This window comes from Xyrauchen texanus, chromosome 29 (genome assembly GCF_025860055.1).
Source record: "Xyrauchen texanus isolate HMW12.3.18 chromosome 29, RBS_HiC_50CHRs, whole genome shotgun sequence".
Classification (NCBI taxonomy): domain Eukaryota; kingdom Metazoa; phylum Chordata; class Actinopteri; order Cypriniformes; family Catostomidae; genus Xyrauchen; species Xyrauchen texanus.
In genome coordinates this window covers 29518305-29590393 of record NC_068304.1, presented here as the reverse complement: position 1 = coordinate 29590393, position 72089 = coordinate 29518305, and the positions used below count along the sequence as shown (strand labels likewise).

Here is a 72089-nt window from a genome sequence, read left to right as displayed (position 1 = left end):
CTCCAGGGGGTGGTAATCAGCATATTTACTCGCTGAGCTACCCAGGCCCCCAACAAAACCAGCATTAAACCAACACTGAATAATAATGTGGCAGGGTGTGCGGAATCACCCCGCCCTCCGCCCTGCCACAAATATAAAACAGCATTGAAATTCATGATTGTCTAAAAAAATTGTTTTTTCAGAAAGGTAAATTTGCATTATGGGTTTGAGCATGTCCCAGTATTATTAGATGAATGTAAAGGAGTTTAATGTTACTGTTTGCATACTGTACATCTACTTTATTCTAGGAAGGCTCTGAGACACTTGTTTCTAGCTTCCTCTGTTTGGGTTTAATCCATTCAATCAATCAATAATGGGTTAGAAAAGAAATTTCTCATCAAAAACCAATGATTTTGAAGTTGTTTCCTCAAGTGATATTTATTGATCAGCTTAGGATGGCTTTATTACACCAAAGAAATTGTTTTTGTATGTGTCTGTGTGTTTTTGTCTGATGAAGTATCTAAAACATGCTAGTAGTTTAGCATCAAAGATTTTCTGTGATTTATTGCAATCTCATATACTTAACATTGCCAATTAACTGATTAGTCATGACATCAGGTTTGTTATCGGACCTAAAAGCTTTTTTACAAGCAACCATAACTCATCTTGCCTGATGTGATTATCAGAGATACTCTGACTCACAGGCAGCCATTGAACACAGCACTCCCTATGTCTTGTGAATTCACTTTACAAGTCGATGTCTTTCTCAGTTGTCTTCCTTTTTATTATAAATAGGGCTGCAATTATTTGAAGAGCATTTTTGTTTCTTTTGTGTAATTTATGTACCAATAAACAGCACCAAAAGGAATGTGTTACTTTGAGTGACCCGACTGGATTGGCCATAGCAACATTGGCTAAAACAGTGGCATGTATTTTGGGGTGGAACTACCAGTTAGACTGAGCAATGGCAGATTTTGTATATGCTCGATCGTAATTTGTGCAATTCTGTTTGATGCCGATACACACTTTACCTTTCTTACAATTTCACAGACATCACATAGTGATTTCGGCCTCAGAAGCAGGAGGTCGAAAGTTCTGCTGCTGAAATCAGTCTTCGCTAACAGAAATTATAACCATTGCTCCCAATGGCTGAAGCTGGAAAAGTTGTTGAGGTGAAATGTCCACAGAGTGGTGACAAAAGCCTCAAACTCTGAACCTAACTGGAACTGGAATAAAAATAAAATTTTTGAGCGAAAATGCAATCTCTGAATCACGTGAACACAATTACTTCCTAGTTTCCATGGGACCAGAGCTCATGTCTTAGGGATTGCGAGGACAGCATGCTTTCAGTAACACTACAGGGAAACATCACACAAACCTTTTTGGCATTTTTACATGTTCACTAAGACATTACTTTGTATGTCTATTAAACCATTTTATTTGTGGAGGTTGCTAGTGGCTTTCCACAATGTCAGAGGTTTACAATCCAAGTATGAACATTTTATTCTCACAATGTATGCAAAACCTGACACACAACACACACACACACACACACACACACACACTCTCTGTCTGAGTGACTGTGACAATACCCAGGAGGCCTCTGACACAACCAATCACAACTCAGCCTAGCAGGTGTGAGCATGTGCATTTGCACATATGTGTCTCGGCCTCTCAGCGTTTATTTACCCTTCTCTCCGCAGTACACATTCGGCCTGCTCTCTGCCTGATGCAAAGTGACACATGAAATGTAGCTAATTGAAAAGCCTGCTGGCACCTAATTTCACCCGACAGCAAATACATTTTTCAGCGTTTCATTTCTCTGTTGCAATTCTCAGCTCATAAATACTAAAACAAAACATTTCCAGCAAACAGGACAGCAGGCATATATGGGTCGATCATGAGAAACTTTTTTCATGCTTACAGAGCATGTGATGGCATAATACTATTTTAAGCCACAGTATACAAAGAACATTTTTGACTCTCATTGATGGCAAGCATTCTCAAGAACTGAAAAACTGCTAGATGCTTTGCTATTACCTTTCAGATTTGTGACACGTTTCAAACAAAATAAATACTGATAAATGTGAGCATTGGGTCCAGGGTTGCCAAGTCTATTTTAAACTGCTGTCATCAGGGACATAGCTAGTGGGGTGAAAGGTGGTAACGATTCTATGGTCCAAAGGAACAGGGCGACCCACAACAAATTCAAAACTGTATTATTAATAGGAAAGGGGCCCGGAGCAATATATAGTCATGGCCCTGGCTGTCATGGGTAAGCAGTTTAAAAAGCACATACAGTAGTTACATTTATTTGCCCATTTATTTGCACAATGTAATTTAGAAAAAGTTATATTATATTGTATTATACACATTGTAACAATCCCCGTGTTCTCTGTTTTCCGCTTCTGTCACTTTTTGCACTCCATAGGTTCACCTCTGTCCCTTGTTTAGCTCCACTGTCTCTCTGTCGGCTTTCCCGCTCACTGTTCATGATTATCACCTGTCTTCGTTAATCTGTCATTGGTCCTGTGTGCTCATTGGTTCCTTTGTTCTCTGTCTGTGTATTTAAGCCCTGTCTGTTTGTTCTGTGAGTGTCGTTCGTTGTTGGTAATACCGCGTTTCCGTGTTCCAGTCAGTTGTCCGTTTAACGCTCTCTGTCCGTGTTTCCCTTCCAGTCTGTCTCCTCGTTCGTGGTTACCCTGTTGTCCGTCAGCCCGTCCAAGGTTCCCCTGCTGTTCCTGCCGGTTTTCCCATTGTGGACTTTTGCTTTGTTCTTATGTTTGTTTATTTGGTCCTTAACCTTAATAAAGCCCGCGTTTGGATCCTACCTTCTGTCTGCCTTCTCCTCCTTCCACACAATCGTGACACACATATAGTAAGCTATACCCATTATGCCGCTTCTTTGCCAGTTCTATTTTCTCAATAATTGTGAACTTTTAGCCACAAATGGAAAATTGTACAGCTACCACATTATACAGCATGCCTATGAAGTGGTATTAAACAAATGTTTCAATTTCAGTTTGGTATTACGCTGGTTTTGGGACTAGTTCTGATTTTTAATTTTTTGTCACACAGGCCTAGCAATCTTGTCTATAGAAACATTTGAGAGGATATATTTTATACATATCAAGATACGAATCTGACAGTTCAACATGAATAAAGGGGCATATGGTTGACTGAACCAAACAGACTGCCTACAGGCAGATAATGATTAATTCTGGAGATATACTCAATAAACTATGAAGACTCGATGCGAGATGAAAGAGAGAGCATTAATGCCCTGAAACTTTAATAGCATTCTTTAGGGATTGTGCAATTGTTGAAGAAAAGAAAGAGAGAAAACAAAAATATGTGTGTGTGTGTGTGTGTGTGTGAGAGAGAGAGAGAGAGAGAGAGATTTACACAAAAGTGGAGGTTGTGTCTGTGCCAAAGATGCAGACTGGCATTATTGTTGCAGATCGATTGCAAGTTCAGCCAATCGCAAAAACCTTACTATCAGTCTTATTGAGATTCAAGACATTTTACAAGTGAAGAAGAATTAAAGGGAATTTACTTTTTTTTTGTCACGGCTGTTATGTGAGCAGTCTAGGGAAAGAGACAGAGGCGACAATTCATACGGAACCAGTTTAATGTCACAATATGTCATCACTCTCTCAGATAAAAAACATAAAACAACACATTTAGATAAAACAAATTAATAAATGTAGCCCTCTCAATGCCAAATGAACCACAAGAAAGATGAATTAGGTCTACTTTATCTGTAGGTACGGCACTTATAAGCGAGTAGCATATTTTCACTGTGTTTAGTGTGTTAAAGTGTTTAGTTTGGATGTTTAGCATAAGTGTAGCCAAGTGGAGAAATTTCATGTAATTTAACTCTAGTCATAATTGGATGTTGCCCCTTTAAGAACTGGAATTTTGCAACACCTGCTTATCTGCACTCTCTTGTGTTAGAGATGTGAAAACACGTTGGGCAAGAGAGTTCGGTTAATAATTATATGGGTAAATATAATATTTTACACAAAATGCTCATAAATTGCATTAAATATGTGTTTAGAAGAGTCGTATGTTGAAATGTAGTGTTTGTAAAAATCATTTTTGAAGGATACATGTGGATTGCATGTGTGGAGTTTGACCATGTTTTGGCACATATGTGATAACTGGGTATATAAATTTAGAGTTAATCATATCTTATTTAATGATTTATAGCCCAAAGAGTTTTCTAGTTTAGTGAATAAGTGTAATACATTTTCTACGTGAAAATATCAGTGTCATTGTCTTAAACTGCACATCAGGTTTCCCCCAGCATTATCCTCGTATCGTGATTCAACTGCATGCATTTTCCACGTGCATTCACTTTCTATTTTTATTGTGATAAAACTGTGCATATTTTAAAGCACACACCCGTTTTTCTCCTCTGTGTTACATGGAATATGAGAAAGAGAAGCCGGTAGATACTGTTCCAGCTCTAGAGCCCCCGCAGCAAGATGTTTGGGTGATGTCTCGGCGGCATACTCGCTCAGCAAAGGGACACCACTCCTGTTCCTCTTAGGGTTTCCAATCGATTCTCCCCACTCAGTGATGCACCCACTGAGAATCATGTTAAAAGAGCCCAAATAATTGTTGGAGATCAGTTGGCGATCACTAGAGATAATGTTAAAAAGGAGTGTGAACTTGTAAAAATTATGTCAGACACTGTAATATGCTCTGGCCCCCTTTCTGCTCATTGTGGTGACAAAGTTTACAGTAGATTAGTGTCACTGAATGGCTGGATGTCTGAGTGGTGTCTGGGGAATAGCATAGAATTTATAGATAATTGGAAGAGTTTGTGGGATAGACCTGACCTGCTAAAGAGAGACGAACTCCATCCCTCCAGGGAAGGTACCACTCTCCTCTCTATTAAATTGTCTCATAATCTTAATAATGCTAGTATTTGACTAACTGGGGCCCAGGTCAGGAAGCATACGAACTTGTTAATCCGAACATCTGCTAGTGGCATTGAGACATCACACAGGTCACATAGAGACTGTATCACCTAGATATAACATAGAGACTCTGTCTGTTCCCTGAACTACCAATCACAAAACTTTCAATAAATTATTTAGATTTTTTTTTTTTATTAAGGTCAAACTTGAAAAATAAATAAAAGATAAATATCATATGAAGGTAGGGCTACTAAACAATCGATCTCTGTAACGTGATCAATGGAAAGGAGGAGGCGAGAACCGGCTTTTCAATATAAATAATAGTTTAATGATAAACTTAAAAGAAGACACAAACACACACATGACGGACATGTCCGTAAATGATCTCTCTCTCCCACACGATCCTCTGCAGTCGACCTTTAAACCTCAGAGGCTTGATTAGCCTAATACGGGACCGGGTGTGTAGGATCACGACCCGGCCCCGCCATCCGCCCTGCCACATTCCTCCCTCATTCTCTCAGGCTGGGGACACCCGGCCTGACGTACATCCCCCACCTTTCCCTGGGGAACGGCGCGCCTTCTGCGCTGTCTGCCGGCAGGTCATTCCCATCTAGCTGGATGAGGGAGGGGACAAGGGGAGGGAAACAGAAATAATTAAAATGGGGGGTACTTCCTGTAACAGTGTAGTGCCCCCCAAAAAACTGTAAAATTTAAAAGAGGGAAAAGGCCAACGCAGAGCGACAGTGGGAGAGAGAGAGGAGAGAGATGAAAAAAAAAACCTCTTACTCGCCAGTTCTCCGATACGCCGCAGCTTGTTCCTCGGCCACTCCTCCACCCTCTATCGGACGACAGCCGCACCTCTCCAGGCAGATCAGAGGCAGTCCTCCAGCCCCTGGCGGACAGAACACCCCGCCGCGTTCTCGGGGAACAGAAGGGGACTCCCCTGCCCCTGGCAGCGGTTCTCTCGCTCCAGGCGGTCGCCAGTGAGCCCCTCCCCGCTCGCTGTCGGCGGTCTTAAACCCCGCTGCGTTTCAGCGGCCGGTAGGCGACTCCTGCGCCCCTGGCAGCAGCCCTGACCACTCCAGGCGGTCGGCTAGGAGCACCTTCTCCCCTCGCGGTCGCCGGCCATCGTCTTCTTTCAGGCAGCTGGGCTCCTCGTCCCCCGGCAGATGGCCGCGGCTGCTCCGTTGGGGTGGACGGTAGTGGCGAGAACTCTACTACGGCGTATCCCTCCTCCTTCCCGGGCTTCGGCACCAGTGTAACATGATCAATGGAAAGGAGGAGGCGAGAACCGGCTTTTCAATATAAATAATAGTTTAATGATAAACTTAAAAGAAGACACAAACACACACATGACGGACATGTCCGTAAACGATCTCTCTCTCCCGCACGATCCTCTGCAGTCGACCTTTAAACCTCAGAGGCTTAATTAGTCTAATACGGGACCGGGTGTGTAGGATCACGACCCGGCCCTGCCCTCCACCCTGCCACAATCTCTTTCTACCAAAGCACTAATTGTAAATTAAATTATTACAGATCATAGTTTGGATGCACTCTGTTTGACCGAAACCTGGCTTAAATCGGAAGAATATATTTGTTTAAATTTACATTTTACATTTTAACATTTTATGCATTTGGCAGACGCTTTTATCCAAAGCGACTTACAGAGCCCTTATTACAGGGACAATCCCCCTGGAGCAACCTGGAGTTAAGTGCCTTGCTCAAGGACACAATGGTGGTGGCTGTGGGGCTCGAACCAGCGTCCTTCTGATTACCAGATTACCAGTTATGTGCTTAGACCACTACACCACCACCACATACCGTGATCAGCTAATTTTACTCAATCTATACCACCCTGTTGTTCAGGTAGAACTTTTCTTTCGACCACTAAAGATAGCTTCACTAATAATCTTCCAGGTCTATCTCATACATTCAGTAAGCCCCAAAGTCTAGAAGAACTTGATGAAATAACAGAAAATATAAATACAGTCTTCTCTAGCACTCTTGAGAGTGCCCCCTTCCCTTCGATTAAAGAAAACAAAAGAAAAAAGCCCCAAACCATGGTACAATTATCACACACATGCTCTCAAGAGAGCAGCTCGGAAAATGGAGCGCATGTGGAAGAATACAAAATAAGAGGTATTTCGCGGTGCATGGAAGGATAGTGTCTGTAACTACAGACAGGCACTAAAAACTGTCAGGTCTGCATATTTTAGCAAACCCATAGAAAATAACCACAAAAATTCTAGGTGTTTATTCAGTGTTGTGGCTAAATTGGTTAGGAATAAAGCCTTGACTGAACCAGATATTACGTCACATCACAATGTCTTTGCTGATAAAATTGAAAATATCTGAAATAAAATTGGAATTATGCAATCATCTGCCATAGTACCTCAGAAAACAGTGTCTCATAATTTTCCTCATGTGCAACTTCAATCCTTCGGTGTCATAGGTCATGAAGAGCTAACAAAAGTTATCAAACGTTAAAAGCCACAACATGAATGTTAGATCCAATACCAACTAAGCTCTTAAAAGATGTATTCCCTTTAATCTTAGAACCTCTTCTTAATATTTTAATTACTCCTTGCTATCCTTAGGACATGTCCCAAGAAAGTTTCAAAAGGCAGTTATCCAATGTGTTCATGACCTCAAGACTAGATTATTGTAATGCATTACTGGGAGGATGTCCAGCAAAATCAATAAACAAACTTCAATTGGTTCTAAATGGAGCAGGCAGAGTGCTGACTAAAACCAAGAAATATGATCATAATAACCCCATTTTATCATCGTTACATTGGCTACCTGTTCAATTTTGTATTAATTTGAAAATTCTGTTAACTACTTATCCCTCCAAGAGGGATAAAGGCAGACTGCGGAGGATTGTGCGGGAGAGAGAGATCGTCTACGGACATGTAATGTGTGTGTTGTTGTCTTTTATTTAAGTTTATTATTAAAATATGATTTATATTGACAAGCCGGTTCTCGCCTCCTCCTTTCCATAGAACTACGTTACACTGCTGCCAGTCTCTCCCGCACAATCCTCCGCAGTCGATCTTTATCCCTCTCGGAGGCTTGATTAGCCTGCTAAGGGACTGGGTGTGTAGAATCACAACCCGGTCTTGCCCTCCCACCTGCCACAGCTAGTATCTAGCTACTGCTCATCGCTGGTGGAGTTTGTGACTGTTAGATGCAGACCTTTTTATTTACCATGGGAATTCACCACTGTCATTATAACCGGAGTTTACATGCCCCAATAAAAATCTCAAGACAGTGCTCCCTAATTTCCATCAGTATGTGGACTTTGCAACGAGAGGGGCAAACACGCTAGATCTTGTTTACACAAACATCCCAGGCACGTACCGGGTGGAGCCCCGCCCCAACTCGGCTTTTCAGACCACATCTCTTTTATGCTAATCCCAGCATACTGACCGCTCATCAGCTCAACTGCTTAAAAAGCAGGTGAAAACCTGGCCAGCAGGAGCCATCTCTGCTCTTCAGGACTGTTTTGAGCATCCTGACTGCCACATGTTCAGGGATGCTGCATCATATGGTGACTCAACCAACTTGGAGGAATACAAACATCAGTGATAAGCTACATCAGCAAGTGCATTGATGATGTCACTTTCTCCAAGACCATCACCACACACTCCAACCACAAGCTGTGGATGACTGCGGAGGTGCCTGCACTGCTGAGGACCTGAGACTCCGCCTTCGGAGCAGGCGACCAGGAGGCCCTAAGAACAGCGAGGGCCAAACTGTCCTTGTCCATCAGAGAGGCAAAGCGCGCACAAGCCCAGAGAATCCACAGTCACTTCCAGGACAGTGGCGACGTGGCGCATGTGGCAGGGCATCAAGGCCATCACCAACTACAGGATATCATTTACCTGTGACAAAGATGCCTCCCATCTAGATGTGCTGAACGACTTCTATGCTCGGTTTGAAGCGCAGAACGATGTGGCAGCGAGGAAGACCACCCCTCCTCCAAACGAACAGGTGCTATGTCTTACCACGGCTGATGTGAGAAAAACTCTACGTAGAGTCAACCCACGTTCAAAAGACAACGCCATCACCACCACCCTCCATCTGGCCCTCACCCACCTGGGAAAAAAGGACTCATTCGTTCGAATGCTGTTCATAGACTTCAGCTTAGCATTCAACACAATCATTCCTCAGAACCTGACTGGAAAGCTGAACCTGCTGGACCTGGACACCTCCCTCTGCAACTGGATCATGGACATCCTGACTGGGAGACCTCAGTCAGTCTGGATTGGGAACAGCATCTCCACCGACACCACACTGAGCACTGGGGCCCAACAGGGCTGTGTGCTCAGTCCACTATTGTTCACTCTGCTGACTCTCAACTGTCCAGCAATGCACGGCTATAACCACATCATCAAGTTCACCGATGACACAACCGTGGTGGGTCTCATCAACAAGAACAATGAGTCAGCATACAGAGAGTAGGCGCAGCAGCTTGCGGACTGCTGCAGAGCCAATAACCTGTCTCTGAATGTGGACAAAACAAAAGAGATGGTTGTTGACTTCAGGAGAGCACAGAGTGACCACTTTCCGCTCAAAATTGACGGCTCCTCTGTGGAGATCATCAAGAGCACCAAATTCCTTGGTGTCCACCTGGCAGAGAACCTCATCTAGTCCCTCAACACAAGCTCCATTACCAAGAAAGCCCAGAAACATTTCTACTTTCTTTGAAGGCTGAGAAAAGCACATCTTCCACCCCCATCCTCACCACATTCTAAAGAGGGACTATTGAGAGCATACTGAGCAGCTACATCAATGCTTGAATTGGGACTTGCACCGTTTTGGACGCAAAGCCCTGCAGAGGATAGTGAAGACAGTTGAGAAGATCATTGGGGTCTCTATTCCCTCTATGAAAGACATTTACACCAAACGCTGCATCCGAAAAGCAACCAGCATTGTTGATTACCCCACACACCCCTCACACAAATTCTTCACCCTCCTGCCGTCTGGCAAGAGGTACCGAAGCCATCAGACTCCTCAATACTCAGGGACTGTAATGAGACACACACACACACACAACTGTACACCATCCAACTTTTGCACATGTCCAGGGTTGCACTTAATTCATTGTCACTTTATACCTGGCTGCTACCTCAATAACTGCTATGTCCATAGAACACTATTTTATAGTATGTTATGTTTACATTCTGCATTTTTAGAAAGTGTCATCTTTTTGCATTACTCAGATTAGAAATGTGTACTGGTCGGTGCTGCACTGCCTCTTACTGTGCCTATTGCCCTGTTCCTTTTTCGTAATTATTATACTATCCTGTACTTTTTGCACATGTTTGCATGTGCACTTTATGTAGGATTGTGTAGGTCTTATTTAATCTGTGTAGTCTCATGTGATTCTGTGTTTGTCCTTTGTTGTTTATGTAGCACTATGGTCCTGAAGGAACGTTGTCTCGTTTAGCTGTGTACTGTATTAACTGTATATGGTTGAACGAAAATAAAAACCACTTGAATTGACTTGACTATGTGAACTTCTGCAATTAAACCAGGATGAACTTCAAAGACATTAGTTATTACTCTTACAGTTCTTACAAAAACTTTGTTTAAACACTGACCCTTAAGACTTAATTAGTTTAATAATTTTACACCATGACTTGCACTGTACATAATTAAGTAATATTGGCATTACATTCATGATGTTAGCAAGAGAGGAACTGGAACCACAGTGAGCCTGGTTTCTCCCAAGGTTATTTTTTTCCATTAACCAACATCTTATGGAGTTTTGTGTTCCTTGCCACAGTTGCCTTCGGCTTGCTCACTGATTTTCTGTAAAGCTGCTTTGAAACGTTGTGTGTTGTGAAAGTGCTAAACAAATAAAACTTACTTGACTTGACTTAACTTGATATACAAATAAACTAACAACCCTATGTTCTATGGGGTTTTAACAACTCTGCATCTGAACAGCTTTAACAAGCATCTGAACAAACATGTTCAACATCTTGCAGTGTGACGTCATTTTGAATAACATTTTGCAAAAAAGAATGTGTTTTTGAGCTTATTCCGGTGATTCAAAACATATTGCCAGCTCGAACTTTATGGAAAACATTGTACTGGCTGTTAAATACCTTCTTGATGCTATTTATCAAAGTAATCAGTCTGTGTGACAATATGCTCCGCCTACTTTGATGCCTACATAGTTGTCAACATGAACACACATTTGCAGAGCTTGTGTAATTCTCCCTTAACTGTGTGCTACGCTTTTATACTGTACACCCAATCACCCATCTTTATTTAAAAAAAAAAAAAACAGTTTAAAAAACTTTTTTCATGATCTTGCATGGATACTTTTCACAAATGTCATCATAAAATACAATAATAGATGGTAACCGGTGCATATTATGGCTACATACAACGTGTTACCGTCAGCATTAGTGCCATGAAAACAGAATGTAAACATGAAAAAATGGCACATTATCTACTTCATTTATATTACTTTAAATCATAGAGTGGACAAAACAGCATATTTTACTGATCTCAAATTTAAATGCTCCTCTTAACAGCAGCCCCAACGCCTGGGTGTCCGAATGTTCACAAACAGTATAACTTTGCTTGACTGTTTTGACCTTTCTGCTGAATGCAATTTGCACGTGCCATTCTGATCTTGCAGTCGGGTTATTTAGCATCTACATAGTAATGTGCAGGGTTTTTACACCATAAGATTGAGAATGAGTTGGAAAACAGCACTGCCATCTTGTCTGAGAATTATTAAGAAAGCCAAATGCTCTTAATGGCAGAACGAAAGAACACTAGAGAGGGACTGAGATTCGGTGGGTGATGAAGAGAGAGTAAGGAAAGGAGCAAAAGAATAAAATAGACAGATTAAGAGAAGATAAATGAAGAAAGATGATCAAATGAAAACTATAAGGAAGCTAACACAAAAAAAGAGAGAAAAAGAGAATAATGGGATAAAGCTACAGATTAGGTAGCACCTCTTCTGTCCATCCAATAAGCATGGGATAGTTCTATTACTCTGAGCCACTAGAACAAAAAAAGATGAGAAAATCTTGTGGAGGGGAGAGTAGCTGGCTATAATGGGAATAAGTGTGAGTAAAGTCAATGTAGCCTCAAATAAATTTGTAAAGTCAAGTAGCTAACACAGATGTTTATTGTAGGTTTATCTTTCTTTCTTTCATTATTTCTTTCTTTCCTTTTTTTTGCTGTAAATGTTCACAGTATATGCTTGGCTACAGTGTAAGTTAGCCTCTGTTCTTGTGTTAGGAAATGCTGTAGTTGATCACAAAGGATTATCGTGAAGCTGGTGAGACTAAAGGCTAATAGCACCTAGTGCTATGAGATAACTCTCTGGGATAAGCACAAGTGTTAGTTTGTCTATGTAATATCTGAGATTGTTACCCATCCTGCCAACCACCAGAGGGAGCCCTGTCCTGAATACTGGTCTTAGCTAGCTATGAAAATTTACATCGAGGAAGCCCTTGCCTCTGGTTACTTCCGTCTCTCCACCTCTCCGGCAGCTGCAGGGTTTTTCTTCGTGGAGAAAAAGGATAAAGGTCTACATCCAAGTATCGACTATCGTGGCCTGAACTCTGTCACCTTGAAATACCGTTACCCACTGCCACTTATTCCCTCAGCCTTTGAACAACTCTAAATGTTAAGATTTATATTAAGCTTGATCTAAGAAGTGTTTATAACCTCAAAAGTGGAAAACTGCATTCATAACCACCAGGGGGCACTATGAATATGTGGTCATGCCAAATGGACTTGCTAATGCCCCCTCTGTTTTCCAGTTTTTGTCAATGATATTTTCAGAGACCTACTGAATCAGTGTGTGGTGGCCTACATTGATGACATTCTCATCTACTCTCAAAACAAGGAACAACATATCCAGCATATCAGGACAATCCTATCATGTCTCCAGGAACACCAGCTATTTGTCAAGGCAGAAAAATGTGAGTTTCATATCTTTCATACCACATTCTTAGGTTACGATATCAGCCACCAAGGTGTAGAAATGGATGTCTCTAAAATTACAGCAGTTACCGAATGGCCTCGACCTTCCACAATCAAAGAGCTACAGCGGATTCTGGGCTTTGCCAATTTCTACTGCCGCTTCATCAGAAAATACAGTATGACTACAGCACCACTCACGTCATTGCTCAAGGGAAATCCCAATAAATTGCCATGGAATAAGGCTGCATACTAAGCTTTCGTCTCCCTCAAGTCAAGCTTCACGACCACTCCTATACTGATACACCCCGACCCCAATCTTCCTGTCATCATTGAAGTAGACACCTCTGATTGTGGGATTGGAGCGGTCCTGTCACACCGTAATGGAACCCCAGGCAAGCTTTGTGCATTGTTTTCCAGAAAGTTAAATTCTGCTGAAAGAAACTATGATGTGGGGAACTAGGAATTACTTTCCATGAAGGCAGGAAGGCTGCAGTCCACCCGTTCCAAGATATCAATGATCACATGAACCTTGAATACATCAAGGCAGCTGAGAGAATGAATCCACATCAAGCCTGATGGTCATTGTTCTTCACCAGGTTAAATTTTACCATCAACTATCGCCCTTGTAGCAAGACTATCAAAACAGATGCACTTTCATGCAGGCATGATCCACCCCACATCCAACCTCATCCTGGATCAATCCTACCACCATCTGTCATCATTGCACCAATTAGTTGGGATATCATGGAAGAAATACAACGAGCACAATCGCACAAACCGTCACCACCTGACTGCCCTCCAACCAAGCACTTTGTACCACAAGCTCTACGTCTGAGAACTATCCAATGGGTCCACACTTCATTGAGCACAGGACACCCTGGCATCCAAAGAACAATCACTCTGGTACGTAATTCCTTCTGGTGGCCATCTGTAATTTGTGATGTTACTAACTATGTGAAGTCTTGTCAAGTGTGTCCACAATCTAAGACCACCAGGGAAATGCCCACGGGATTACTCCAACCACTGCCAATACCCCAAAGACCATGGTCCAACCTGTCCATCGATTTCGTCACCAACAAGCCAAACTTCAACGGATACACCACCATACTGGTAATTATAGACCGATTTTCAAAATCATGTAGACTTGTCCCCCTTAAGGGTTTACTCACGGCTATGGAAACTGCTAATGCTCTATTCCACCAAGTATTCAGAGTCTATGGATTACCAGAAGATATCATGTCCGATTGAGGTTCACAATTCCAACACATTCTCACACCCCAATTCGTCACATACGGACGCTCGGGCAGGACCCCTTGGCGTCGCTTATCGACGTGCCGGGTGTACCTTTGGCGTCGTTTTACGACGCGTCCGGTTTCGAAACATAAAAAACCGGTTGGAGGGCCATTGTAGCCTATTCCTTTTGATTGTTATTGATCGCGGTCTCGACTGTCCACCCGTTCGCGGCGTGAGCTTACCCGAGACGTGACATTTCAACGCTGCACGCTCCGGTTCGCGCAGACACATGGAAGTCTATGGGACCGCCTCTGCGCGTCGAAAAACGACGCCAAAGGTGTACCCGGCGCGTCAATATGCGACGAAACCGCCCGAAGCGTCCGTATGTGACGAGTCGGGGTGAGAATGTGTTGACAATTCACGTACCAAGTTTGGCAGGCTTTCTGTAAGCAACTGCACATCAATGTGAGTCTCATCTCAGGCTATCACCCCCAAGCCAACGGACAGGTGGAATGTTTAAACGAGGAGATTGGCAGATATCTTCGTAGCTACTGTAGCCGTGAATAGGTGAAGTGGAGTGACTCCTTGCCCTGGGCCAAATATGCACAGAATTCCCTCACTTATACCCCCTTCCAGTGCTTGCTGAGCTACCAACCCCTGATGTTCCCTTGGTCAGGAGAACCATCCACAGTGCCAGCAGTGGACGATTAGATTAGGCGGAGCGAGAAGGTGTGGGACAGCGCATATGTCCGGCTACAGCAAGCAGTCCGAGCACAATGCTTTCAGGTTGACCAGTGGAGGCACCCTCACCCCAAATACCAGCCTGGACAGAGGGTCTGGTTATCCACAAGGGATCTCACGCTGCAGATACCCTGCAGGAAGCTCAGTCCAAGGTGTCAAATAAACCCAGTTACTTACCGATTAGAGCTTCCTACTAACTATTGCATCTCTCCTTCATTCCATGTGTCCATGCTGAAACCGGTCCACTTGGTGTTTTACCCTAGAATCCCGAATCCTGAGCCTCCACCTCCATTGGAGGTTGATTGAGCACCAGCGTATATGGTCAGAGAGATCATGGACTCAAGGCGACAAGGGAGCAAGATGCAATACTTGGTAGACTAAGAAGGCTACGGACCGGAGAAGAGATTGTGGGTAGCCACCAAGGACATACTGGACACGTTCCTGATCCAAGAGTTCCACCAAGCCCATCTTAATCCAGCACCATGACCAAGGGGACGTCCCAGCAGAAGAACACCAGGAGTTGTTCATAGAGGGAGGGGTTCTGTAACATCTGAGGTTGTTAGCCTTCCTAGCAACCACCAGTGGGAGCCCTCTCCCAAATACTGATCTTCACCCATTTCTTCACTGCTCATTTCCTGTTTACCACATGTATATATAGCCAAGCAGTTCCATTGTTCATTGCGAAGTATTGCCAGTTTACCCTGCCTTAACAAGCCTTTTTCCATTGCCAGTGTTTCTTGATTCATGTTATGACCATTGCCTGTTTTTTCTGGATTTACTGCTTTTTGGATTATTGGATTTATCTGCCTGCTTTATGACTAAATCTCTCTGCCTGCTGTATCCTGTGTTGGATTGTTTGCTTGTGTCTCTTTCAATAAACATCCTGAACATGTATTGTAACACCGTCTCCATGGCCAGTTCGTTACAGTCTATATGTATTTTCACAGAATGCCCACTGCACAAAAGACTTTAAAAACCTTAAGCTGAAGGACCCACTTTATTTAAGGTGTCTTTAACTACTATGTACTTAAGTGTTTGATACAAAATGTACTTGTTATGTACATACATGTTGTAGAATTGTACTAACAAAAGCACATGAATTTAGTTATATCTTTAGTTACACTGTCAACCTTATGCCCAATGCTAACCCTACTCCTAAGTCTACCCATACCTCAACCTCAGAAGGGGAGTGTGCGAGTTGGAGGAGAGCATGAGATTTGGGAAGATATTTGGACGTGGTAAATTTGGACGGGTTGTGCAGCAGAGAACGCCAACCGGACTTCGCACCATGCGTTAGCCACTGCTTTCCTGTTGGACTGTGCTTACCCTTTCAACTCCCTTATTGAACAACGACTATCAAAGACTCAGCTGGCCCGATGCCTCTGAGAAAACTTGGCCCAACCATTGCAAGAGAGAGCTGGCAGGGTGTCCTGAAGTGAGGTAAACTCACTGTGTCACATTTATTTAATTACGTTTTTGTCAAGTCAAACTAAAGCCATATTTTAATTTTAAATTATAATTTACCACCCCTGCTAACACCCTTATACCTTGTCCTAACCGGATGCAAAGCGGTGTGATTCCAGCAATCTGTAGTCCACACTAGATGCGATGCGGCACTGCGATATTATGCACAAAAATTATTATAAATGACAATGAAATCAGAAATCAAAACAGTCAGATGGAACAGTATGTTTATTGAAAGTAACACATTTTCTTACTGATGCTGTGTATTATCATACGTTTTCTACAGCACACACAAACACAGGACAAAGTTACTATGAACCACATTAGCATGTACTTATTGAAATGCTATTATACTGCTAGTAGAAGGGTTTTAGAAGTAGCAGAAATAGAAACCATTCCAAAAATAGAATGCTCTGTCACTTCTTCGTGTCATTACAGCTGGTTAGAACAAAAACTCTGATTAACATAGAAAATATCAATTTGATTGTGTTGCGGTGTCGCATCTGGTTATTACATGGTGTAACAATTAGCGCTGTGTCAATATAATTACTCCACATCCATGAGTAATAGCCTCTTTGTTTTTTACTCCATCTCACCATGACTGTGCAGGCCAAGTTTCTGATCACCCAATAGGTGTCACTGACCTATAAGTGTGGCTAGTGATGTGCTGATGCTAATATCTCTGTCATCAATGTTGTAGAAGTTCAGAACGAGTCGTTTTTTCAGCTTTTTCAATAAACACTCTTTTTGGACTATGGAGGAACATTTGAGTTCTGAAAGTTATTCTATGTTTTCTCTTTCTCTCTCTTTTGTTTCTAAAGATCAAGTAAAATGTGATTCCACTAGATTGGACCCCTGTAAGAGCTGAAAGCATTCTCTACACTCTTAAATGTTTTTGTATTCATCCACATTCCATGACTATAACATTCACCTTGACTGAACCTGAACCCCATCTGCATTTCGTAAATGCTTTACTTCATAACTTCCCATCATGCTGATGCAAAAATGGCCTATAGTCATTCACAACCCTTCATCTTAATAGATGAAGAGTCTCATCTGAATTTTACTTGTCCATAAAAAATCTTATTCTCTATTAGCTTTCTCCAAGCATTCCCAGGCAGAGATGCCAAATTTCCACATAATTATGAATTATGCTTTCAAATGGACTTGCCCGGAAGCATCGGGAGAGAAATGAAGTCAGGGTGCAGTTAGATCATCAATCAGGACATCATTCAGCACAGGACAGGAGACCTGCGGTTCTTCTCTTCTTCTCTGGAGACCGATAGGAAATCACACCTACCACTGAAGCAATCCTATTAAGTATACACCCCTCCCTCTAGACCTTTTCAGTAGGGTTCATCAGCAAGGAGTACAAGAGCCATATATCTCTCCCAGGGTGGGGACACTGCAGGCTATCTCTCTCTTATTTTCTCCTCCTTGAGGATATATATCTTCTGCAGCGAAGAAGCCCCCTATATAGAGAGCTGCATGCTCCAGTGCCTTTAGGCAGCTCGAAGACAGATGAGGTGGGTCAAAAGGCATGGTGTTTTGGTACATGGCGTGGGTTGACAGTATTACAATAGATACATATAGTGCGTTATTAAAGTTTTTTTTTTACTATGTATGTGTAGACTAAACACACATACATACACATAAATGCACACCCACTTCCGTATACAGTATGCACTTACAAAGATCTTTGATCTTCGAGCTCTGTTTTCTCAGATCTTTGTTAATGCTAATGCTTAAATTGATTTGACACATTATGAAGTGCAAAGCCTAAGTGAAAAGTTTGATGTCAGCACATAAACCTGTCAAGTACTGTAGAACTAATGTGGAAATACTTGCTTTGTTAGGAGCATCTTTAGAGGTGAAGTGTGTCATATTTGTGCCACTAGTGTCACCAAATGAAATGGCAAAAACAAATTGTTTTCCAACAGGTTTCCTGAACACTTCTGCCATCTTCTATTGGTCAGCAAAACAGATTGTCCTCAGCATTGATTGAAACAATATTGCTGCATCAGGCTGGTCAGGATGCTTAAACAAATTGATCAATGTTAGCGCTACAGAGTCATGGTGTTTACACTTTTCGGGGGAATCAACCTACAAATGTTTTTAAATTCAACTCTGCAAATTAATCTGTGATTGCAGAAAATATGTTTTATTATTGAATAAATTACACACATAACATTTGATACAACTCATTCAGCACAACTTTTGACAGCGTAGAAAATCAAGATCAAAAACTAATAATAAAAATAAAATACTGTAAAGGAGTTCAATGGGAAGGAGGAGGCGAAAACTGGCTTGGCAATATAAATAATATTTTAATGAATAACTTAAACCAAAAGACAAACACACACATGACGGACATGTTCGTAAACTATCTCTCTCAACGCACCACTATCTGCCATCGGCCTTTATCCCTCTCGGAGGCTTAATTAGCCTGATAAGGGACCGGGTGTGTATAATCACACCCTGCCACAAATACGTATATCATGCTCAATCCAGACATCATCAGCAACACTATATTGGACACTGGGGAAAAACTGTAGCTGTACAAGCATTGTGAGTTTAAATCTCATTTAACATGTAGCAAACAGATCTATTTTTTCAAACTTTTCCATTATGCTTTATTCCACTGTGATTAATTAATAATTAATTAGTGTTTGCTGATGGCCAGTAGTAAACACTGAAAGCAACTTTAATTTGCAGCTACTTCTCACAAAGCCAACACTGATCCTTATGTAGCATCAGCTGTGGAGTAAGTTGCTATGGAAAAAGAACAGATTTGATAAATGACAGCTCGTCTCTTGATTTAAATTGATTTTCTTTCTGTTTGAGTTCAGCATTTGAGGCATGCTCAGTGACCACTTTGATAGGTCTAATTTACCCAGGCAAACATTTCTCCGATGATAACAAGCTGAATGAGACCATGACGCAAAAGAATGTGGGATTTTATGGTGGAGCAAGCTTGTTAAAGGCCTCTATCTCAGATGTCAACAGGATGTCAACAATCAGTTCAGTGATGTTTCATCTCCATTTCTCTAAATTAATGCATCCCTGGTGTAACTGGAAGTATCAGTCTGTGTTTCCATGATGACAGACCAACATCAAAGAGAAGCTTTTGAAAGTTTGTTTTATTTTTCAGTGTCTGGGTCTCACAGATGCATGCCAATGCAGAGCTTTTCTTAAAATACTTTCCTGATCTCCAGAAGGACAATCAAAGCAACTAGTAAAGTGTGTATATGCAACTGAGGAAATAACTGCATGTCTTTTTTTAATGAAACAAGGGGTGGGGCAGCAGGTACTGTATATAAACTACATCAGGTTATTAAAATTAATCAGGTAAATAAATTCTTCACAAATGCAGTCAGGACATACATTTTCCATTGTTTAGTCTGCTAAAGAGAGTGGCATGTTTAAAAAGTGAATCTGATAATGGAAACATAATGTTTTACAATTAATTCAGAGTTTTGTGTACCTGTGTACCTGTTGATATTAAAGAAACCTGCTTGAAGTACTGTGTGACAATGAGGAGGGCGGGGCCAGGCCATGACTGCAACACCCGGCCCACAATTGGGTTAATCAGCTGAGGAGAGGGGTAAGTGCAATGAGATGTGGCAGTTCGGGAGAGAGAGAGCAACAGGCAGCTGTATGCGTTTATGTTTGTGTGGTTTTGTGTTTGAATTTAGTAAAACATTACTTTGATGCTCCATCCGGTTCCCACCTCCTCCTTTCCATTGATCCCTGTTACATACTGTACTTAATTTCTTTTGTGTGTTTTGTTTGTTAAAATATGCTCTTAAAAACCATAGTAACATGGGTGGTAAAAATAGACCACATTATGACTTACAGTTAGGGTGACCAGATTCCTGCTTGTGGAAAACGGGACAGCCCCTTCCCAGCAAAAATGTAATTTATATATCCTTACCTTGGCGCAAATCAATGTGAAGTAGAGGGTGCATCTGTAACTGTTGTCACCTTGTACTTTTAGCTGGCAGCAATTTTTGGTCTTTCAAGAGTTTATTGTAAAATGCAGAGCAGTCCAGTCCGAAATGAGATGTACAAAAAGCATTGCCTTCATGATTGCTACACTGAGTCGATATTTATCTGGTGTCCATGCTGCATTCATTAATGAGAACATAAGCTCCACAGATGCAGATGTCCCAGGCAGGCATAAAACAAACTGAACTACCTTGGCTAAGACTCTGAAGTTGATGATCTTGCTCTCCAGCTTATGAAAATATCTGTCCTTCTCTCAGACATGGCCATCTTGTTTATGATCTTCTCAGTGATGCTACGCATGACAATGTTTTTCGCACAAGCCCACTCATCAAAGAGCGTGGTTTCGTCAATCAAACTTAGAGCAGGGATTCTAGAGTAGAAGTGTTCGAGGCTGCTCTGAATGTCTTTCCACTCTGGGATGTCTCTCAGTAGAGTCCACTCAAGTTTTTCTGTGTTCTCCAAAGAGCATCTCCAATTTTGGAGGTGAATAAAAGTTTCTCACTACACTAAAGAAATCATCTGCTCGCATTTGCTGTCACCAGCTTCAACCAGGGCATCCAACTGCTTTTTAATGTCAGAGGGTATGAATGATTCCTCCAGCCTGGCCTGCATGTACAAAGCTATGGCCATGCACAATAGAATGATAAGCAAAAAGTCCTTCACTTGCGTGCCCCTAGTCAGATTCTGAACTTTGCTTCACAAAAAAATAGCTAACACTTGGTGTGGCACACTTTTAGCAGCATCCACTTTTATGTATACAGCTTTTATGTATGAACATGCGGTGCGATGTCGGTGTGGCCTCCATGGGCGATGTAAAAGCAAGCTCCACAAATCTCACACTTCAGTTTACTAGGCTCTGTCGGTGAATTTTTTTTAGAAATGTGAACATCCTCATTAAATGTACATGCACACTTCCTTGACATTTTGTCCAGTCGGTATATCATCTGTGTGCTCTTTCAAAATTACTTTTCAATCTGTTCACTAACTGGATGTCTATTGTTAGGGGATTGTGATTGGATAGTTAAATTCAATCATGTACTTCAAATAACACTGTGTGATTTTAATGGGTTTACAAGCTGTATCCTTGACTACCTTTGATTAGAATACTCACGTGAATGAGAAAGCTGCATAGGCAAATTTTAGGAGACAAAACACAATTTTTCAGAATAAGTCGGGACACTAGAAAAAGTGCTTAAACACTGGACTGTCCCAGGAAAACGTGCCATCTGGCCACCGTACTTACAGTTCACCATTGGCTTTTCCATGAACCATGGTTAATAAACTTACAGATATTGCAAAGTGTTATCCACACACATACACACAAACAAAAACACCATCAGGGTAATACATAAGACATAAAATATGAATTATACAGTACTTAAAATATAGCATAAAACACTCCAAATTCAATGAAAAGAAAAAAATAATTATAAGGCAACTTGTATGTTTCAATTAGGTACTATAAGGTAAAAGTGGACATGTCTCCTGAAATATAATATAAAATTGCATCATGAAATATAAGGAAATGTACACTTTTTACATAAAAAACTAAACAAAATCATTTTAAAAGTGTTAAGAGTAAAATTACAAGTATTGCCATATGTCATTGTATAAGATAACTTAAAGTTAACCAAGGTTTTTACTGTAACATTTACACATTGTTTTCGGTTTTCACCATGTACATTATAAATTAAGTGCCAAGATCATGATCATCTTCGTAAAATTGTTTGAGTTTACAATGCATACATTTTTGCCACAAGATACCATTTTATATCCTGTTGATCAATGGTGCTGAATACAGAGAAAAACATAAAAATGAAAAATTACATTCATATTAAGCAATCATAGGAGTGGAACACACACAGAAGAACTGTTTCACAGTTTGTTTCATCTCCATAATAAAGTGTTTATCTTATCTTGCGTTTCATGCATGGACGGTTCTGTAAAACTGAATTGCTTACTATACCAGCCCAATGATGGGCCGTGACTGAGCTCTGACCTGCTGTGAGTTGACATATATGTCCAAGATATCACATAAAAAGCAGTTCACAGTAGTACGTAAAATTTTGTATGAGATGGTTAATTCAGTGCCATGGCTGGTGGTTTAGAAAGAATAATATTTAATATTTGTAGTTAACATCCAGCACTGTTCTGATCATTTTCTAATTGTGCTTAGATGTAAAGGGTCTTTGAGAGAAGGAGTCCTTATGATCAGAGATCCAGACATAAGCACTGTTTTATAATGTACAGTAAAGTGTAATAACCTAAATTATTCATTGATTGTAAGTAACTTGTAGTGAATTCGCACCGGTCAACTTCAATAAGTCTCCTGCAATTTTTCTTCAAAATCCCATTTGGAACTGTGAAGAGGGTCTTCAGGTTCTTCTTCCTCATATGGCCTTTTATAAGTCTCCAGTGACCACTGATCACATTATATTATCACAACAACATACACAGAGTGAATGCAAAACGAAGCAATAAACAGGTATTGGTATTCAACACATTTATTGATATATAGATAGCCAGGGGACATGTATAGATAGCCAGGGGACTAGGTCAAAGACATCTTCCTTTTGCTCTGTGGCTGTGTAGGCATGCAAATGGACAGTGACCATATTAATAAATGCCCTCCTATTGGTATAGCTTGTCTGGATTTGTAATTGCCCTGAAAACTCAGGTTATGCAAATGACCACTCAGTCTCTTAAGTAGGCTATTTATATGCAGAGTATCCCGTAATGGATTTGCTCATTTATTACTGTTAATGTGTTAATGTTCAATGATGATGAGGAGAGAGAGATGATGACAAAGCTTACAAGAGCTGGAGCACAGATGAGATAGTCAGACAGCGACGGATTCAGATGGTTTCAATCAAAAATATATTTATTTTTTGTAAAAATACCAAATTATATAAAATAATTTTCAAGCTACTTTTTTCAGTTTCAGTGTTGGCATAGTTAAAAGTGTTGTCTTTGTAGGACAGTTTACACTATTACACTTACACTTTTAGGAATTATGTTTTTATATTTATATTTGAAAAGACTTTTAAGTCTCAGTATTATGCTTAAATGCCTGAAATGAGTTATAGAATAAAGTATAAATTGTGTCTACATATGAATTTCTGTAGACTAATGACCAAATTTTAGCCATTAAACTCTATGTGGCACAAGCTGATTAGTTCTGTGCACTTGATATCTGATAGCCAATTGGCTCGCTCACATGTGACAAGTTAAGACAATCGCTCGCATGGTGCTAGCTCTTTTAACAATTAATCAGGTAACCAATCAACTTGCATCTCTCTCTTTGTCTAACATTTAAATTGCTCAGTTTTGCAGATAAGCTGGTTTCAATTCAGTGTGTTGCAAGAGTTTTTCCTCTGAAACCCAGCTCCACCTGTCTAGATCTGCTACATGGGGATTGTTTGTCTGTTTATTTGTCCAGCAGCATGCCTTGCATTTTTTCTAATTGTGCAACAGCAGCATGTCCACATGCTAACTCAGTATGTCTGTGTATTTTCTAGTAGGATGTGAATGGATAGTCGACATTCGGTTAACCGCTCGATAAGCCACTATTTGAAAATCAAAATCACTATTCGGCAGGGGTGGAAAGGTTACTCATACAACTCATACAAGGGTTAGAGTACAGGGGGCACATTGGGCATCAAAGGAATAATTCACACAAAAATGAAAATTCTCTCATCATTTAGTCACCCTTATGCCATTATGCCATCTTCAGCAGAACACAAATGAAGATTTTTAGAAGAATATCTCAGCTATTTTGGTTCATACAATACAAGTGAATGGGTGCCAAAATTTTGAAGCTCAATATTTAAGTAAATTTTTACAATAAATTCTCCTCCCTGGTCAGTCAATGTTCACTTTAACTTTCACATTCTTCTTCTTTTGTTTTTTGGTGATTCACATTCTTCATGCATATCGCCATCTACTGAGCGGGGACATAAATATTTATCTGTTTCTCACCCACACCTATCATATCACTTCTGAAGACATGGATTAAAACACATGAGTCATATGGATTACGTTTATTCTGCATTTTTGTGCTTTTTGTAGCGCCAACATTTTGGCATGAATTCACTTGTATTGTATGGACCCACAGAGCAGAAATATTCTTCTAAAAATCTTAATTTGTGTTCTTCTGAAGAAAGAAAGTCATACACATCTGGGATGGCATGTGGGTAAGTAAATGATGATTTATGATGAAGTATGATAAATGATGAAGTATTGCTCTATAAAGTTTGATACTTTTCCATCAGGCATTAGAAGAAACATGATAAAGGCTAAGCATAATTATAAAATATTTAATCATCTCTACTTTCCTGTTAATTTATTATACAAATAAACACACTCTCTACAACAGGGGTCAGTATTATATAAAAAAAAAAAACTAACAATATTATACAAAAATATCACTGTTTTATTCAATTACATTAATACTTTTAAAGCTACTAAAGTTATTCAGCCAAAAGTAGTGTGTGGTTTTCTCATTTTCTTGTTATTGTTGTTTGATTAATAGCCTTTATATGACAGAGCCTACTAGTCGGTGCTCAATTCAGTTCCATGTACACTTCAAGTCCAACATTTTTATGCAAATATGATTTTTGTCCCACTGTTTACATTCACTGTAGACCAAACCAACTGCGTTTACATTAATGCCTCATCAAGACGGGCATTGGAGGAGATGAGGTAACCATGATCGTCCAAGAGTCAGCGCCAGCAGCCATGACCGTCCCAGAGCCTACGCCAGTAGCCATGACTGTCCAAGGGCCAGCGCCAGCAGCCATGACCGTCCAAGAGCCAGCGCCAGCAGCCATGACCGTCCAAGAGCCAGCGCCAGCAGCCATGACCGTCCCAGGGCTAACGCCAGTAGCCAGGACCGTCCAAGAGCCAGTGCCTCCCAAACACTACACTTCATGTTGGACTTCCAGGGCTCCTTCTCCCGAGCCTTCCAGGGCTCCCCCGGCTCCGCCTCCAGTGGCTCCCCCGGCTCCGCCTCCAGAGCCTCCTACGGCTCTGCAACCAGTGACTCCAGAGCCTCCTAGAGCTCCGCCTCCAGAGCATTCAACGGCTCCGCCTCCCGAGCCTCCTACGGCTCTACCCCCAGAGCCTCCCGAGCCTCCTACGGCTCTACCCCCAGAGCCTCCCGAGCCTCCTACGGCTCCGCCTCCCGAGCCTCCTACGGCTCCGCCCCCCGGGCCTCCTACGGCTCCGCCCCCCGGGCCACCTACGGCTCCGCCTCCCGGGCCTCCTAAGGCTCCGCCTCCCGAGCCTTCCACGGCTCCGCCCCCAGAGACCCCAGAGCCTACCAGGTCTTCGCCTCTGAAACCTCATCCACCTCCCTTGGCTCCGCCTCCTGAACCTTCCTCGGCTCCGTCTCCTGAGCCTCCCTCGGCTCCGCCTCCTGAGCCTTCCTCGGCTCCACCTACTGGACCTCCCTCGGCCCCACCTCCGGAGCCCTCCAGGTCTCCGCCTCTAGAGCCTCCTACGGCGCAGCCTTCCTCGGCTCCGCCGCCTGGGCCTTCCTCAGCACCGCCTCCTGGGCCTTCCTCGGCTCCGCCTCCTGACCCTGCCTCGGCCCGGCCTTCCTCAGCTCCGCCCCTGGAGCCTCCAGAGGTCCCCTCAGCTCCGCCTCCTGAGCTTTCAGAGCCTCCCTCAGCTCCGCCTCCAGGACCTGTCCCTGTCCGATGGCCTCCTCCCAGGCACCCCGAACCGGTCCTTGCCCTATGGCCACCTACTAGGCCACCTCAACCAGCCTCTGGCCTGTGGCCACCTCCCAGGTCCCCCTATTGTGGCCGTCTCCCAGACCACCTAAACCTGTCCTTGCCCGGTCAATACCTCCCTGGCCTCCTAAACCTGTCCCTGTCCGGTCGATACTTCCCTGGAATCCTGGACCTGTCCCTGCCCGGTGGACGCCCCCGGGGCCACCTGACCCGGTTCCCGTCACACGCCCCCAGAGACAGCTTGCCTGTCCTCTCGGCCTCCCTGGTCTGCCAGTTTGCCCTCTCGGCCTCCCTGGTCTGCCTGTCTGCCCTTTGTGCCCCCGTGGACTGTCTCATTTCCCTTTGTGCCCCCATGGACTGCCTAACTGTCCCTTGTGCCCCCTTGGACGTCTCTGTGTCCCTGGTGCTCCCTTTTGTCTGTCTGTGTTCCCTTGGGTCTACCCCCTCACTCCTTGGACCTTTTGTTTTTGTTATTTTTTGTGGGTTTTCTTTTTATAGGACCGTCTGGAATCCGGTCCTTTTGAGGGGTTATGTTACGTTTCTGTGTTGTCTGCCCTGTGTTCTCTGTCTCACTAGTCACGTTTATGTCACGTTTCGTTGTCTGCTCCAAGTTTTCCTTTTCACTCGTCACCGATCCTGTTCCATGTCACGTTTTCCCTGTTGTCCGCCCTGAGTCTCACTGTCCTTGTATAAACACATTTCCCATCTTTCCCGGCTCTCTCTGCCAGCACAGTGTTATTGTCCGCACCTGCTCGTGATTTTGTTATCACCGTGTCCTGTCCATTTAAACCCGCTTGTTTTCCCTTTCCTTTGTCGTTCGTTGAATGTATGTATCGTGTCATGTTTGCTGTTCTGGTCCCTGATGCTAATTCAAATTCGTCCGAGGTTTCCTTGTTATTTTGTGTTTGAATTCACTTTTCCCATCGTGGTCCTTTTATTTGTTCCAGTGTTTGTGTTCTTTTCTCCCGTGTGTTAGTTTGTGTTTGAGTTTATTTTCCCATCGTGGACTTTTTTTTTGTTCCCGTGTTTTCTTATCTGTGTATGCCCATTAATAAAAACCGCAGTTGGATCCGCACCACCCGTCTGCCTTCTCCTGACTTCCCACTGCATTACAGATTGCAGCTACAGATGTCAGGAAATAAAAAGTCAAGCTTTTATATTTTATCAAATCAACCAACCAGTGGTTGTCTTGCTATCGCAATCGATGTAATGAACACCCCTGTTCTAGATGTAGAACATAGGCTAAGTATAGAAAATTACTCAAATTTTATCATCAATATCGATCTCTCTTTTTTTTATTTTTCAGATAAACATCAAGATTGTTTTATCACCCAGCCCTATTGATAACATTGCCTTAATCTCTCACAACAACCCAATAATCTTTAATTTACTAGCTAATTTACAGTCTATATTATAGGCACACAGAATCTAGTAAGCAGAAATATGAAAATTACCTCGATATGTTTCTTCAAATTAGAGGCAGGATTAATGCTGATATCTGGCTTGAGCAAGTTAAACTCACATGACACAATCGTGCAATTGGCCTTTTTCGCTGCGAAAAGCCCTTTCAGGTGTTGAACTGTGCTTGAGGCATCCTCCACTGTTGGCGCCAGATCTACAGCTGCCATTCAAGTTTGTGATTTGATTTGATGGGAGTCACGAGACTCTCTTTAGCCAATCATATTGATAGATAAAAAATAAAATCAGGATGGGAAGTTGCGAACATGGACGGTGGGAAAATAGCGCAGTAAAAGTACAGTTACAGCAATTAAAATTAAGTCAAGTAAAAGTAAAATTATATAAATTTTCTAAAAAAAATAATATAATTTTTAAACCACTAAAAAAGTACAATTCCTGGTAAAAACTACTTAATTACTGTAACGTGAGTAGTTGTAATTAGTTACTTTACACCCCTACTATTCGGTTATTCTACTCATGTAATAGAGGTCATCAACCCGACCCAAATGTGACTAGTTCTGGCAAAACGTTGGGTTTGGGTCAGTTTTTCAAGCATAGGGAGAGTTAGGGGCTTTTCAAACATGCTTTCTGTGCATCTGCACTATTTTTCTATGTATTGTTAACACACGCTTGACGGGCATCTTTGACTGTTGCGCTGACTCTCACTGTTTTCTCTTTCAGTGTCTCGCACAAGATCGCCAAATTTTTATGCCCCAAGTAAAGTTAAAAATAACATTATTTTTAATAAACGTATCAAGAAACACCTGCATTGTTTCATTGGTTGCGCTGTGCTGCTTTCGGAAGAAGTTCAGGTTGCAAAGAGGACGTTGTGATTGTTACGCCATTAAACATGATTCCAGGTTATTTTTCACCAAGGAAAGTGTAACAGGTTCGACGATGAAGGTGCAAGGAGGGAGGGTGAGTTGGCAAAATCCAACACAAAGGGAATTTGTTATTAACAACAAAACAAACTTGCTTTTCAGCGGAATCTCAATGTTCATAGGAACAGTCAAGTCTCGGGTGTGTGCGTAACTCTCTTTCCCTCCTCTGGCGATGGGCTCGCTCTTAAATCCATCTCCAATTCTAAATGCAATGACAAGAAGCTGTTAGAGATAATCAGTGACAGGTGACGAGCCTTACCGTTCTCATCTCCTGATCTCGCTCTCCATTTACAAGCTGGCGCTCAACCACGCCACCACCTCCACAGAAAGTTTCAGCGCTTTATAAACGGTAAGACAGTCTAATGTGCATACAGAGTATGTAGGTACAATAGTTAGACATGTTAAATGCCATTAGTTTTAAATCATTTGAAAATCTAAGCACCCAGAAGAGGCTATTTATCCACAGCAGTGCTAAATTATATTTGCATTCTCTGCTTCAAGGAAATGTTAGCCTGCCTGGGCAGAGTGCATATACTACATGCAGTGACAATTTGATTAGTTTTGTTTGAATTAATTTTAAGATCTATGTATTTTTCTATTTAGGCTAACAGCTATTTTAAGTAATGTTTCAGGAAATTCCATCCTGATGAAAAACCAATTAACCGTTAATGAAACCTCGCTCTTAATCGAATGTTACAGTGAACAGAAACCCAGGGCCGTCGCCAGAACAAACCAAATTGGGGGGGCATTTAATTTTCATAGGGGGGCACACTTTTTTTAATGATCTGAGACAGACCAAAACAACAACCCATATTAGGCTATAACTTTTAAAATAGACCACAATAGTCTTGTTTTGTTCAATTATTCAAATAAAATACTTCACCGTATGATCTCAACGTTTCTGTTTATTTTCTCTTAACATTTCTAGTAGCCTATATTTTTTGTTAATCTGCATTGTTCGTCACATACACAACACAGTGCCATCTAGTGGCTTTCTTGAGTAACAAGCACAATCAACGTAATGCATATCATTACAAGTCCAACCTAAAACTACACCAAAACCAATTTGATTTATGACTCTACAACACTTCATAAACACAAGTCACAAAAGCTCCTGGTTTCCACCAACAGCACAACAATAATAAAAGCAATGCATAACATACTGCAATAAAATTCTTTTTTTTTTTTGTTATACACAGAGACTTCAGCTCTTGTTGAGCAATACGTTTTATCCTCTCTTTCTTTCTTTCTTTCTTTCTTTCTCTTTGTATCTCTCTGGATATTTTTTCTTTTGAATGAAAGCAAAAGAGCATAGCTAACCAGCTGGATTCAAGAACAACACAACAATAATAAAAGCAATGCATAACATACTGCAATAAAAATTTAGCAATGAAGCAGGCAAGCATTGTATTCACAATTGATTAAAATAGTTGAAGGCGGCGGGTCTCCGAGTGAAATCTCCGAAGAACATTATCTTTCCATTCATGTTGACACTTGCGTGTGAGATCCTTCTCAAATGCCAGCTGAATGAGCTGGGCCTTGCGTGTGTGCCGCATAGAACGTCTGTGGTCGGTGAATACATTCCTCAAAACTGAAAATGAATTTTCAACCATTGCGGTTGAAGCACCAAGCGTCAATCCGGTCTTCGAAGCTGTCAGTACACTTGGCATTGCTTCTAATGTTTTGTGGTACTTTGAAAGGAGATTTTGTGTTGTCAGTTTCGCGTTTCCTTCTTTGTTTATTTGTGTAGAAATAAACTGTTTAGCAACAATACATTCTGTCTCAACGATGATTGATTTTGTTAATGACATGATGTGCTGAAGTAACTTCGGATTCAAAAATTGATCGCTCTCTGGGTTCAAAGCAATCAGCGATTGCGCAAGCTGTGTGTTGCGCTCACCGAAGCGATGGTTGATTTCTCCATGAAGTGTGTCAAGTGCACTGTAATAAAGCCTTCGTAGCTCTGGTTTGTCATTGTCCTTTTGTCCTGTTGTTTCTTCAACGAAATACTGGTGTAAATTCTTATTTACTGTGCGCTGCCGTTTTGAAGGTGCGGAAGTAACATCCAAATCGGTGACCGCATCCCACAGCTCTGTGAACTTGGCCTCACAGCGGAGTTCACTCACACACTTAGAGGCACTCGCGACCAGTTCCAACCCAGTCAGGTCCATGTCCTCACTTTGCAAAAGCTTGTTAGGGCCATCCAGCAACATCAACACTGTCTTTACAAAGTGTGCGATGAACATAAACGCAGGCTGAGAAATTTCCCTCAAAAGCCCAATGGCCTCCATCCTCACCTCAGCACCATATGTGCGCTCTGCGTCGATCTCCGAAAGCAAAGAAATTATCTCCTTGTAAGACTTAATGATCGCAGATACTGTTGATAAATGTCCTGTCCATCTCTGCTCAAGAAGTCGCTTTAATCGCTCGCCTTTGTACTGCGCCGAAACAGTAGGCTTCCGAAAGAATCTGTACAGGGTGCAACATACATCAAAAAAATCGGTGACTGCTTTCTCTGCTGTCAAAGTGTTCACAACCACCAGGTGCAGCTGATGGTTCATGCAACGAACATATGGGATTTCTCGGCCCAGCTTTTCTTGGAGTAGTTTCTGCACACCGCCATTCTTTCCAGCCATAACAGAAGCTCCATCATACACCTGACTTAAAATGTGTGACGTGTTCAGTCCGGCTTTTGCCAGTTCTTCCATAATTTTGTTTGTCAGTGTGTTGGCATCACCGGCATCTGGTGTAGCTATTGTGAGAAGACGTTCTGTTGTTTCATGTAATGCAGACACGAAGCGAATAACTATAGATATGTTCTCACATCCAGTGGGGTCCCGTGTCCCATCCACTTTAATAGTATACCACGAATCGCCCACCTCTTGGACAATGGCATCAGTCACGACGTTACTCATAATGGCGATCAGTTCATTTTGCATATCCGGACTTGTGTAGCTTGCATTACGGGGGATGTGTTTTATTATTTCAGACAATGTAGGGTCTTTCTTAACAGTATAATTCAACAGGGAGAGAAAAAGACCACTACCATCCTCTGCCATGTCATCAAACGCACCACAGCTCCCTCTGAAAGGTAACTGATTTTCAGCGAGAAATCCCACAACATCAATGAGAGCAGACACGTAATAACGATTTCTGCCTAGCTGATCAGAATTAAGAAGTGTGGAAATTTCCCTTCCACTATCCATGCGCATTTGGTGTTCTTTCCATCTTGCCAGACATGTCAAATGTTCTTTTGAACTTGCGTGTTTATGGAATCCCTTGTCTTTTTCAGCGGCATGTTTCCAGTCCCGGTACCCTTTAACTGTGAAAGTCGAGTCTACTACGGCGTGCGCACTATTGAACACTCGACATGGGAAGCAGAATGCTGCATCAGCTTTGACACTATATTCAAGCCAGTCACGAGTCTGATACCATAAAGACACAAAGGAGCGATTTTTATTATTATACAAGCGAGCAGGGTATCGCTGTAAAATGATCTGATTCGGTCCTTCATTTCCAAGATCATCAATGGCCTGCAGCTTTGGCCCAGTCACAGTCACAGTCACAGCGACGCCGATCACGTCACTAGTAGTAGGCCCATTCATAATTACACCCGCTGCTCTGTCTACGCTGTGAACTTGTGTCTCATTAGACAAATTCTCAATTACCATCTCAGTAGCTCCAGAGTCGTTTGTTGGTCAAAGTCGTCTTTGTCAACGACGAATCTTTAAACCACTTTCTTATATCCATAGCTTTGCTGTAGGTCTACAAAACCGCCAAAATTTGATTCTGAGATCGCATGCAATGCACAGCTGAGCTACGCAAAGGAATTACGTATAAACAATTCTCTATGCTTAACTAAATGAATTGCATGATTTATATGATATATATATATATATATATATATATATATACTTACACACAAACTGCATATTGTAATTTGAATAAATAAAACTACTAACACAAAAATAACATATTGAAAGGTCTGCTGCTGGAGACTTGCCATTGGCTTTTGTATTTGAATAATTAATAGAGTAGGTCTTTGCAATGTTTGGGTGCTGTTTTGGGATGTTTTAACAGTCATTTATGAATATAATTATATTTCAAGTTACGTTCTGTGTAATAATGCGTTGAGTAATGAATTTTCTGAATCATTTCTGAAGATAATGTGTATGTGTTATGCATATCTACCGCTGTAGAGATTACCGTTCCTGTGAGATAAGTTCTGCTGAAACAACTTGATGAGAAAGTGAAAATGATCACAATCGTAGACTTTTAATATCAAACAATTAGGGGACCACACTAAGTCATTTGGGGGGGGCACAAGAAATCATTTGGGGGGGGCACAAGAAATCATTTGGGGGGGCACCGCCCCCCAATGCCCCCCCCTTGGCGACGGGCCTGCACACCGTGCATATTCCTATTTTTTTAGCTGTATGAAATCTCAGTATTTTCTCTGCAGCAGCAGCAGTAGCAGCTCTAGTCTACCAAGACCAATCTTTTATCAATGTGTCATTCTCACATTAACATGCCAAATCTTTCAGAGAGTTGTCATTGCTAAACTAATAATAAACAAAAACTTTAATAAAAATAGGTAACAGTTTACATTAATGTTCCCTTGTTTTTGCAGAGGACTTCAGGTAACTATATGACTCGTTAAGTTAGGACACCACTCGGAGTGGTAATATTCTTTTGAAATCAACATGACAACACAAGTGAGTTAAGATTACAGTAATTATTATAAACATACAGAGGACTGTAGTAAAATTTGTTAAAAATCCATCCTTTTAATCTCACTACACTAGTCTATGTTTGATGCATTGCGACAAAAATAATGAATTAGGGCATTGTACATTTTTGATTAATAGGCTATAAGTATGAATATTGAATTGTATTTATTATGCATTAATTGCATGTAAGTTAAAATATTATGTGGCAAATATTGCAAGAAAGTTGTCTTTTTAATTTCATGTTGTTCTAGCTTCATATAATTCATATAAATTATAATGCATTTGTAAATTGTAATATTAATAAACCCTGTTATAAACCCTTAACAAAGGGAATATTAATGTTAAGTGTTACCAACAAATGAAATGGACGAGTCAGCCAAAACAAGAAGAAAAAAGAAGCCAAATACCCAGCATACTTGAAAACTCCTTCAATACTGTCTAAAAAGCCTCCCATGTCGATACCTCAAGAAGTTGATTGAGAGAATGCCCTGATTGTAATCTTGAAAAAAGCTTAAATACAAGATATATTCGGTTTGTTTTGTCAGTGTTTAATTCCAACACTTCCACTTAACTCTTATTCTAAAATGTAAAAAATAGTGATATGACTGGTATATCTATTACAAAAGTTTTCAAACACACATGTATTTTGATTGTTGTCATTCTCAAACAATATCTGTGGTCTGCAAACTTCCATTATCCATTCCTCTCACACACACAAACAGACATACACTCGACATGCTGTTTTTGCACTCTTTGCTGTATTTTTGCGGTTTATCTGTGGTTCCTTCACTTTCCTATTCCCCCTGGATTCCACTTCCATTTCCCCTGAAACCAGTGAGGCATTGTGGGTAGTAAAGGACTGTAAAGAGCATTTTTGAAAATCGGATCCGCTGCCAAGCCCACTGAGTGAGGTCATGGCAAATGTAACTCATATAGCAAACAGAGTCCCCTAGGTTGCCTTCTATGATGACTTCAGATGATATTGGGGGAGCAGGAGGAGGGAGATTGATGGAATGAAGTGCATTACAGTAATACAATTATGGAAGAGAGTTGACTCAGAGCACCTTTTTTAAAGAGGTTCTTCTAACCCTGTGAGAATCACATGTGAGATGAGAACCTAAGAGAGAATAAAAGTGATTTAGTGTGGTAGCTGTGGAGATCTAGCAGGTAATAAGACCCGGGTTATTTCCATCTGAGTGCATTGCATACACAGTCCAACTGTGCCTGCGTTATATTATAATGTCATAAAGTGATAAATCTACGCTGTTTTTTTTGTACACTAAAGAATAGTGCAATGATCAAAATAACATAATTTTATACAATTAAGACAGATTATCAGTATTGGGTCAAAAACAGGCAAAAATTTTGAAATGGTTATTGTAATAGTAATTTAAAAATTCCTCTAAATGTCTATGGTGGTAATGGCCCTGGCTTTCTTTAACCACCTGAGACCTTATTGTGACTGCTGTGTGCATTTTTTTCATTTGCCTTTTTGATTTGTAATTAGTAGCACCTTATAAACATGCAAAATGAATAAATTGTTTTCCTAAAAAAAACCATGTCATTATACGGTGACTGCAGGACTAAGCTGTGAAAATGTAAATAATACCAAGCTATGGAATGTCAGATTTATTTTTTTATCAAATGGTTTATTATGTTTCCAGGAGAGTTGGCTGTTCATGTTTTTATGATGTCACAAACATTACAGCTGATTTTCTGTAAAGCTGCTTTTAAACAATGTATACTGGAAAAAGCAGCCACACACACACACACACACACACACACACACACACACACGTGCGCAGTGGTGATTTTTCAGGGCCAGCAAAGCCTTCTCTTCTGGGGTAACATTCCTGATAAATATAGTTTAATTCATATATATTTTCAATCGCTTTCCACTCCTAATTAATCTACAAACGAATAGCAAAAAACAGGCGGAGAAAACAGGATGGAAAAAATGTATTCCATCAGAATGTATTCCTTGATGCTTACAAGCAATGTGTGACAACTGTTTCACAAATCGCATGCCCGAAGCCATGCTTCAAGAAGCAGCGCATGAGTCTGAACTCCACCCTGTCAAGCCTTCAGAATTTCCACAGAATCCCTCAACACTGCAGTGAATAGGCATCTAAAGTCAGATTGTCTGATTCATTAGCCAATCAGATTGATTTATTTGTTCTTGTGGGTGTGGTCTTTAGGATATGTCCCAGTCCAGGCCTTCTAGCTTGCCTTGAGTGATGCAATCACGCTTTAAGTAATGTATGTAATTTGAAAGCGAAGAGCGCAAGATCTTGTTGAGAGTCGGCTGTAATCATTGCTTTTAAGAAAGAGATCCTTATGGATTTAAAAACCTAAGATGTTCTGTATGATCGTGCAATTGATTAATTTAACATGAAAGGAGGACTGATTTTCACTTCAAGCAAATTGGTAAGTGCTTTTTGCATTGTTAAAGCAACATCAGGAGTTTTCTGTGTGTAAATTAGGCTGCTTGAGCATTCAGTGTCGGATCAAGTTTTGAAAAGCAACCGTGTACGAGGAAACAAAATTTATTGCAAGCTAAATTTAAATCACAAATATTATTAGAGAGCCTTTCTTGGTATTAGACCTCCTTGGTTCTGGCTTTCGTGCATGGACGTGTTTTTAAAATGTCAATTGGTATTATTGTTTGACTCACATGTAATGTATGATATGCATAAGGTGTATTTATTCATTGTGAAACTTTGTTTTATTAATGGCATGAATGTCATTTTAAAGACTTAAATTGAATGGGCCACGGCTGCAACACACACACACACACACACACACACACACACTCACACACACACAAATCTATACAAATACAACTTATTTGATTTCATTTGACTTTTATATTCCAATGTTTTTTTTTTTCTACTCTCTATTGCAATAAAATCACAACGTTCTCTCAATGCACTGTCAAACAAACAAGTGATAGCCTGTGCAGAAGCATTTTACCGATCAGAAATTAGCTAAATTATTTCTGATTCAAAGTAATGGTCAGCATTGTCCTATCACTGCCGACCATGTTAAAATACAATTTAGCATTATTAGTTTTGTATACTGATTACCACTGTCCCATGTCGGCCAAACATGTTGAGAGGTACAAAAATCATCTGCCGCCTAAAACTGAACATTTGACCGGATGTTAGAAGTGAGTGCATTTGGCTGCATGAGAAAGCTATAGGATGCTCCCTTGCTCTCTAATTAGTGGATGTCTCAACCTACAGTGTGTTGTCTGACTGCACTGGTCCCATAACAGTTTGAAAGACACCTTATTTTCTTCCTAACTCTGTATACAGCCTCTGTGAAATTTTTTTTTCCAGTTTTTGGATGCACACATTGATTCTCAATGTGAAAATACACTGTGAATGTAGGATTTCTCAGGTAAATTAGTTCCAAAGAACTCATAGGAGGTAATCTTGTATAACAGTGTGCTGTTTCACGATAAACTGCTGAAATTAAAAAAATGGACTATCTGATAAAACTAGAGATGTTCATCTTTTGATACATGGTGAGTGTAATGGTAGCCAGCTGGTAGGTAGCTGTGCAGTGTGTAAACCTCACTCCCCTGGCCTTAAGAGGCACAATAGCAACTGACGCCAGAGACTGTAGCCTTTAGCCTCCTGATTAGTGATCCCATGCCGGAGATGCCGGTTCGAGTCCCATTTGGAGTGGGTCGAGCAAGACTGGTTACACGAGCGTCTTTAAAAGGAAATAACAGTCTGATCGGAAAATTAAATAAAGCAGATACATACACAATCACGAGAACTTTACAGATAATTTTCAGTGTGTCTGATATCAACATGCAGGGACACCGATGAGAAGCACGAACATCTGAAGCTCCTTTAATACATGTGCAATAAAATAATGGATAGATTTGCTCGAAATGTTGCTGTAACAGTATAAGGACGGCCGAGGAGGAGGTGGGAACCGGCTGAACAGCCAACGTAAAATGTAATAACTATAAACAACATAAAACATAAACGAACAGACACACATGCAGCGCGGAACTGGTTCCTCCGGCTTGTCTTTATCCCCCTCGAGCTGATTAGCCCGATTCAGGGCCGGCTGTGACGCACTCAACTCCCCTCCCCTCCAATACTGCCGGCAGGTCTTCTCTGCCTTTCTGGAGCCCTGTGAGAGACGAGGGGAGGGAAAGGGGAGAGGGAAAAAGCAAGGTGGAGTGACAGAGTGAGAGAGAGTAGAGAGAGAGAGGAAAAACTTGCCTGCTGGTTCCTGGGCAAGCAGTCACCCAGTCCTCAACCGCTTCTCCGCCTTCTGACGGACGACAGCTCGCTCTTCCCCCGGCGGATGGCAGTGGTTCCTCTGGATTTCGGCAGCTGGCAGCGACCCCTCCATCCCCAGGCAGACAGCCACGGCGGCGCCTTTGGAAGATAGCAGCGGCGAGGAAACAGCGGCAGTGCATCCCACCTCCCTCTCGGGTTTCGGCACCACTGTAACAGTATAAGGATGGGCAAGTAGGAGGTGGGAATTGGCTGAACAGTCAATGCAAATTTTAATGATATAAATGAATTGAAAACAACATAAAACATAAACGAATGCGTCACTCTCTCTCTCGAACTGGCACCTCCGGTTCGTCTTCATCCCCGTCCCAGCTGATTATCCCGATTCAGGGCCGGCCGTGTGTCCTCACAGGCCGGCCCCACCCTCCTTCTCATCACAGTTGCGTTTGTGCTTAAATTCAATTTTAGATGCATCTGGGAGAAACAGTGCAACAGTTTTTGTGCTTTAATGTCATGCAGTAACACACTGGCATAGTGATTTATGTATGTCATCATGAAATCAGAGATCCTCCCCACAAAATCCAAACACAAGTGATCACAGGAGGCATGTTCTTAAACTTATTCCTTACACCACTGTGCATCCAAATATCCACATTCATAGCATGTACAATGTTTACAAATACACTAAACCATTTAAAAAGTAATAGAAACCTGTTTAATACCATCAACATGATCTCAGTAGCATCAGATGGCAGATGGACTTCTTTGGTTTATAAGATCTCGGGAAGAACTCTCAGACCCTCTAAACGCAAACAGAATAACGGATGCATGCACCATTAATACTGACACTGACATCAAGCTAGAGAAATTGAATTGCTAGGCTGGCCTTTTACAGTAATGTATGCATTCTGTCTTCAGCCTGTAACCCTCTCCAGCTTGGGGATGCAAGTCATGAATACATTTGAGGCAAAGTTATGAAAAGCAACAAGCTGGAATGACTGTGAAGGTCATTCTCTGTATGGTGCCTGCTACAATTATATGAGTGTGGAAATGCTGATTTGCTAATTCGTAATGTATTGAAATGAGATTCCCTCCTGGAGTGGTAAAATGTCATTTGAGTTACAAACTCAGCATGGAGACCTCCTGGTGGCTGGCTAGTTGGCTGAACAAACTCATCATGGTTCAGAGCTTGGAGTGATCACAATATACAGGTTTTATTGGAGGGATTAAACATGTCCATATATCTACATATTTAAAGACACTCAAAATGAGTGCAGCCTCATAATAAGATGATGGGTTAACTAGAAATGTTCTGATCTCTTTGGTGGGATTAGTCTATTGATTATTGTAGTTAATTAACAATTCAATATCAATGCCATGTATTCTCAGTTCCAAGGGTATGGAAAATTAAATCTTAGATAATGTATGAGTTGATCAGAATTTGACAGAAAACACATGATCACCAAAGACAACAGTGTCAATACAACTACCACAAATTTTATTTCACACTGTTATTATTTTATGTATGTTACATTAATATGTTGGAACAGGGTTTGTTGTCACACTTACTCTTGTGAGTATTAAAAAAATTAATAATAATTTGTACAGTCATATACTTTGAAGTATTGGTTCCAAAAAAGATATTGAACATTTTGACCATTAGGAAATGTGCAGGAAAAAACATTTTCATTTAACACATTGATGCAATGGGGTAAGTCACAATGGAAACCTGCGGTTAAATTGCCTATTATAGAATATTTAAAAGCTTCAAAGCTAAATTTAAACAGCAAACAATTATGAAGAACAAAATGATTCATGAAAAGAAAAATACAAAATTATCAAAGGAAACATACATACAATATCAAACAGGATATGATGATACTGCCAAAATAGGAGTCCATGTCATATTAGGTTACCTTCCTGGACACTGTTGACTGCTGTCCTCAGCAATACAGTAACACTCACTTGACAAGAATAACACTGACAGAGTTCCCATTTTTAAAGGCACAATTTTCCAGAACATTTCCAGGACATTTTATGTGCCCAACAGTTTAAGCAAAAACACATGCGTCCATTTAAATTAAGCTTTTCTTTTGACATTTCTGTGTGTTTATGATGGTAGTTTCTCACCTCCAGATAAGCAGCCATAAAGCTGAAATTTAATTGAAAAATACACCGCTTCAACTTTCATCCAAATATTTCATATTCCATGACATTCTGCATTTTATAGCTATAATGCTAGTTTTATGACTAGATTCTGTGAATTCCATCCATGTTTTCCACATTCTACGTGTGGTAACCGTGGTACATATATTTCCAGGTTTTCCAGGAAGCGTGACTGATATTCATGCTGAAATATATTATGTTGCATAATGCTTGATAATAGCAAACAAATTAACAAATCTGTTAAAGTGATAGTTCACCCAAAAATGAAAATATGTAATTATTTACTCACCCTCACGTTATCCCATGTGTGTATGACTTTCTTTCTTCACCAGAACACATTTAAAGAAACATAGACAAATATCTTATATCAGTAGGCCCTTAAAATGCAAGTGAATGCATTTGACAGTCAGCATAAACATCATCGATACGACTCCAGCGGGTTAAATTAATGTCTTCTTAAGTGATACAATAACTTTTGGTGTGAAAAAAAAGATACATTTTTAAGTACTTTTTAACTAAAATCCAACGTAAGGGTAAGCTCCACTAGTGGGTGTAGTCCAAGCGGTCTCTTGTGTGATGTATTCAAGTTGTGTGATGTATTCAACGTAATCTCACATTCTCCACTTGGTTGAGACATCCAGGATAAGCCCACAAATGCACAATTGTGAGTAATGAAACAGATAAATACAGATCTAAACCAAAACCATCTAAGCTTCTGTACAGCGTTCCTCCTCCTCACTTGTAAACAGCACTGTTCTTCCGGCTGTGACGCAGTTGTGTCAGTTCTTGCGTGTTTCAAATGCCAGTGCAATTATGTCACATGCATACTGCTCCTGACCTGAAGCATAATTTCGAGTAAAAATAAAAGTACATAAATATTTATTTATTTTTCGCACCAAAAGCAATTGTGTAGCTTTAAAAGACATTAATTGACAAGACATTAAGCTGGTGTCTTATGGATGACGTTTGTGCTGACTGTCTGTGATTTTTGAAGCTTCAAAAGAGAAATATCCATTCACTTGCATTTTAAGGACCATTGTTTTTGTTTGAGGTCAATTTGACCTTAATTAAACATGCATGGGAGAAAAATATAATAAAACAAATCCAAATTTGACAATTGGAAAGAGTGAAATGCTATAGTGTGTGTCTGAGACCCCAAATAGAAGTAATGTAACATTTGTCCATTTTGATATTTTAATATGTATTTTTGTGAAATTAAAATGGCTTTGGGGTCTCTCAGCCCCTGAACATGAAGGTTCAAGAGGGATATAAGAATTCGATCATGCGCAAATATAGCAAATAAAAGGGAGGCTGGGAGCAGTGAGGTAGCATTAGGAAGTCCCATGAGCTGATGGGAAAAAAACTACCACGATTAAGAACACATTGGCAGTGACCAGAAAAGCTCAGTACAAGATTTTAAGCTGGGTCTTTCCAAAAAGGATGCTGTTCTCATCACAGAAGTTCCCATCCCTTATCTTCCAGTAGACGCTGTCAATTTTTAGAGATGACAAGCAGGACAGGCCATTTAGAGATTACCGCATGGTGAACACATCGGAAATGCATGAGTTGCCCTCATCGAAGTTTATATCATACACAGAAATTCAATTTACCTGTACTCAATATAAATGAGATACTGGCAACCGGGATGGGATAATCACTCTGTTACTAACTGCGCTACAGCTCTTGCTATCATGCTAACGCAGACATAGATTTGCGACCTGTCTGGTATCTCAGTAGTATACAGGATTAGGGCTTGTATAGTCCAGATAAAATGAATGACAGTTTATCAATCTGTGGTTTTATAGAGCAAGGTTGTGATGATCTAGTTCTGACTTTGGGTTGATGGGATGCAAGCCATATCAGCATCAAGGATATGATACAAAATTAATCACAGGGGATTTTTGTCAACACTTGGTGCCTCCTAAGCTGGGTTTCAGAATGTAGCTATTCATTCACAAAATTCTATTGTTTTGGTTTTTCCATCAAAACGGTAACCCAAAGACTTGGAATTTTTTGAGCTCTGAACTTAACATCTGTCTGGAACAGCTAATGAGAGGTCTCTTTTTTTAATTTACATGTTTCCATTGATCATGGTATAAATATCGGGGTGGGGTGTACTTGCTTGTTTTTGTTATGGGGGTGTTGCACCTTCGAATCTATGCCCCTCTTTACTCTCACTGTAGAGGTCAGCAATGGAAATGTACACTACAACAAATACAATTATAATTGTGAGTTATTTCAACAATGGTCTATTAACCTCCTCGAGTCTATCTGCAGAGTCATTTGCTCTGATTCTGTCTTTTACTCACGTCTTTTCCATTTTATTGTGTGCATATTGTGTTTGTCTGCCCAGCCAGTAATTCAGAAACATGATTTCATGAATTGATGTTTCATCTCCGATGTGATTTCATTTCAGAAGGCATCCTTGTGCAGCTTTCAAATGGACCACTTAGAGAAGTGCATTTGCTTCCCTATGAGCATCTAAAAGGATTTCTGAAAGCACAATGCTGGTGAGAGATATAAGGGCAACCAGACAATTGAAGAGCAATAAAGGTCTCAGATAAAAGAGGTGATTAGATATGAAGACTGATTAGTCCTTTCTCAGTAGAACTCATAAAATGATTGTTTTGAACGTATCAAAGACACGAATATAAAACATTTGGCGTGTTTTTATTGTATTGTGAGCATAATGAAATGTAAACTTATTTGGATAAATCTAGATAGTAAATCTAGATAAGATATACATTTCACCATTACAAAATATAGGGAAAGCGTGCATCTGTAACCTCATTACCAATTTGTAGGATAATGCTGCCACCTGGTGGGCAAAGAAGTGTGCTGTTACTAGCGAAAAGGGGTTAGTAACATTTACAGTAGTTATTGAACACATTTATTAAAAACCAATAACTCATTCAGTCCCAGCAGTGATGACAACAAGGAGGACATAAGTATGTATGACCTACTCCCCTAGTATGGGCAGTGTAGAAACAGTTACATATGTATATACAGATACAGCCATTTCATTCCAGGTTGCCCCTCTGAAAGATGCCCATGTCAAAACTGCATAACATGAAGCAGGTAAACCTATTATAATCTGTCACAATACAAATACAATAACTTTTTATGGTGTATATGATTGTTTAAGGAATATTCCAACCACAGCAAAAGCATGTGTGGCATAATGTTAATTACCACAACAATACATTTTGACCTGTCCCTCCTTTTCTTTAAATAGAAGCAAAAATCAAGATTACAGTGAGGCGCTTACAATGAAAGTGAATGTGGCCAATATTTGGACAGTTTAAAGGTAGAAACATGAAACCTATAATATTATGAAACCACTTATATAAATTCACCTGGCCAAAATGTATTATTTGAGCCGTAAATATAATAGTTGTTTTTATGTTTGCTTTAGGGTTTATGGCATTACAGTGTCATGGGAATAAAGTTGTAAAATTGGATATAACTTTACACAGAAAAAGTAATTTCAGTCGATTTTATCACACAAAATCATGTAACCTGAATATTATTCATCTTGTAGCTATACTTTTGAAACAGCGAGTGTATATATTTTAACGTTTAAAGATTGGCCCCATTGACTTCCATTGTAAATGACTCACAACCCAGATTTTTGCATTTGTTTAAAGACAAGGAGGGACCATTCAAAATAAATTTTTGCAAGCAACCAACATTATGCCACCAATGCTGTTGAACCAGGAATGTTCCTTTAATCTATTCTTGTCTTTTATTTTTGCCATTGTTGTTTGAGCCATTGTTCTGGCTCATATGCTCACACAACATGTACAAATGAGTCACTATTGTGGCTAGTGGGAAACAAAAAGTGGAAAATTAAAAAAGGTAAGTTGTAGTTTCATATTATAAAATTGCAGATTTCAAAAGTATGGACCTTAGTTGGAGTAGAGCCATATTTCATTTTTGACTAATGACATCGAGGCAGGGAGTGATAGAAGTATCGTGTCTTCCATTGGCTGTACATTTGTATAAATTTAGCTGACAAAACACTGAAAAACCAATCTTTCCACAAATTTTATATAAATTGAATGTGAAAATTTGATTTGATCAAGGAACTTTATACAGCTGTATACAGTGCTTCCTCCACAGCCTCGTTTCATTCCTGTCAAAAATGTCTTAGGTCTGGACTCTATAATTACATCAAATGAAACATGCACCTATTAGTTTAAGAATAATTTCACGTTCGATGTTCAGATTTATTTATTTTAGAAAAAAACAATCATTTTTGTTTTATTGGGTTATGCAAAGATGAAAAATAATGTGTTCACTTAAATGGGTTGAAATGGTATGTACATTTTTACACTGATGTATTTCTTAAAATTCTTTATTCATAAACTTGATGCAAGTTTACAAATTGTACTGTACATGGTCAAAATTACACTTACAATGAAAAATGTAACCCCTCATTTAACCCCTCCCCACCCCCTCCACAGATGAAGGTAACCAAGGTCTCAGACCATCATCACCCAAAACCAACCACAGCATGTCAATCATAGCTCAAAATGTATGACGATTGAGATTACGGCACAATTTACACTTGAGAAGAAATATGGATCTGTCTGGAATTAAGACTCTTCAAACAGATCAGGAATCAGCTCTTGTTAACATACTAACCCCCGAAACACTCATAATGCTGAATCTGTCCTAGACAATAATATAATAATGTGGATTTAAGCGTGTGCTCTGGCAAAATCTGTGCCCAGTTATAAAAGTGGTGTTACGGAGTAGAGTGCACTTTCTGGAAGAAAAATCAACATTAAAGAAGGGCTCTTTGTGTTTGTAATTGTCTCTCAAATTACTCTTTGTTAAGAAACTAGCTCAAAAATGGAATACAGGAGGCAATGGCTTGGAGGAAGATGGGTTGCCTAAAAGTGGAAAAAAAAAATTACGCTCACTAATTTTCTGTCTCCTTTTTTAAGGCATTATTGTTCACCTCCCAGGTTTCCCCTTAGAGGCTGCAATGGGGCTTTAAACAACTTAATTAACAAGATTAACAAAACTTCATAGGTTTGTTTGCCACTGTCTGGAAATGGTGATTTTGCAAATTCTATGCCAGAATCTACTTGATAATTCTCTATGTGCCCGTGTTGAGAGTGAAACTGTTTCTCAAGTGAGCATATATTGGCATTGCAGGGTGGCACAAAAGGATCATTAATAATTTGCAGCAGAATATGCTCTGGTTAAACAGGAATGGTCTCCGTTGCCATTACCATAACAGCATAGCCATACACATCAACTCCCATTCTCAAACGAACAACAAAAATAACATTAATCATTATAACGCATACTTAAAATGTAAGGTATTCCTTTTAGCTCCATAAGGATTTCCATTATGTCATCTGCATTTGTAGAAGTAAAGAAGTTCCCTGCTACAGGCAGGCATATAGCAGTTCAGCCCACCTCAGTGGGGTCTTCAGGACTCACATTTGAATGTTTGCCATGGAAAATGTTCTTCCAAACACTTAAAATCTTTACAGGTTTTCTTGCTTGGGAAGTTAATTTTGATTACAATGATGCCATGGCTAAACTTTCATTATGTTGCCAGTAAAGGAAAAAATCCAAAAATGTCTTCCACTGCTTACAAGCAGGATCTTCCTAAGGAAAGTTGCAGAATGTGTGTCAGATCTTTCAATGAGAGGATATGGTAGCATCAGGGATACGTTGTTCTGCTGAGGTCATGGAACTGTCTGAGATGGCAAACAAACATCCATCCAACAGGAGAAAAGGTTTTTAAGGTGGGTCAAATTTGGCTCCATCAAATTTGATCAAATGAACCTTTGAATATCCTGTTTCAATGAACTCAGTGATGAGAGAGTGGCAGAGAGATGAAAGGAAAAGAGAGAAAGAGATGAAAGAAGAAAACAGATGGGCATGTAGAGGTGAGTTAAGTTGGCTCCTCAGCTAAGATCTCACACTTTTCAAAAATCACAAAGTCTCCAATTAGCAAGAGGGATGAGTGGAAATAAATGAAAGAAAGATGTCCACCCCAAGATATTCGGTCCATGTTTTAATCCAAGAAGTTTTTCTTTTACCCATCTTCTTTTGGTGGTGTGTACCAGCCTGTGGGAAGCATACAAACACACACACATCATTTTTAGACCAAATAGACTGGTCTGAACCTTCATCGACAAAGAGGCTGCCTAGGCGAATCTACGTCAAAGAACAGTTACAAACAACACTGTTCTAAATTTGGCATGAGCTCAAATGCTGTAACAAAATACACTTCCTTATAATTCACAAATTACTCTTATGTAGTAATGCTCTAAAGCAAGGGTCTTCAACCGGAGGTCTGCAGTGACACCACAGGGGGTCTACAAAATGTTGTTTGATCCACAACTGGCATGCAAAAAACAATCACAAATGAGCAATAAGAGCAGTATGTATTTCATATAGTTAAAGTCCCTTGATTTTGTTGAGGTCCCTCATACCTGCATGGCAAATCTTCCTCTTGCAGTAGTCCTTCCTCATATCCTGTTTTTATTAAAGCAATATCACACGAGCAAGAATGTTGTATGCCCCTACATCAGCACTGCTGTGAGTCGGCTGCATGTAATCACAGCCGTGATGATTTAGGCCCATACAGCACGATTGTGCATGAGTGTGATATTGCTTTTATACAACAGTACAAAGAACAAGTAAATAATAAAACACATTTGTGCATAGAACTACTTTCTTATGCCATAGATCAGGATCTTCCACTGCTAGTTCAAAAGTTGTGCACAAGCCTCCATTACCAATTCAAAAACATAATTTTAAATGACGGCTTGGGCTGTTTCTAAGCAGTCATTCTGGAAATAAGAATGTGTGTTTGAGAGAAAGAGAGAGAGGGCGCAATTGAGATTGTGTGATTACCTGCATCTGTCGCGACTTCTAAGCAGTAGTGTAGTGTTAGTCAGCTTGGTGAAGACATTGGGAATTTTAGTCAAATACATCCTATTTTCTTTGTTTAAAAATAGCCATCCGAGCAGGGGTCCTCCTGAATATTTTGTGTTAGCCGTTGCGCAAGAGTCATTCACTAAAGAAACTGTTCTCTTCACCGCCATGTTGATTACATCTCCTCACAACGCGGAAACTCCGGTATCAGTTAAGCACCCTGAGTATGTGTGATTACTCTGTCGGATGTATCTCTTAGCTGTGATAAACCTTAATGCTGAAGATGTTCACATGTGAAGTGAAGTAGTAATCCAAGCAATTGTGGATTGAGAGACAATGCAGATGACTTCAAAGAAACTGCTCACTGACTCAATGCACCTCAAACTTAACTTGCTCATAATACATACAAATTGTCACAACTCAACACGCACCCCACCAAGAGCGAGATTATAGCGACCACGAGGTGGTTAACCCAAGGTGACTCTACCCACTCTAGCAACTGGTTGCTTAGGAAGCCTGACTGGAGTCACTCACTGGATTCTAACTTGCAACTCCAGGTGTGGTAGTCAGCATCTTTACTTGCTGAGTTACCTTTGCTCCCCAGGCTACACAATCTTTAATATTCCACACAAACAAGACAGTGACTGTCAAATCAACTTAATTAAAGGTGCACTCATAACAAAGTTTTAATCCCAAAAAATATACAGTAATGTTAAATGTTTAAAATCAACCACTCAACTGATATGAAGACTTCAGTCATATCAAGTAACCTTAAAGTTATTTTCTTCTGCATAGAGAGGGTCTGTCTATCTGTCTACGTATCTTTCTATCTTGGAGGGGGTATGGCCCAGTGATGGCACTCTATGCCAAAAAGGTTGCAGCCCCCCGCTGTACATTATTTAATATATGCACATACATTAATATAGTGCCATAGACATGTTATTGTAGCTCAATTTTACTAAATAAAATGTCCCTGTTCCTCTACCCAACAGGGGGTCCTTAGCCTGAAAAAGGTTGAAGACCCATGCTCTATTGATTCAAATCTAACAAACTTATATACAATATATAACAAGGATTTTGTATGTGATTTTGATAAACTTTCTAAAAATTAATGACAAGTTACATTTCCATATAACAAAAAGTTTATGAAAGACTTTATGAGAATGATAAAGATGTGTTTAAAGAGTTCTTACCATTCTTTTCGTGAATTTGCACCAATGATTTATATGACTGCTGTGCTCGGGCAAGATTGTACTGATTCTAAAAACAAGACAGACAGCACTAAAAAATGTTGTTGTCATAGGAGAGAATTTATGGCAGGGGTCAGCAATCTATGGCACGCATGCCAGCATTGGCACACGGAGGGGTAATCACTGGCATGCCAGCAACGGTGAGAGAGATGTAGACTATTTTATTTATGTATATTCAGCACCTGCATTCCAATCTACATCTTGATGTAATCTCTCCTCATGATCACGCATCTTATTTTTTTTAGCTGAATGGGAGGCTAAACAAAATGTTTAAATGTGACAGACTGCAGTATACCCAACAAATTCATGCAGGGCGTGCAAGCCATTTGCGCATCACAAGCAGGTAGCGCTTCACTTTCTGATAATTGCTTAATTCAGACAGCGCAGATGACAGCCTACATTCCGTGTTTCATTTGTTTCTTTTTGCTTTCAGAACAACATGTAATGCAATAAGGAAAACACCTCTATTAATCCTTAAGATTTCCAACCCAGCATACAGGTACACCCTCCTTAAATCATACTGAAATTTACATTAAACGATTCAAAGAGAAAACATAAACCCACATGGTGGGAGTCTATTCAAAATATAAATTAAACCTAGAAATACATTTTTAGGATTTTGCAGGTGCGATTAACTGAAAAAGGCTAAATAGTTGATCGGCTTGTGATGTGCGAATGGCTTGCAATCACAGCGTGAGTCTCCTCACACTTTAATACTGTTTAGCCTCACATTCATCTGATGAATCATGCTGCGTGATCACGAGGAAGGATTAGGCTACATCAAGATGTAGATAGGAATGCAGGTGCGAAAAACGTCATATAAATAAAATAGCCTGCTTCTCTCTGGCTGTTGCTAGCGTTGAAGTGTTTAAACGATTACAGTGACATAATATAAGAAATATTCAAGATTCCCCAAAATTTCATGATCAGTCATCAAATAAGCATATTTGTAACATTAACTTTGTTAACTCATAACATAAAAGGACATGTTTTCTTTCATTAAAGCACTTTAGATGCTCTGTGAACGGCACAGCCATTGACCAGAAAATAAAAATGGCACTCAATGTCAAAAAATGTTGCCGACCCCTGAATCAAAGCTATGGAATCAAACACAGTAAGTCATTTTTGTATTGTCTTTCTAGATTTAATTCTAGTCTCCAATAGCTGAAACCATTGTCATTGACCACACAAATATCCTAATAAAGCTTCAGTAATAAAGTTAATTACATATACATATACATCTAATCGGTTAATGATTGTTCATGTGTTTTTGGCAAAACCACAAGTCATTTGGGACATTCAAATTAGAAAATGTACATCATTCTCATTTTGATGTTGAGAGTGTGTACACTACAGGTACACTATTGCTCTCTGATCTTATTGGGTCTAACTTCTATGACTGCAGTGCATGTAAAGAGTTAAATTGTAAAACATTTTATTTCTAAATGTGTGACAAGCTACTTGCATCTGAGATAAAAATACAAACATATAGTACATAATGCCAGGCCCCACTGAAAAATACTAGCAGACATCAAATGCAAAATTAGTTTATTTACCTTATTGGCTCCAAACTGCACTCTTGCTTTTCCTTTGACTAAAGTGGCATTTATCTGCATGATAACAGACTCAATGGAATAGGCACTGCTCCAGCCCTGAATATGACAAACCACATGACCATTAATGAATAGACTTTGTTTCTTACACTCTCAAACATTTATAACGTTGTTTTCAATCTCTATACTTAAAGTATATTTAAAGGGGGCATATAACTTAAAATAAATATTTTCTTGATACTTTGATGCATATGAGCTTGATGTGTTATGTACATTAACATATTTTAAGTTTATAACTGTAAAGTTCCCTGTGAAAAAAGACCATCTATTGTCCCAGATCAATTCATCAGAAGTTTGTGTGGCACATTTTAGCGTGAATTTTCTTGTAAACCTGGCACAATGAAATACATGCTTTGAAAAGATCTAAGACAAGAAAATATTTTTATAAAATTAATAGTTTCTACTCAGAAATTTACATATTTATACATTTTTCTGCTTTACTTAGTTGCCATTAATGTGTACAACAAAATATAAATTTTAAGCTGAACTTAGAGTGTTACTTACAGTAAATGAATAATCGTAAGCTGACGTTTTTTTAGCTTACGAATCCATAAAATAAAGATTTTAAGAACTACTAACTCACAGCATTAAGGATGTGGGGAATACCCTTGCGCTTGAATAATTTAAGCATGTTTTGATCAAAAGGAACTTACATGTAAGGAATAATTGACGACGGGCCGTTGAATTATTAGAAAAATAATGCACACCGGGTGGTAATGCGGTCACGACGCTGAGCGAGTGGCCGTTACACCGGTGTGCATTATTTTTCTAATAATTCAACGCCCGAGTCAATTATTCCGCTTATACTACAGTTACCACACCTCGAAACATTGTTCAGATGATGTGATTCTAGACGTTTGTCAAGTTTTTGTCATTAAAACGCTCTTGTATGTAGGACTAATTTCTTACGCATCTAATCTCATGCCTCCGTTGCTAATTCCAAAACGCCATTTTAGAGTTAGTAACGGAGGTTTGAGCCACTGACAGCAGACTAATGCAGTTATTAGTGTAGTTATTAGAGAGACAGAGGTTGCAATAATGAGACAGAAAATCATGTAAGCGTCATATTATTTAATTTATTTATTAATTCATACGTTATAATTCATTCGTTAATTCGAACGAATTTATTTATTAAAATTAAACTGCACGTTTCCATTGATGGTGAAGTCAGACATCGAAAATGGCAGATCAAGCGCATTGGGCTGACAGAATTCAAATCATCCAACGACGTATTGGGCTGCTGTGTCTGGTGACAAATCCTCTTGAAGTTGAAGTGGATTTGTCGCTGTCACTCTTGTTATGAATTGTATCCTATTTTCCGTTATTACAGTTGACTACGCCAAGTGATATGGAACTGTAATGCGGTCAAGACCTGCCTGGAACTACTTTAGCCGTGCGCTTCCTGAAAATAATTGCACACCTTAGAACGTTCTCAACCAATCAGAATCAAGCATTCAACAGCCCTGTAGTATAAGGTAATTTAATTTGTTGTTATTAATAGAGATTTTAGATATTTTCAGTATTATTGGTGTTGTTTTACTGTAAATAGCTGTTTTGTGTTAGGGTGATAAGTGTTCCATTAGATGTCAACTTTGATCCTTTTCATGTAATTTTTCCCTGTGCATGTGAATATGCATAAATGAAGGGTAGCTTTATGTGCACTTCTTTGGGGAATCAAGTTTAATGCCTGACCTGAATGACTTTTATTTTCAATCTATTTAATTATTTTCTTTAGAGCAACGTAAATTAAGTAGAAACAGTGATATAAATATTAATAAAAAAACTTGCTAATTAATTAATCTTATTCACGTGACACATTTCTAAGTTAATTTTGAATGAACTGATAAATTTGTGCATGCCTAACAAAGGTTTTCAAGTTGCATAAAATTAACATAAGTTGAATTTACTTAAAAAACGTGATGCATCAATGCTACCAATATATTTTAAGAAAGTCCAATGAGAGAGAGAGAGAGAGAGAGAGAGAGAGAGAGAGAGAGAGAGAGAGAGAGAGAGATAGAGAGAGAGAGAGAGAGATAGAGAGCAAAAAAATAAAATAAATTCATGAATGTTTTTGGAGAGAAAAAAATCCTGACTAAAATTATAAGTGGATCTCAGGGAAACATTTTAAAATAATATGTGACATAATATGTGGCATTTGAAACTTTTAAAGTTGAGGAAAGTTCAAAGTGTCATGTACAGTATGCTGACTGGCTTTTGAGGAATGTGGTTTGAGGAGGGAACGAAACTAGGCAGTAGTGATCAGTCATAAATCATTTCCCTAACCTCAAGAGTTTGGAGATAGAAACATACCTGTTTAGTGAGTAGTTCCATACAGAGGGCTCCTCCTCCAAGTACGTAACTACAGACAATATCAAATGACAAAAGTTAACTTTTATACCAACAATACAACCAACTTCAGACCAACACTGCTTCATAATGGAACACAACACCTTGGCTAGTATATTGGTTTATAGATAGTAAGTATGAACAAACACATATGAGTGAAGTGGTGGTGGCGTAGTGGGCTAAAGCGTATAACTGGTAATCAGAAGGTTGCCACCAACATTGTGTCCTTGAGCAAGGCACTTAACTCCAGGGTGCTCTGGGGGGACTGTCCCTGTAATAAGTGCACTGTAAGTCCCTTTGGGTAAAAGCGTCTACCAAATGCATAATTGTAAATGTAAATATGAAATATAATACTAAAATATTTGTGTATGCAAATGAGAATGATTCAGAGGATTTAAATACGACATGATCAAAATACAAATAACTAGTTTAAATGAGTCAACTGAACTGAACGAACATAAATTAACATGACAGCAATACAGAACACACAAAAAATCATCTTACCCTCCAGACAGCACAGGAGAAACTACACGTACAAATGGGGGATCAAAGGGGAAATTATCCTGCAGACACACAAGATTTTATTTTTATTACAGAAAAAAGTACTGAAAAATAATAATGAACTACACAAAATCTGACTTTCCATCCAAACATTTTATTCTCAAGCATTTATAGTGATATAACTGACAGTCAAAAGTGTGACTTTTCAAGAGGTGATGTCACTCACATAGCCATTGCTATAAATGTAACAACATTTGTATGTTTAGAGCTTATTTGTGATCAGGATGCGTTGTTGAAATGCTGGCAAATCAGTTCTGGCAATCTGCCAGTTTACAGAATTGTAACATCAACGGAAAATGTCCTCATTGATGCACTGTTTGAACAAAGCCCTAACAATAATGGTTTGAGCAAGAAACATTTTAGGACGCTCCTATGTAAGATGTCTGCTGTCAATGAGTTTATATCAAACACAAAGTTTTGAAAAAGATGGTGCAATTTGCAGAGCCAAACCTAGCCGAACATAAATTACCACACTTTAGTTTGTTAGTTAGCTTGCTTCGCTGTTGGAGAAATTTAAATCAAACTGAACATACACTGAATCAAAAGAGCTTCAGTGGAACTATAAGTTTATGGCAAGGTGATTTCCAAAAGGTGGCCACCACAACTCACTTTGTATGAGAAGTTGAGGAGGATGTAGTCCATTCCTTCCTTTTCTTTCAGCACCTGGAGGTCACTGTGCAGGGGACTATCTGGATCAACTCTGAGCAGGCAGAGTACAACAGAACATTTTCAAATGAGGTGATTTTCTTGGATAACTGTCACCTTAGTGTTTTGCACCTTAGCAATCAATTGACAGCTGAAGTGTTTAATGTTTATGTCGCTAGTATCACCAATTGGATTTGGAAAAATAATTACTGGCTGTGTCTCGTTTCGAAGGCTGTGTGCTAGGTAGGACGCGTCCTTTGAAGGCTGCAGTATACCAAGTGTCCTCCTTTAAACAAGCCTCGTTTTTACGAGACGGTCTTCATAGGACAAACGGAAACGGAAAGTAAATGGTTGCTATGACAGCACAGTACTCTTTAACAAGCAAAAGCACTTTGAGTGAGAAGGGAACAAAGTCCCTCTGGAAGGGAATGCATAAGGTACATTTTAGGAGAGTTATAATGATGTAAAGTTTTGCAGGTGTACTTTTAGTCTAATACTTGTAATTATATATTAATATAATTATACATATTATATACTCTGCACCCATCTACTGAGGTACTTCAACTTGGGAATTAACATTCTATCATTTGAACATCATATTTACGGGCAAATTGGCGTATTTCTTTTTTAGACATTTCCGTTAAAACAAAGATTTGTGGGTTGCGAGTGCCCACAAAGGATACACCTCATGCATCCTTGGAATTCCAGTGAAAGAAGGTTGCATTGGAAGGCTGCATTCGAAGTGTCCTACTTGCTTTTATGAAATGAGACAGCCTCGATAATGTATGTGGCCGACAAATGCGAAATCCAGAGGTCGCAGCCTTCCAAATGAGACACAGCCACGGTTTCTGAACAAATTCCAGAAAACTCCCTCCATCTCCCATTGCCTGCACAAAGAGACAATCCCACCCCAAGCATACACTATTGGAGCAAATGTTGCTGTGTTGGGCTGGATGAGGAGCGTTATGGGTGTCACAGAGACACAGTGTGACACTTTTAGGTGAAATCAACTTGCAAATGCCATACTTACTCTCCATATTTGAGCTGAGATACGAGAAATAATTTTAACATCAAAAATTTCCACACATCATCTTTACATTTTAAAGAAATAATCTGAAAATTGAGTGCTCACGTTCTTAGTTTTACATGCCACTCATACAGGCTGTCGTTGGCAAGCTCCACTGAGTAGATGCCTGGAAAAGTTAATACAGCATGATCAGAGAATTGTAGTATTCTTTAGAGTTGTGTCTATTTCGTTCACAGTTGGTGTTTGTACCATTTTTGTAACTCTGAGATCTGTAGATCTCCCTGAGCTCCTTCATGAGGCGATCTGATGCTTGAACAGATCCTGACACAGCACCCTACAAGACACAAAAGAACACACAAGAACATACACACTAAGTCAAAGTACAATCCATAGCATGATTAAGACAATGCAAAAATTAATTAAAATGAATCCCACACAACTTAAGCAGAGATTAATGATCATTGACAGCCTGGCTGCTCTCAACCGTTCTAAAAAAGGAAATATTTATTAGAACAATGAGATCACCAGACAGTGTAGCAAAGCGATTTAGTACTGAGCACTACACAATCAATTCTTAAGACAAATAACAAAAAAGAAGGTGCTTTAGAAGGTGAACCCAGTAATATTTGTGTTCTCAGTTACCAATGTAATTGTGAATGTGCTGTTTGTAGTTAGCCACAATACATTTATTCGCCTAGTGAAAAAGGTCTAATTAAAAGGGTTTATTGAGATAATAGGGATGTAACGATTCACTCATCTCACAATTCGGTTCGGTTTACTATACTGAACTCACAGTTTGGTTATCAAATCTTTTTTTTTGTGGCATGCCAAATTCCCAATCCTAAGTCCTCATGGTGGCGTAGTGACTCGCCTCAATCCGGGTGGCGGAGGATGAATCTCAGTTGCCTCCGCATCTGAGGCAGTCAGTCTGCACATCTTATAACGTTGCTTGTTGAGCGCATTACCGTGGAGACCAAGCGCGTGTGGAGGCTCACACTATTCTCCGCGGCATCCACGCATAACTCACCACGCGCCCCACATTGTAGCGACTACAAGGAGGTTAACCCAACGTGACTCTACCCACCCTAGCAACTGGGCCAGTTGGTTGCTATGGAAGCCTGACTGGAGTCACTCAGCCTGACTGGATTCCACCGTGCGACTCCAGGTGTGGTAGTCAGTGTCTTTACTTGCTGAGCTACCCAGGCCCCCTGGTTCACAATTCTTAAAAACTAAGCCTGAATCAAGAAAAGTTAAGTTTGAAAGTTTAAAATTTTTTTATACTTTAAAGACATATGCAAAAAAAGCTACTTTCCTTTAAAATGTAGCTAAAATTACTCGTCTTAAAAGTGCTAAATTATCCATCAGAGAAGTACTAGGACTAAAAGTCAGCCCAGAAAAGGGCAATAGTGACACCAGTGGAAATATTAGCTAATAATTCTCCTTTACTGAAATACAGAATTACGTTAGATTATGGTCACTGATTACATACATTTAAAATATTTTAAATAAAAACAAAATAAATGTCTAAAACAAATTGTCTCTGATTATATCTAAATGTTCTTTTCAAAAACACATTTAATGGAAGTGCATGCTTATCCAGTTAAATATTAATAATTTACAAATAATTTTTAAAAATGTACTTTAATAATGATTAAATCAAATCAGATATGACATTTGACATGTGAATGATATTTTCCATAGCACTATTATACATAATATTTAGCATTATACATAGTAGATATGGCACGATCATTAAACCTCTGTAAACTTTAATTTTCTCTCACGCAGTCAGAGCAGATCACTCTTGTGCTTCAAAAGGACATTCGATCCCTCACGCTGAAAATGCGCCACTCTATCCCGCTGATGTTTTCAATTTTCGCAGTTTCAGCCGAATCTAAGAATACAACACCTGTGGATGCTTGTGTGCAATTGAGTTTAGAGTTCCTAAAGCAATTTCCATTTGTGTGCTCGCGCTAAGTAGGCTTAGGACCTCATGTATATTGGATAGAACAATCCCATCTCCACGATGCGCATCTTCACATTGTTAAACACATCTTCACATTTATCGTGACACGATAAATCATTATACCTGATATGATTGATATGAATCTTCATCTCTTGTTTACATCATTTCAGACATATTTTTCAAAAATACTATTCTACTATTACCATTTCTTTCTGTTAAAAAGTTAAGCAATTCACTGAAAATCACTGACTGCACCTTTAAAATAATACATTTACATTTACATTTATGCATTTGGCAGACGCTTTTATCCAAAGCGACTTACAGAGCCCTTATTACAGGGACAATCCCCCCGGAGCAACCTGGAGTTAAGTGTCTTGCTCAAGGACACAATGGTGGTGGCTGTGGGGCTCGAACCAGTGTACTTCTGATTAACAGTTTACTGGTTATGTGCTTAGACCACTACACCACCACCACTCCCTTACATTAACATAATAATGTTAACATCTCTCTTACACCCCCATTTGAACCCCAAAAGCATAAGAAAAGTCACCTTACCGAATGAGAACTTACATTCAAGTGGTCCTGCCTCTGGTTCTTCTTGATCTTCTCCAGGATTGCCAAGTTCTCCTTCTCAATCCCATCATCCTCTGACTTCTTTCCGTCCACTGGTTCTTCCTCTTTCATGTCATAGTGATCAAGATCATCCTGCTGACAGAGCACAAACACACAACCAAAGACACAGGTCGATACAGATGTACACAGACAGAAAGAGACACAGACCAACACAGATAAGGAGAGAGTGGGGTCAACAATTCATGCATTAGTATACATGAATACAAGATTATAGAGGGCAAAAACATGTCAGTGTCCACGTGTACATGCACTTAAGAAAACAGTTTATTCCAGGGTTTTTGCAGAAAGCAGCATTCTGTAACATCATGTAAACTAGAACGCTGATTTCCTTACGTGGTTTAAAGGATTATGAGAAAACGGTTTAACATATCGAGTTTTTTTTTTTAAAACATGGCTTATTGTGGTCATGTAAACGCATAAGCAGAGTGTGCGTGCTTGGAACAGACCGGGATAACATAAGTCATTGGATGGAGCCCAACAAAAAGTCAACAAAGCCGAAAGAATTCCAAATTTATGGGAGTCCAGTGGGAAAATCACATACACTATAAACTATACCCATTTATACATACCAATGTAAAATATCGTCTGTCCCTCAAGTTTGCGTATATGTGCTATAGTACATTGGGGAAATCCCAGAGTTACACGTAAGAAGGAAACCCCGCTATTCCAGTCCAATTCAGCTGCAGGTTGTGATAGTAAGTTAAGGAAACAAACAAAGCAATAACTCAGTAATATCTGTAAATGAAGTTAAGCAGCGGAGAATAAATAGCAGAGACTTCCTCGGATCCCATATTCGTTATTTACACAAGTGTTGAAGGGAAACTACGTTGCTGTGGAGAAAGCTGCTTACTTACTGAACCGCTAGTATACGGAAGCAAAGAGTATGCCGCTTATACGGTGCATGTAAACTGGAACGCTGTTTTCTCGCAATAACCAGCTTTCTCACAATAAGCCACTTTCTGGTGTCAATTTAAACATAGGCTTCTCTCTACATTAGGAAAAAGCTATGAACCTCTCCCATCTCTTCTTCCTCTTCCTCTTCTGAAGTGACCTCATCTGTGGTCCCAAGCTAGAAAAGAGAAAAAACATATGCTTTAAAATGCTAAAAGTTCATAAACATTTACTATTTATTTGTCCAACGTCTTTCTGTACACAAATCAGTGCAAGTTATGCAAAAGAAAGTAGTATTACATTTTTGTATAACTTTCTAAACCTCTGAAATTACTTTACTTTATTCCACTGATGTAAAAAGGCTGCAAATGTGGAAACAAAAATACAAATAATGTTGATTAGGTTTATAGAAGTTCCCCCAATAACGATCCAGTCAAATGCCGATGGATAGTCTCAAGCCTGTCCAACATTATTTACATTTTTTTGAAATGTATGTGTATGTTCAAGTAAAGAGCACTTTGTTCACAACACCCATTAAGTAAACTGAACATCAGCCTTCAAAGATGGTCCGAGTTCATTTAGAGCACTGGTTCTCAATCCAAGTCCTGGAGTACCTCAGAATTGCACATTATGCATGTGAAACTCACAGTTCAGGTCTTGTGGCCTTTATTAATGATCTTATGAGTGGAATCAGGTGTTTTATATAAAGGAAAAAATCAAAAATGTGAAGTGTTAGGGTCCTCCAGGACCAGGATTGAGAACCACTGGTTTACAGTATTCACATACAAGACAAAATTCCAGCTCTGAGATCCCAAATGGGACATGTTTTTGCACCATTCATGTCAGTGCAAGCAGCATGAATCTGACAAAGCAGCTATGCAAGCTTTCATTTTTCACCTGCATCACTTCAACTAAGCAAGGCACACTCTCTGGCTGGCTGTCTGAATGCTGATGCTGCACATTATGTGGCAAGTCATTTACATGAGGTAGTCTAAAGGCACCGTCACATTTGCCTCTGCACTGCAGAATTTCACGTGGGCAGACGTTGATCGAGTGTGAAACCAGCAAAAAAAAAATGTATGCTGCACTTTTTACGAATCCGCCTGTAAAAGTTAACCAAATTGAACTCCACGCAAAATTTGCTGGGGGAAATTCTTAGCCACCAGAAGTCCACAGTGCGAAATTCATGATCACACCGATTCCCATTAAGATGACTGTATTTCTCAGTGTGAAGGTAAATGTGATCGTGCCTTAAACATTGACTCCCCAACTAGTTGATTACTAAAAATTATTAGTCATGCAAACCCTAGAGAGTTGACATCTAACAAACTGGTATCACCATTTTTTTTTACCAAGGGAAAATTTTCATGGGCCAGTTTCTCGGTCACGTTTTAATTCAGCCCTAGATTAAAAACGAATTCACCTTTGATAGTCTGACTGAGTCCATGTGTAGGCTTAGTTTGGGTCCGGGAACATGTCCAAATATGTACTTGAGAGATCGAGCATACTTATTTATGTGTCAAGGTCACAAATAATGTTTACCTTTCTTTCCTGGTTGATGGGACCTGCAGGGAGGGGCTGATCCAGCATCTCCACATCAGGGTGCTGGGGAAGGTTATAGAGGCGGCACAGGTCGCAGATCAGCCTCTTAAGCTGCTGCAAGAGCTGGAATGAAAAGATAAAAAAAAAAAAACATTACAAATAGCAGGTATTCAGGGACTTGCAGCAAAAATGTCACCAAATGTATCAACTGATATTGAAAATTAGGGGCAGAAAATGCCCTGTAATTAATTCTTCTGTCTTTCTATTTATATATATATATATATATATATATATATATATATATATATATATATATATATATATATATATTGTTTTTTCCCTTTTCTCCCCAATTTAGAATGCCCAATTCCCAATGCGCTCTAAGTCCTCATGGTGGCATAGTGACTCGCCTCGATCAGAGTGGTGGAGGACGAATCTCAGTTGCCTCCGCGTCTGAGACCGTGAATCTGAGCATCTTATCACGTGGCTTGTTGAGTGTGTTACCGTGGAGACCTAGCGTGTGTGGAGGCTTCATGCTATTCTCTGCGGCATCCATGCACAACTCACCACACGTCCCACCGAGAGTGAGAACCACATTATGGCGACCATGAGGAGGTTAACCCAATGTGACTATACCCACCTGGGCCAATTGGTTGCTTATGAAGCCTGACTGGAGTAACTCGGCACGCCCTGGATTCGAACTTGTGACTCCAGGTGTGGTAGTCAGCATCTTTACTTGCTGATCTACCCAGGCCCCCCCACATCGGTATATTTGTATTGAAACAAACAATATAAAATATACTTATATATAATAAAATGGGACTGATTTACACTTTTCACACCAAACTACGTTCATCTCTAGGAGACAGAATAATACTATATATATATATATACACACACACACACACACACACACACACACTGGCAGCCAAAAGTTTGGAATAATGTACAGATTTTGCTGTTTCGGAAGGAAATTGGTACTTTAAATCACCAAAGTGGCATTGAACTGATCACAAAGTATAGTCAGGACATTACTGATATAAAAAACAGCACCATCATTATTTGAAAAAAGGAATTTTTGATCAAATCTAGCCATAACTCCAACAACTTATCCTTGAGTAATCATGTAAATTGCTAATTTGGTACTAGAAAATCACTTGCCATTATATCAAACACTATTTGGTTCATTAAATGAAGCTTAACATTGTCTTTGTGATTGTTTTTGAGTTGCCACAGTATGCAATAGACTGGCATGTCTTAAGGTCAATATTAGGTCAGAAATGGCCAAAAAGAAACGGCTTTCTCTTGAAACTCGTCAGTCAATATTTGTTTTCAGGAATGAAGGCTATACAATGCTTGAAATTGCCAAAAAACGAAGATTTCACACAAAGGTGTACACTAGAGTCTTCGAAGACAAAGGACAACTGGCTCTAATAAGGACAGAAAAAGATGTGGAAGTCCAGATGTACAACTAAACAAGAGGATAAGTACATCAGAGTATCTAGTTTGAGAAATAGACACCTCACATGTCCTCAGCTGACAGCTTCATTGAATCTACCAGCTCAACACCAGTTTCATGTACAACAGTAAAGAGAAGACTCAGGGGTGGAGGCCTTTTGGGAAGAATTGCAAAGAAAAGCCTCATTTGAAACAGAAAAAAAGAAAAGGTTAGAGTGGGCAAAGAAACAGACATTGGACAACAGATAATTGGAAAAGTGTGTTCTGGATCTTAGGGCTGGGCGATAAAACGAAATCGATATTTATAGCGATAAAGAAAATCCACGATAAGCTTTTGAGGAATTTTCGATATTTACTGCATGTCGCTAAAACACAAGCAGTTCGGCTTTCTCAGGCTGCGTTTCCACTGGGGCGGACGAAATCCGCTCAAAGGCACTCACGCTAGGAGAGAGCTTGCTCCACACCACTACCAATCCTACGATCCACCTTGCGAGCATGACGCTCGGCTTTCATAGGAATGAATTGAAAATGCTCTCACTTTGCTCACAGCAATGTAGGGTCAGACTGGATGAACTTGCTAATGCTACCTGCCTTGCTAACAATTAGGTTACATCAGAAACCGGATTGATTCCATCCGCACCGCAAGACTTAATGACAACGGTTGCACCCACGCATCGTCTCTAGTGAAGAGCGCGACAGAACAACAGTGATGTGGACAACAGCTCTGATCTTTCTGCGCTGTAATCTTGAATATTGTTCTCTAGCACCAAACATGTAGAATGTCTGCCCTGTTCCGTTCCGCACGCGTTGCCTCTTTTCCCTGCATGTGTGTAGACATGAAGCGGCGCATGAGTTAACTTGGTTTCAAAGCACGTTTTAGACCATAACGTTTTTCCCTTCTAAATGTATCTTTATTTATCAGCATGTTATGAGCCTTTAATAATCAACAGATCGATTTCTGATCTAATTAATTAGATGTCTGGAATGGATAAGGAAAGCCTAAAATTACTAGTTGGTAGACTAGTCTCTCACTTTAATGAAAATATATATATATATAAAAAAAAAAAAGAAGTTAATAAAAAAAAAAAAAAAAAAATTTTTTTCTAAATTTTCTCTCGGGATACCCCTGAACCTACATTCAGCATCATTCCACAGTCACAAGGGCTTCTATGCCCCATTCTTGGGTATCTGAATCTAAAGAAATATAAAAAATACTTAATTTTAATGTAAAAATATTCCAATAAATACTGGACTGCTGTCACTATGCTTCAGAACAAACAGATGATTTTTTAACATTCATTTTCAATTGATAAACTATAAAATATTTTAATATTTTGGTAAAAGATCCCGCAGACCCCACTGCTTTGGCCGTTTCTGGACCCCCTGTGCAGTTTTGTAGAGACTATTTTGACTGTTTATAATGTATTTTTTCTTCTTTTCTTCCATCAACTTTAAAATAAAAAAAGAAAGTGCAATGTGTAAATGTATATCGTGATAAATATCGATATCGAACAATATACATAACAATAAACAATATATATAAGATATATAAAAAGCCATATCGCCCAGTTCTACTGGATCTTAACCCCATTGAGCTTTTGTGGGATTAGCTAGACTGTAAGGTGTTTGAGATACAAGACAGAAGAGTCACATCTATAGCAAGTGCTACAAGAAGAGTATCTGGACAAACTGACAGCTAGCCAAGGATCTGCAAAGCTGTCATTGCTGCACGTGGAGGATTTTTTTTATGAGAACTCTTTGAAGTAGTTTAAGAAGTTCTGATTTTTTTTTCAAATTGTAATAGTAATTTTTTACATTATCAATGACTATATATTGTGATCAGTTGAAGGCCACTTTGGTGAATAAAAGTACCAATTTCTTTCCATAAGAGCAAAATCTGCAAACTTTTGGTGTGTGTGTGTGTGTATATATATATATATACACACACACACACACACACACACACACACACACACACACACACAGTGTCTCACAAAAGTGAGTACACCCCTAAGTGAAAATGTCCAAATTGGGCCCAATTAGCCATTTTTCCTCCCCGGTGTCATGTGACTCGTTAGTGTTACAAGGTCTCAGGTGTGAATGGGGAGCAGGTGTGTTAAATTAGGTGTCATCGCTCTCTCACACTCCCTCATACTGGTCACTGGAAGTTCAACATGGCACCTCATGGCAAAGAGCTCTCCGAGGATCTGAAAAAAAGAATTGTTGCTCTATGTAAAGATGGCCTAGGCTATAAGAAGATTGCCAAGACCCTGACACTGAGCTGCAGCATGGTGGCCAAGACCATACAGCGGTTTAACAGGACAAGTTCCACTCAGAAAAGGCCTCGCCATGGTCAACCAAAGAAGATGAGTGCATGTGCTCAACGTCATATCCAGAGGTTGTCTTTGAGAAATAGACGTATGAGTAGTGTTGTCAAAAATACCGGTACTCCGGTACCAAGTCGGTACTGAAACAAAAACCTTTTTACGATACCAGAATTTCTGAAGGTATCAGAGTACCGAGTACCGGGTCTACCTGGTACCCATGCAGATTCGGGAACTTCTGAACGCTCACAACAAGCAAAAGATGGCAACAAGCAAAGCTGCTGCGGAGTCTCAACTGAATCTTGTCGAAAAGAAAAGTGGAAAAAGCCAGGTTTGGAAATTCTTTGTATTTGAGGCTGATGAAAAGGGGAACATCATAGATCAGCAAAAACCTATTTGCAAATTGTGCTTTCACAATTTTCTGATGAAAGGAGGAAACACAAACTTAATAAAGCACCTGAAAGACAAGACACCTGGATTAATTCAAGCAACCAAAGCAGGTTAGTTTAAAAGCATATTATAATTAGCATTAGGGCTGAAACGATTAGTCAACATTATCGCCAATGTCGAAAATAAAAAATGACGTGAAAATGTTTCATTGTCGAATAGTCGTTTGGAGTTCCAAGTCATTTCCCATTCACCGTTTGATCTCATTTAACGTAAAATGAAATCATATTAAACTGTAATGATGCGGGAGAGCAGCACTGCAGATCACGCCTGACTGAGGAGAGGAATAATTACACAGATCACAGTCCAGATGCACTCTAAACTTTCACAGCTTCATTTTATGTAGATCCCAAAGTATTAGGGAATTATAAAAAAAAAAAAAAAAGTACATTCAGAAGCAGTCTCGTTGTGGAATAAGCGGAGCCGGAGCTCTTTAAAGTAAACATCCCGGCGTTACAAATGCAGTTATATTTAATGTGTTATAGCTTTATTAAAGTTAAAATAATACAGAAGCAGATCATGTTAATAACTATAAACTCAGAAATTGGCATTTCTCTGTGTGGTCGTTGCCTCTTCTATGAGTTGCGCGAATGTCCTGATCTAAGGGGGAGAGATTGAAACTGCACCCGGCTGAGAGAGACTCTGCCTCGGGGACGCTCATCCCTCGAGCACAGACGCTTAATGCAGCTAGATTAGAACGTGATTGCTCGCGACTTATTTAATCATAATATATGTCACTGTGCATTTCTTATCGTGAAGAAAAATGGCAATATGCAGCTTTATTAATACGAGAGCACTTTGCACATTAGTTTGGAAATTGTTTTTTATTTATTCTATTGTATGCTTGTTTATTTAGTGTTTTTTTTTTTTGTACTTGGTAAAAACTTAAAGTAAAAGTTGAAAAAGTGGAAGCAAATCTTACATTAATGTTCAAAAATACTTTAAGCATACATTGTACAGTTTTGTTATAATTCAAAAATAATATATTTAAATTAAAGTGTTGCTCAATGGCATATTTCTGTTCTTATTTCTGCTGCTAATGTTTTGTTAACTTTGTTAATAAAAGAGTGTTGTTTAGTAACCTGTTTTTGCTTTGCTACCGAAAATGGTATCGAGTACAGTGAAATTACAATGGTATTGGTACCGACTAATGAAATTTTGGTACCGTGACAACACTACGTATGAGTTCCGCCAGCATTTTTGCAGCGGTTGAAAGGGTGGGGGTCAGCTAGTCAGTGCTCAGACCATATGCCGCACACTGCATCAAATTGGTATGCATTGCTGTCGTCTCAGAAGGAAGCCTCTTCTAAAGATGCTGCACAAGGAAGCCCACAAACGGTTTGCTGAAGACAAGCAGACTAAGGACATGGATTACTGGAACCATGTCCTGTGGTCTGATGAGACCAAGATAAACTTATTTGGTTCAGATGGTGTCAAGCGTGTGTGGTGGAAACCAGGTGAGGAGTACAAAGACAAGTGTGTCTTGCCTAGAGTCAAGCATGGTGGTGGGAGTGTCATGGTCTGGGGCTGCATGAGTGCTGCTGGCACTAGGGAGCTACAGTTCATTGAGGGAAACATGAATGCCAACATGTACTGCGACATACTGAAGCAGAGCATGATCCCCTCTCTACGGAGACTGGGCCACAGGGCAGTATTCCAGCATAATAACGACCCCAAACACACCTCCAAGACGACCACTGCCTTGCTAAAGAAGCTGAGGGTGAAGGTGATGGACTAGCCAAACATGTCTCCTGACCTAATCCCTATGGAGCACCTGTGGGGCATCCTCAAATGGAAGGTGGAGGAGCACATGGTCTCTAACATCCACCAGCTCCGTGATGTCATCATGGAGGAGTGGAAGAGGACTCCAGTGACAACCTGTGAAGCTCTGGCGAACTCCATGCCCAATGGTTAAAGCAGCGCTGGAAAATAAATGGTAGCCACACAAAACATTGTCCCTTTGGACCCAATTTGGAAATTTTCACTTAGGAGGGTACTCACTTTTGTTGCCAGCGGTTATTTTGAGGGGACAGCAAATTTACACTGCTATACAAGCTGTACACTCACTACTTTACATTGTAGCAATGTGTCATTTCTTCAGTGTTGTCACATGAAAAGAAATAATCAAATATTTACAAAAATGTGAAGGGTGTACTCACTTTTGTGAGATACTGTGTATATATATATATATATATACACACACACACACACACACACAAACACACACCGATCAGCCACAACATTAAAACCACCTGCCTAATATTGTGTAGGCCCCTCTCGTGCACGGTAAGTGTCTCGTACGGTAACTCAGATAACCACTCTGTACAATTGTGGTGAGAAGTATAGTGGATTGGCGCCATTTTGGAGGATCGAGGGGGACCTACACAATATTAGACAAGTGGTTGTATAGTTTAGGCACGTCTTTTAAGACATCTTTTTTGTGCATGACAGGAGTAATTTTTACAACAACAGTTTACAGACAGATTGTTTCACTTTTAATTGACAATTCTGCTTCATTCTTGGGATGAAATTTCCAAATGCATGAAGGTATAATGTTCATCTGTACAAACAATAATACACAAGTATATACACCATGGGACCACACAGCCATCATACCGCTCAGGAAGGAGACGCTTTCTGTCTCCTAGAGATGAACGTAATTTGGTGTGAAAAGTGTAAATCAATCCCAGAACAACAGCAAAGGACTTTGTGAAGATGCTGGAGGAAACAGGTAGACAAGTATCTATATCCACAGTAAAACGAGTCATATCGACAACCTGAAAGGCTGCTCAGCACGGAAGAAGCCACTGCTCCAAAACTACCATAAAAAAGCTAGACTAAAGATTGCAAGTGCACATGGGGCCAAAGATCTTGAGAAATGTCCTCTGGTATGATAAAACAAAAATGGAATTGTCTGGTCATAGTGATCGTTATGTTTGGAGGTAAAAACTCCTCGTCACAGCTACCAAATACTAACAAAATGTAAGTAAATGTCTGACCCACTGTGAATGTAATGAAATAAATAAAAGCTGAAAGAAATAATTCTCTCAACTATTATTCTTACATTTCACATTCTTAAAGTAATGATCCTAACTGACCTAAGACAGGGAAAGTTTCCTAGGATTAAATGTCAGGAATTGTGAAAAACTGAGTTTAAATGTTTTTGGCTAATGTGAATGTAAACTTCTGACTTCAAATGTAATTATTTTGTGTAAGAAACTGAACATTTAAGTCACTATTCACATGCAATCTTCCCCTTTGCTGTAGCAAATACCTTAAATGCACTTCCTCTTATTCAATCTTGCCGCATCGCAATTGTCATGTGTCACATGAGAGCCAATGGTGTGGGTCATAACTGATGTTAAGGCACTACATCTTCATGTGGCTTATTTGAATATATACAAACAACATTTTTATTTAAGAGCTGCAGCAGAGGGAAAGAGTTTCAATTAATAATGTGGATGAGATTGACTACTTTCATTTTTGGAGTTTGACAGACATCATTGTATGGAATTGAGTGTGTCACGGTTTTTATTAATTTATTTTGTGTTTCATGGAAGTAAGAAAAGCATATAGGTTTGGAACAATGGGTGAGGGTGAATAAATGCCAAATAAATTTTTATTTTTGGGTAAACTATTCCTTAAAGTAGAACAAAGTCTAAATGTGCAAATAAAACTTCAGATCCACCATTTGCACGGAGGTCCACCTTCCTGTTTAAATAAATGTTTTAATCATATAGAGAACACAACAAGTCTAAAAGTGTTCTGAGGGTGTGCCAGTTTACGGCACAGATATTTAGACAACAAACAAGCAGATGGAAGCAAAGCCTTAGTTTTAAAAAAGCACAGCTCAAAAGCATTTGTTATCAAGCTTTACCTTCAGTCAGGTATAAGTCAGCCCACTTCAATTGTGTGCACGATAAGCCTACTGGCTTTCTGAATTGTAGGAACTCGTATTACACAATTTTGTTTGTTGTGTAACGGCCTACTCAATTACAGTGTAGCTAGGCTGGTAATTACTATTTACTGCTGTTAAAAGCATCACAATTTTAACACGTGCTCTGCTCCAAACAATTGCTGGTTGTTCAAATAGTACCATCACTTAGACCAGGGGTGCTCACACTTTTATGGCATGAGATCTGCTTTTTCATAATGCTATTACAGTAAAAAAAAATTCAATACCAGTGAAATTTGATGATTATCAATGCTCTCGATGAAAACTAATACAGACTAAATTGTTAAACATTGTTTCAAGTTCTCAAGTAATTATTCAAGACAAGAAAACAGTCCTTAAATAACAGCAGTATCGAGAATTCAAGTAAACATTCTTTCATTCTCATAGATTACAGGTGTTCACTGTACAATTATAATTCATTCATATTTTTATTTGAAAACTACTAAAGTTATCTAGCCAAGAGCAATTAATGGTTTTCTTGTTGATAATATTAATGACATAGACAGTGGGAGGTCTAGAAAGTCCATTTACATTACAAGTCCTAATGCACAGATCCAAAATTTGATACAAATCCTCTTTTTTTTTTTTTTGCTGTTAACACTTACTTCAGGCATAACTGACTGTGTTCTATCAATACCTCGCCTAGACAGGCTTTTTTAAACGTATTTGACTATCACACATTACCATGAGTGCTCTAACAACATGCAACACACACAAAAATAAGCCGTCTATCAGACAATGCGCAGTGGACGAGTTTCCGAAATGTTGGATGGCAGGGGAAGAGTCATCTATATTCACGAGGAAAGAGACACCAGATTGGATGATTTAGTAATATTTATCAGGAAAGCGCTACCTTTTTTGTCTACCCCTAATCGTAACCAATCAGGTAGAGCTTTCTTCATAAATATGAATGAGTCTTCTCATGCAAAATTGCCTTTTGGAAAATTTGCCACGTGGGAGATGCAATGGGGGAATAAAAAGTGAACTTTGAGAATTTCGTTATTTGAGTAGTTTCAACCAGAATATGAAGTATAAAGGTCTATGGAACGTACAAGTACTGATCATGGAAATATTGGCACTTACCAGTGTACTGCCCTTTCTGACATCCTCAAGACGTTCTAGTACTTGAGTGAGACTGGGGTCATCGGAGTCCACAAACCATATTGGGGAAGTCGAGGGGTAGGATTCCTGAAAAATGAGTTGACAGTAAATTGGCAAGTTTTCAAAGGGATGGGGCCACTGCCCATAGTGCAAAGTGATATGGGGACAGACCCTTACGGTAGAGTACAAAACCAGTCCAAAGTTGGACACACTTGATGGACTTTAAGCTTCTCATTGCCTTAAAAACATTTATCTCAAGGCTTTAGCTAAGATGCTTGAAATTAGTTTTCAGACAAATACAAATTGTGTCCAAGTTTGAACATCTTTGCAAAACAACAACAAAAAAAAAAGTTTTAAAGTTTTAAAATAAAAATTACTGGATATTCAAGGAAAAGCAGCCGACAAATTCCCAGCATAGACAGGAACTGTTTAAAAAGCACCCACGGTGGCAACAACTCGTGAAGTTGGTTAGAAAAAATTACCAGAGTGCGCAGGGCTGTAAACTAGTTGGCTATTTTGAAGAAGCTGAAACATAAGATTGTTTGATACATGTTTAGGATGTTTAACATGTTTTTGTCATTACGGAATTCCTATCCTTTAATGTGTGTTAATTCATAGTTTTAGTGACTTTACTATTACTCTAAAATGTGGAAACCAATAATTATAATGAACGAGTGGGTGTGTCCAACTCCAAACTTTTTGATCTGTAGTGTATGTAACTCAACTTTCCCATATTTAAAGGAAATGTTTTGAATATGCCCTCTAAACTTACGTAGGGGTGTGGATGCAGCGCTATTCAAACACAATGGTTTATAGTTATTTAGTTACCAATGCATTGTAGAAATGTACAACTAACAGTCAGCCATGATTAATTAAATACATGAGTGAAAGTGTCCAACAACATGGTATTTACGTTACGAGTTAAGTGGGTAGTATTCAGCTGATCATGTGATTCTAACATGGTAGCCCCCATGAGGACACACTCCCTATATAAAATAAAACAGCTTTACTGATGTGACTAGAGTCTTCATCTCAGATGAGTGTTCGTGATTTTATACACGTTTCCAAATTTCTATAGAATTAAAACTTTTTAAATGAGGAACAAATTACTGCGTGCACCTTTAACCAGGTCGAGTAATTCCTGCAGTGCAACAAAACAAGCATACACTCTAAAATTTGACATCAACTCAGTGTATATATTTGTGGGTTGATAACCATAAATGTCGATACAGACATCCAAAAATATTCTACAGAGAATTTAACTACACCCTTAAGTTTGACCTGGTATTTTATTATTCAGGGCTTAATATGTGTTGAGAAAAGAACTGGCTATTTTTCTGCAGCTCAGATGCACTGCAAAACTCTATTTGGCCAAATTTAGCAAGTAATTGCAAACACAACATAATGCTTAACAGGCTAGTAATACATGTATATTCAAATATGAATTTAAATATATATATATAGAGAGAGAGAGAGAGAGAGAGAGAGAGAGAGAGAGAGAGAGAGAGAGATTCAAGTTCCATTACTTTTTTCATGACATATTAAATGATCTCTTATCCACTGTATAATGTTTGTTAATGTCATGAATAATGTTTGTTATGTAAGGAAGTAACTGTAAAGTGTTACCTTGTCTTGTTTACAGTATGCAGTTAATCAGCTGTTAGCAAGTAGCTAAGATGAATAAAAGTTAAGCTCAACAACACTTTGTGGCATGATGGTGATTACTACAACAAATAATTACACTTGTAAAGGGGGGATAAAAGAGGTAGAATTACAATTAAAAGTTAATGATCCCATAATAGACAATGCAATTTTTTTTTATGTATCCAAAAGTATAGCCCCAAGACAGAAACTTTATACATGTTAACATTATTTCAGTGTGATAAAATCACGTATAAACCATATTTGTGCAAAGTTACGTCCAATATTACAACTAAATTGACATGACAATGTAACGCCAGTGAACCCTGTTATGTGGTAAACGCTGTAATATCATGTTAACAAAAATAAGTTTTACATCGTTTGGCTATACTTTTGAAACAATGTGTATTTCATGTTGATGGACTGGCCCCATTCACTTGATTGGTAAGTGCCTTACTGTAACAACGATTTTGCTTTTTTATTATTATTATTTATTAGTAGTATATATTTATTAGTAGTATATATCATCATTATTTTTCTCGCTTGCATTGAACATTCTTTATGGACTGCGCAGTGTCTCCAAACATAATGCTATGTTGCCTAGTAGACAGCGTTTTCGGCATCTCGCGCCAAATGACGCCGCAGAACGTGTGTTCTGCTGTAATTTCACGTCAGTGTTACCCTCAAGCAACAGAAAATGGCATCCGGAAATTAAAAGAACAACACATCGAAACGAGACACCAAAACTGGGTCAATAATGATCATCAAAAGTGCACAATTGTCATCCAGCTCAACGCCAAATTTCAAGCACTACAAGACTAAACCATGATCTATTATTTATCATTAAACCGGTCGATTTAACTTCGATACTTGATAGATAGTCGTAAAGTTTATATACATCAATACAAAATGAAAGCCGATTAATGGTGTTTTATTTAACTGAACGCAATTTAATGACTAGTTATTTAGCGATTTCGAAAATAAAAATGGCAAGTATGGAGAGAAACAGTGATTATTAGTAATCTAACCACCAGCTGAAAGGTCTTCTTTATCAATGGCAGTGTTTTTGTTCACTCAAAGCCAAGTGTAGGGATTCGAACAATCGGAACGCGCCCAAAAAGCTGTCTAGTTAGGCAGCTCCATATGTTTAAGGCACAGCCGTTGCTTTATCATTTTTATTTATTTTCTTTTTTTTAAGGTGAGATGTAGATGAGGTTCTCTCTCTCTCTTTCTCTTGTACCGTGATATTGCAGTGAATAATGAGCAGCTTCTCTCTGGTCACGTTAAACTGGCAGCTCAGCTCATCCGGCTTCCAGTCGATGATCCTGAACCGCTCGTGGTTCGGGTCGAAAATGGACTCCAGAAACTTCAGCTCGGCCTTCAGTCCCGACACCGACATATTCCACTACTCATCTCCGGCGATCGGGAGGGAGAGAAGAGAATTAGAGAGAGATGGACAAAAGGCTGAGATGCGCAGTTCAAATCAACGCTGTTTTTCTCTCGCAACAGGCCAGCAGCGCTCGGTGTTTTTTTCCGCCTTCTGTTTTTAAGGATGTCAGTGCAGAACTAAAGGATCTAATGCATTTAACGCGCCTCCCATGAGCTCATCGGGTCCTGTCTAGTTTAACTTAATGATTAAATGCCCAGAATTGGTGGTTGATATGCCCTAAATGTTGATGTGATCGCAGGTTCCCTGTGTGCGTACGGCTGAGCGGAAGCTTTCTCTCTCTCTCTCTCTCTGGGGTTTAAAGATGGAGGTGCGAGTGGAGGACCCGCAGTCCCAGCATGCACTGCTACCGAGAGATTTCAACACGAAATATAAAAGCATTTTGATCTTCAGACAAATAAATATTAGTTTTAGCAAATGTATAAAGTTTACAAAAACGTCTATTAAGCTATAATATAATGTGTACATGAAATTAACAGTACGAGAGAATAAAAATACACTTTCAATTTGACCTACGTTTGTATGAAATTGATATATTAAAATAAAAAAATAAATAAATAAAAACATGAAGAAAATAACTGTTCCAAGAGAGAGAGAGAGAGAAAACCTTTTTTGTTTATTTTTTAATTTAGTTCCATGTTTAGTCACGTGGTTCCCAGTAGAGCTTTGATTGGTTTTGGGATTTCCATAAACGTCAACGTTACACATTTTAAATAATTACACATAAAAAAATACAGCAAGATATTGATAAAACTTCTTACAAGGGGGAGGAAACAATATAAAATAAAATTT

At 39.5% G+C, this 72089-nt stretch overlaps 1 protein-coding gene across 4 annotated transcripts; it reads right to left on the bottom strand.

The window, feature by feature from the left end:
- Nucleotides 1–43757: 43757 nt before the first annotated feature.
- On the bottom strand, nt 43758–71582 carry LOC127622876 (ubiquitin-conjugating enzyme E2 Q2-like). 4 transcript variants are annotated; one of them, XM_052097001.1, is made up of 13 exons: nt 71091–71582; nt 68192–68296; nt 58925–59047; nt 57504–57560; nt 56414–56563; nt 54142–54226; nt 53998–54058; nt 52830–52920; nt 52164–52222; nt 51624–51672; nt 49257–49352; nt 47644–47710; nt 43758–45637 (listed from the first exon to the last, which is right to left on the bottom strand). In XM_052097001.1, the coding sequence occupies exons 1-13, from the start codon at nt 71247–71249 to the stop codon at nt 45606–45608; spliced, it is 1134 nt and encodes a 377-aa protein (XP_051952961.1). In that variant the 5' UTR covers nt 71250–71582; the 3' UTR covers nt 43758–45605. The 4 variants fall into 4 exon arrangements, with proteins under 4 accessions (XP_051952961.1, XP_051952960.1, XP_051952963.1 ...); XM_052097000.1 differs by having other exon boundaries at nt 43759–45637; nt 56414–56566; XM_052097003.1 differs by having other exon boundaries at nt 43759–45637; nt 56429–56563.
- Nucleotides 71583–72089: the final 507 nt, after the last annotated feature.

Coding starts and splice junctions, on each gene's coding strand:
- LOC127622876 (XM_052097000.1), bottom strand. CDS start 71,249: ATGTCGGTGTCGGGACTGAAGGCCGAGCTGAAGTTTCTGGAGTCCATT. Junction 56,567..57,503: donor AGGAAGAAGAGATGGGAGAG/GTTCATAGCTTT, acceptor GTGCTCTGTCAG/CAGGATGATCTTGATCACTA. Junction 52,223..52,829: donor TCCTCAACTTCTCATACAAA/GTGAGTTGTGGT, acceptor GTGTGTCTGCAG/GATAATTTCCCCTTTGATCC.